The sequence below is a fragment of the Macrosteles quadrilineatus genome, unplaced genomic scaffold (assembly GCF_028750875.1).
Source record: "Macrosteles quadrilineatus isolate MER2022 unplaced genomic scaffold, UCM_ALF_1.0 Scaffold_2__2_contigs__length_208266976, whole genome shotgun sequence".
Classification (NCBI taxonomy): Eukaryota; Metazoa; Arthropoda; class Insecta; order Hemiptera; family Cicadellidae; genus Macrosteles; species Macrosteles quadrilineatus.
The window spans coordinates 181644762-181716850 of NW_026542595.1; the positions used below are offsets into that span (position 1 = coordinate 181644762).

Below are 72089 nucleotides of genomic sequence, written 5' to 3' on the forward strand. Positions count from 1 at the left end.
CTCGAAAATTTTGACGAAAACAATACTTTCTCCATATACTATGGTATAGGGGGAGAAAGTAAAAAACATTGTAAATAGTGTATATTAGTTTGACACAGTCCATCAAGAAATTCTGGGTCATCGACGTTGTAGGAGGTATTAAGGTAGAATAGTAAATTTAACGATTTAAATTTAGAGATGCATATATTATATATTTCTGGATATTTAAGGTAAATTTAATATTGTATAAAAATTTTCCTAACTTAGTATAGGAAGATATCGAAGAAGTATCGAAGATCCTGGAGAAGATTGTCTTGCAGAGGCTATTAGAACATCTTTTCTCTAATCAACTCTTGACAGAGAGACAACATGGTTTCGTCAAGGGAAAATCCACAACCACGGCACTTATTGACTTCGTAGAGTCCGTCATTGATGATATAGACAGTGGTAACAACGTTGTCGGCATTTTTGTTGACATGAGTAAGGCGTTTGACTGCCTGAGCCATGACTTGATCATCTCAAAGCTTAGCTCCTTGGGAGTATGTGGAACGGCTCTTGGTTGGTTTACTCAGTATCTGAAGGGTCGAACGCAGCTAGTCGAACTCAGCCACTCCAGGAATAGGACTATCACCACCGTTAGATCTGAAGTACGCCCAGTGTCCAGAGGAGTTCCACAGGGATCCGTCCTGGGACCGGTACTTTATATCTTATCGACGAACGACCTTCCAGATACCCCCGAACCCTTCAGTAAAGCTATAATGTATGCGGATGACACTGTCTTGCTTTCTTCAAACTCACCCATCAACAACGTAGAAGTCAATGCCTACATTGGTTTGAGCCTAGCTGCGGAGTACTGCGACAATCATGACCTTGTTTTCAACGCCTCAAAAACCAAGCTAGTTTCATTTAGCAACAGGAAAAATTTCGTCTGCTGTATTCCCGACATTGACTCTGTTAGCTCTGTAAGACATCTAGGTGTCATCATTGACGAACATCTCGCTTGGGACGAACACATTGAAGCACTCTGCCATAAGCTAAGCACCGCAATTTTTGCACTGAGAAGAACAATGGCTGTGAGCACAGAAGAGGCGGCACTAACAGCATACTATGCCCTTCTTGAGAGTATTCTCTGTTATGGCATTGTGGTGTGGGGTGGATCGTCGGCACAGAACCTTAACAGAGTTCTAATCATGCAAAAGAGGGCTGTTCGAACCCTGACTGGCATTGAGACAACAGATAGTTGCAGACCAGAGTTTAGGAGGTTAAAAATCCTGACCGTAGTCAACCTCTTCATACTACGGACTCTTACCATTGTCGACTCTTCCAGGACCTGTCGTCATCAGGAGGTGCACTCATATAACACAAGACGAAGAAATGATTACAACCTTCCTGCTCACAACACAAGGCTTTATGAAGAGAAACCCTCATACATGCGTGCCAAGTTTTTTAACGTCCTTCCCGTCCACTTGAAGTCTCTTCAACCCAGAAAACTGAAGAAAGAACTAAAGTGCTGGCTGTTACATAGACCATTTTATAGCCTGAATGAGTATTTGTCTTGGCAAGAACTTGAATAAATCATCACTGCAAGAACTCTGATCAGCTATTTTTTATTCTTAAAAAATAACAATTTGTATTGACTTTTATATAGCAACTGCACAATTCTGTATTGACGCCCTTTCAATCTTAAAGATTGTAAATAAAGTATTCTTGTATCTTGTATCTTGTATCTTGTATAGTAAGGTGTCCTTGTACCATTCTTTTAGTGGCTTTGCTCAAGCTGAAAGCCAACTTAACGGATGTCGCTTACTGCACCGGTCTGTGATGGCAGCTACGTCACCATAGTTTGTCTGTGGAATTGCTGTTGTTGCTACGTGTAAGGAAACGGTATAGTGGGATTGGGGGATTGGGCAGTGTTGTGATTAGAATTTCTCTTTTACGTCGGACTCGGAGTGGTCGTCGTGTCTAATTGTGCATGTAGGACTTTTGACAGTTTTATTAAATTTAGGCTAATAACGTTACATCTGTAAGGACTGGCTATTTCTGCGAAACACCCCCGCGCTCAAAATGGGAAGTAAGTATTGCAGTTTATTTGACGATGGCTAAAAATAGGTATTTTGAACCAACTCAGTTCAGTATGGGAGTTCATACGGATTAGTTATATTAAGTTAACTTAGTTGTAAAACTCAGTAATCATGGGTCTATTTTTTTTAGTCGTAATTGCCCTGATCTGCATACTGTAGCCTACTTAACTTTTCAAAATTATAGCCTAGCCTAGCTGTCTTACACTAACCTGGGTTGTGGTAGGACAATAGGCCATTAGAAATTCATCTTCATAGGCATAACGGTACTTCAGTATTAAACGGAGGCCACATTTTGTCAGCGCGCTGCGGCGGTTATGTTAGGTTGGGTTATCGTAAATATTATGTGTGTAGGACTTTCCTCGCTTCGTTATGAATCGAACGATACTTTCTATTATGATAACCCAACCTAACATAACCGCCGCAGCGCGCTGACAAAATGTGGCCTCCGTTTAATACTGAAGTACCGGCATAACTTACCTAGGCACTGTAGCTTAACTTACTAGCCTATCTCAAAGGACTTTATTTATTACTGTAGCCTACTGTCTGTGGCATTCTTGCTCAATATAACCTAGGCTTAGGCCTTCTCTGGCTGCTCTTCTCTGTAGTCTCGAAAACCAGAAAATAGTCAACCTAGGCCACAAGGCTATTTTAAATTTGCAAGAGGTGTGATGCTTGTTTATAAATTTACTTATGGCCACTAGCCTACCGTTAGATCAGACGATTTCTCAACTTACGCTAGACGCTTTTCGAAGTCCAGCATAGACTAATAAGTTACCAGCAGTGTCTTAAACCACTAAAATCCACTGACTTTCTCCTTTATTTTAAGTATAAGCCTTAAGCCGCGTTAACACAGGAGTTTCAAACAAAAAGTTGCAAACTTTAAGTAAAAATAAACTTAATTTAACTTTAATTGCAAACAGCAGTTGCAAACAGTAGTTTCAATTAAATGTTTGCAATTTTTATTTCATGATTTGTTTTCATGTTTCATGAAATTGTTTGAAATAATTTCTACCTTGATTATGACTGGCCTCGTCCTGGTTCCTCGGATCAGTCCTTCCGAGGATTTCAAGTGTCTAGTTATTACAACGCTGTGTCGTGTTGTCTAGGCCGAGACAATGCTGGGTGAACATCAGTAATTGTATAAATCATCAAATTAAAATTATTATTCATTTTAGCGAATTTCCCTATAGGGAAGTAGCTATTACCGTAGGTGGCACGGTAAGACCTAGACCCGGGACCGATTTACTTTTTCATTTTGATGTCCCCAGAGGCCAAAAACACTATTCGGTAATTATGTCGACCTCCAGTCAACGCTCTAAAAATTATTAATTTTTTTTCAATCTGTTCGTTTTTTAGTGCTGATTCCAAAAAATGATATTCATTTTTTGCGGAAACGTCCCGTTTTCCCGGAAAATGGGAAAAACGGGAAAAATAGTTTTTTGCCTAAAACCCATGTTGTGGGTACTCAAATTGTGCGGAATTTCCTCCTGAACAAGAATATGTAATTCGTATTACGATCGGACCACTATTAAGTAAAATATCACCGGAAAAGCGGCCGCTGGCTACTCCCCTCAAAACACAAAATTTTCCAATTTCTCTTTAGACCTTTTTAAAGAGCTTAAAAAAACAAATAATTTAGTATATAAAAGTATTTTTGTTCGATTATAAGTAACGGAGAAAATTAAAAAAATTGTAAATTTAAAATTCCCATGTTATTCTTATGGAGAATATTGTCAAATGTTGTAGTTTGCTTGTTTATGAATATATTTTGATCAAACTTGGCAAATTTATTTATTTTGTACCGTACTCCTTATCAATATACCACTATCAATATTTTACTCAAAAACACAATTTATTAGTTTCCTTGTAGCAGCAAACCTAGGTACTCGTTAAACCCAATGTTGATCAAAATATATTTAACTGAAAATCAATTCAGACAAATGGAAATTCGCTTAGTCGGCAGGTTTGCTGCGGCGGGGGTATTTAAAGATTACAAGGACCTAATTATAACCCTTTTAATTCACATGAGACGTTGTTATTTTAAAATTAGACGACCTTGTCATTTGAGGTTAGTGTTAATTCATTGATCCAGTCAAACAGCATTTTTCCGATTAATTTAACACTGCGTCGAGACACAGGGTCGCAGTGAGTGAGAGTGGAGGTGGTAGCGTAGGGGATGGCGGAGAAATGTTTCTGTTTCGTGTTTCAACGGCTCATTTTGACCGAAACTAGTGTTGCAAACAGAGAGGTTGCAACTCCCTTTGATCATTACCGACTTAAAGTGGAAGCAAAAATTTCTGTTGCAAACACTGAAAAACTGTTTGCAACAGCAAAATGTTTTGTCTAAAAATGTGCGCTTTTAGAGATGTTTGCAATTTCTGTTTGTAACTCGTGTTTCTAACTCCGGTGTAAACGCGGCTTTACCGTACTTACCTAGGCCTCCCATTTATTTATTTATACGGTACCATTAGGGAACTTAGTTGAACACTAACTTTGTATTTAGGCTAAGTTACCACTTGCCTATTCAATATAGGTAATTAACTTAACTTACTGTAGATAGAGTTTAGCATCTAGGCTTAACTTACCAATCCCTTATGTTTATCTGAAACCAAACGTTCTTGTTAAGCTCTTTCAAACGATAAGGTAACTTAGGCCTATTCATTTATCAAGACTGCAAAATTGTCTTTTAGGCATATAGGCCTACCTACATGTAAATATTTCACATTATGTAAGCCTAACAAACAATCAGGCCCTAAAGGGAAAAAGGCAAATACTGTATTTACCTTAGGCCTTCTTACACAGGGATATTATGTAATTTTTATGTATGTCAACTTACTTAGCATATTTTTCACGCTGAATCCAAAAGTGCAATCAGTTTTTGTCGGAGAGATTCCTAAGTAGCCGTAGTGGCCGTAAAACGAAGGTTAAGATTACAAACCTAAGGGTAGCCTAATTGAGCGGTACTGAAGGTAATTGTAATGTGGTCTGGACGGGGTCCGTACTGAGTGAGGAGTGAGGACTAGAGTGAGAAGAGCAAACAGCTGTTTATACTTGATCTAATGCGGAATGAAATCAAATCAATTTGTTCTGAAACCAAATAATCAGTTCTTATTTAGGCATATGTAAGGAAGGTAGGTCAGGTTTTATGCGGATTCGTGACTGTATTAAGTGTTTTGAAGTGAGGTTAGATTAGAAAGGTCAAGGTTAGGTTATAATGAACCAACTATTAATTTATGCTACCGGGTACTTCCAGACTGTTTTTGCAAAATTAAATATAGGCCTACCTTGTGAGTGAAACACAATGAAATAACGATATCAAAAATGTGCAAGCATTTAAATTAATGAGTCGGTTCATTAAAACCTACCTTACCCTTTACCTTCCTAAATAATCTAACCTCACTTCATAACACTTAATAGGCTACAGTCATGAATCTGCATAAAAACCGACCTACCTTCCTCACATGCCTTTTCTGACATGCCTTTTCTGACTTGAAATGTGATTTAAACATTGATATTAAGATTGGGTTAGGTTAGATTACATTATGTAACCTCAATTTATTAGCTGCTGATAGGCCTACATAAAATTATGCACTGTGGCACAATGGGATTACATACTATGGGATTATAGACTATGGCACGTTCATTAACCAATGTTGAGGATTGGAATGAGGATGATCATGAAGGCAGTGGCCTAGCTCTAGCTTCTATTATGTAGGCCTACTGATATTTTACGTGAACGAATTCTATTTTATTTTTATAATTTATGTTGATGTGATCAATAGTTTATGTATTGTAAGTTAATTGATTTATTGTATTTTCTAAACAGCACCAAAGTCCATTTTCTCTTAAAAATCTAGTCATTGCATATTGTAACTCTGATTTTACTCTCATGGCGTCGTGTGTGGTTTTGTCTGTTTAGTATCGAATCTAAACAACTGACAGATGTTAAACCACTCCTCAAACCCTTCACCCCTATGAGTGTTAGTCGCCACTAGAACTTGGACTCGTCCATACCACAAATATGTTAAAAAATCAACAAAACTGTAGCTAAATATTAATTATTTAACTGTACGGCCAATTAGGAATCTCTCCGACAAAAACTGATTGCATTTTTGGATTCAGGGTGAAAAATACTGTAAGTAGATATATCAAAATTACATAGGCCCTAATATCCCAGTGTAAGTACAGTAAATAATTAGGCTACCGAGAAAAATTATGTAGGCTACCGGTGAGAAAATAGATTCGTTCAAGATGAATGAAGCTTGATGATGACACAGACTGTATTTTTGTGTTCCAGTTAAATTCTTGGAGGTTATAAAACCATTCTGCAGCATACTACCAGAAATCGCAAAACCTGAAAGGAAGGTAAGAGAATAAAAGTCCTACAATAGGTACATACTTTCCTCTTGGTTTACTTTGAATTGTCCAGCTTTAACCCTCCAAGTGTCCATAGTAATGGTTTTAATGTTGGCCCATTTATTGCGCAATCACAGGGTTTTATTAAAATGTATTAAAATGTTTTATTAAAATGCATAACCTATCTTCTAGAAACTTAAAAACACTCTAAAGTTTACGGTTTTTGTTAAGTTTATTTATATAATTTTGTTTGGAAAATCATGGTCTTCAATGTAAGGGTAAAACATTCCAAAAAATATTGTCAACACTATTTTTGGCTTAAAAAATTTCTCAAAAATTATAAAATTAAAAAAAAATTTAGGTTTGCGCTCAATAATTTTTTTATAATCTATACCTAGTTTTACAAATATTTGAAACTAGCCACTTTGTTCTAGATTTTATGAGGATTCTAAAAATATAATAATAGAAGGAAGTTTTAATTTGCAATTGGGTGAAAAACAGATTATGTACATTTAGCGGGCTAAGAATGCATAACCTACTTCTTCAGGATCATCAACCAGCCCTTCAAAATCACTTAATCTTCTTATAATGCACTACGTATAATCACTACTTTTTATTTTTAACACTGAAACATTGATAAACACAACAAAACACATCAGTCATCGATGTGAGCTTAACCGCACGTCATCTGTCTGCTACAATATGATCGGAACTAAAATTAACCCTCCGAGTGTCATGCGTCGCTGCAGCGACTCACGAACACTGTTTACGGCGAAGGCTCTATGACTGACAAAATCGGATTGAACTGGATCTAGTTAGGTATCGTTCTTTTCGTTAGATTCTAAGCTTTCTCCAGAGGTCTGTCTCTAAGCGCATTATGTTCTCCGAGCTGATCGTAATTGTAGCAGACAGCTGATGTGCGTATTTGTAAACAGGTTAGTTAACCTCGGACCGATGACTGATGTGTTTTATTATGTTTATCATTGTTTTAGTGTTAAAAATCAAAAGTAGTGATATACGTGGTGCATTATAAGAAGATTTAAGTGATTTTGAAGGGCTGGTTGATGATCCTGTAGAAGTAGGTAGTGATATTGATGTAAATTACCAGCCAGATTCCTAGCTATGGTTAGGCTATGCATTCTTAGTTAAACACTATGTACTGAAATCTGTTTTTTGCCCATAACTTATTTATTTGCAAATCTACTTCCTTATATTATTATATATTTGTAATCCTCATAAAATTTAGAACAAAGTGGCTATTTTCAAATATTTATAGGCCTATAATTTATACAATTTCATTGAGCGCGAACTTATTTTTTTTCAATTTTTCCAAAATAATTTTTATTTTTACCTAAAAAATTTTTTTTGAAACAAACATTCCTTAGGTTTTATGTATGATATTGAAGCCCATGATTTTCCAAACAAAGTGGTATAAGTTATAGAACAGTAGAATTAACATTGTTTTAAGCTTTTCAGATCCGTTTTAATAAAACCTTGCAAATGCGCCAAAAATAGGCGGACATTAAGGCCTAAACTATGGACACTCGGAGGGTTAAAAGCGTCTAGAAACAGACATCAGGAGAAAGCTTTGAATCTGCCGAAGAAAAAAAACTAAGCCTACCTATCTCGATCCAGTTCAATCTGATTCAGTCAGTCCCAGAGCCTTCGGTGTTCAAACAATGTTTGTGAGTCGCAAAAGCGACGCATCACACCACAGCAGGTGTGATGTGCGACGCTTAACACTCGGAGGGTTAAATTAAGTTAAGTCACCTTAACTATTAAATTCAATGATAATTGACTGACAAAATAAAATAATAATTTCATCATAGGCCTAACTTATGGCAGTCACAAATGTCTTGTGTCATAAGCCCATACCTTGGCCCAGGTGATGCTGTAATTTTTAAAATAAAAGAGTTGTAAACATTGTGAAATTAACCAATGTACTACTACTACTGTCATTACTAGCACCCTAAAGCTAACTACCTTAACCAAGAACTACCACAACTTGCAGCTAAAAATGTGCTCATTATAAATGTGCACTCCCTACAATACGGTAATGAGTAAATAATATTGTATTAAGGCTGTATAAGTTATTAAGCTTTAAATTATTGGAAGGTGTAAATGTTTTTAACACACAATTTGCTAACATTGCAAATTACAAACTTAAGTTGTTAGTCTCATGGAAGATAAATCAATCTTAGACCTACTTAAACTCGATGTAGTAACTGGAAACGTTTTATGCACACATCAGCTGGACAATCATTGCCAACCAGTTTTTTTTATCTTAGACTGATTTAACTCATTACAACATTACTTAGACTGTTCTTGTAAGTATCCACATTTCCTGATCCTAGTCTTTAAAGACCTCTTGGGATAATCCAAAAACCATATTTATTTTTTTCAGATCCAGTTTAGAGAAAAGGTGTTATGGACGGCAATCACCCTCTTCATATTCTTAGTATGCTGTCAAGTAAGTTGAAAACTGTTTTTTATGGTCTCACTCAAATTATAGGCTCGACATTCTTCTAGTAGGTTAGATAAGAATGGGATATATTCTCACATCAGCTTACCTGAAGTTTCAATTTGTCAGTAGGCCTACCATATAACTCCATATACAGGGTGTCCCGGAACTCTCTACCAATATTTTAGGGCATTGTTCCTGGGTAAGAAACATATCTAAATATCATATTTAAATTGTCCGGAAGTCCTTATTTACTCAGATAGCCGCCATTTTGTTTTTTTCACTTATTAATTTTTTTCTGAAGATTGGTTAAACATACGAAGTTGAAACTTTGCACAAACATTTATGACAACTAGACAAAGCTACAAAAAAATTATGACGATTTTTCAAATTCATAAAACAAAATGGCGGCTGATTAAAATTTTGTTTCTTAAATTTCTCGAAAACCGTTGATTTTACAAAAATTTTACAAGAATAGCTTTTTTATTGCAATTTTATTAAAAATCGATCGACACCTTAATCTTTAAGATCGGACGAGTATTAACTGAGATATGGCAGTTTTAGTGATAAGTGACCACTTTCAGCATGCGCTGCAACTAATATCCGGCGGTCAAGTATCACTAAAACTGCCATATCTCAGTTAATACTCGTCCGATCTTAAAGATTAAGGTGTCGATCGATTTGTAATGAAATTGCCTTAAAAAAGTTATTCTTGTAAAATTTTAAACAGCCGCCATTTTGTTTTATGAATTTGAAAAATTGTCCTAATTTTTTTGTAGCTTTGTCTAGTTGTCATAAATGTTGTTGCAAAGTTTCAACTTCGTATGTTTAACCAATTTTCAGGAAAAAATTAATAAGTGAAAAAAACAAAATGGCGGCTATCTGAGTAACTAAGGACTTCCGGACAATTTAAATATGATATTTAGATATGTTTCTCACCCAGGAACAATGCCCTAAAATATTGGTAGAGAGTTCCGGGACACCCTGTATAGCCTAATCACACAAAATAAAAAACGTTTGCTGTTAGATTTGAGCTTATAACTTACCCATTATATATTTTTTATACTTTTGCCTAAACTCAAAAATGTCATCTTACACCCTACTAAAAATGTTGCAAACTCAGTTAGGCCTCTATGACCAAATTTTAAGCAATCATGTTGCCTATGGTTCTTGGTTATTATTCCTCTTGTTAGTTTCAAGAAGAAGATTAAAATTTGAATTTATGTTTCATGATAAGTTAGCCTCTGGATTAAGACGTATGGCAAGATTAAAAAGGTTTGAATTACCTGTTGCATCAATTAATCCTGATGCTGTTATTTATAACACACCAGGATCAATTGACGCAACAGGTAATTTAAACCTTTCTTGAATTTAACTTATGTGTCTTTAGACAAAAAACCAGTTCTTTCAGGGAGTGCTGCCAAGGTCTAACTTACTACATACTGCTTCATAATTTAATTTTTCCACTTCAATTGTACACAATCTGCAACACCATTCTCTATCCTGAAATTGAGCAAAACCCAATGACTAAAGTGTTAAACAATTAACCAGAATTGCAATTCTACTTCAATGTTCTGCAACCAAACTTGTCAGGGCCTGATTGTAATTTGTATTCCAGATCCCACTGTTCGGAATCATGAGTTCCGACTCAGCAGATCCATTCTACTGGATCCGTGTGATTCTGGCTAGTAACCGAGGAACATTGATGGAGCTGGGAATCTCGCCTATCGTCACCTCTGGCCTCATCATGCAGCTGTTGGCTGGTGCCAAGATCATTGAGGTCGGAGACACGCCCAAAGACAGAGCGTTGTTTAACGGTGCTCAAAAATGTAAGTCTCCAGATCCATCTTTGGTTATGGGGTTGATACTGTGTTTATTTTGGAACTTAAGTAAATAGGATGCCTAAGACATTGTCTGACGATGTAGTGAAAAGAAAACACCATCTTAAGCTGGGTTTTCCTAGGTGCGGAATCAGCGAGCGGAGAGAGGAACGCGGAGAGCGGAATTGAAATTAACATGGCATTTTGCTCCGGTTGTAGGAAAACAGTAACATTAAATTGCCTAAGACAAGTGGAGTCCGCTCTCCGCGTTCCTCTCTCCGTTCGCCGATTACGTGCCTAGGAAAACCCGGCTTTAACGATGAAGTGAAATTACTATCTCACTTCCTATTAAAAGCAGGCATTTTGAAATAGGCCTAATAGATTATTCAGCATACCTACAATCATTTTTTGTGAGCTAGTGGGGTTACACTGATCTCCCATCTTTACTTCCCATCACAAAATAGTGTTAAAGACTTATGTACCTGTCTTGTCTAGTGTTTGGCATGGTGATCACCGTTGGACAGGCTATCGTCTACGTGATGACAGGAATGTACGGGGATCCCTCGGAGATCGGCGCAGGTGTCTGTCTGCTCATCATCATCCAGCTGTTTGTTGCGGGTTTGATTGTGTTGCTGCTTGATGAGTTGCTACAGAAGGGCTACGGTCTTGGGTCTGGTATCTCACTGTTCATTGCTACCAACATTTGTGAAACCATCGTCTGGAAGGCTTTCAGCCCTGCAACTGTCAACACAGGTAATGGGTTTAATGGTCTTTTATTGTTAGTTTAGATACTGTGGATGATGGTAAAGCTACAGCCCATTTTCATAAAAGTAACTTAGGTTTATAATTTTAAAACTATGAGGAGTTAAAGAACTCGTAGTTGCCTTAGAGTACTTTGCAATATATTAGTAGTCTTATTCACTACCGGTACGGTAAGTAAAAAGACAGAAAGGTTTTATATCAAATTTTTTGTTTTGCCGAAGTAGGCTAAGGTATGCAACGAAAATGTTAACTAGTAAGATGACTATTCCAACCTAGATGCTTTTGATGTACCTACTTTACCAGACAGTTTCATATTTTACTCAATAATTTTGTTACTACCGGGGAATAATTTTGTTCCAGGTAGAGGAACTGAGTTTGAAGGAGCTGTCATTGCTCTGTTTCATCTTCTGGCCACTAGACAAGATAAGGTCAGAGCTCTGCGTGAAGCTTTCTACAGACAGAACCTTCCCAATCTGATGAATCTTTTGGCTACTGTCCTCGTCTTTGCTATCGTCATATACTTCCAGGTAGGTTTAAGTGTTATACAGAGTGTTAAATGGTAAATATTTAGTTACTCTATGGTTGCATGTTGTTAATGAGTAATGTCATGTGTAAGTTTTACACATTGTGTTTTTATCATCTTTGAAATCCTGGAATTTCCCCTTAATTATATTTATAAATATTTTGCTTAACACCCTAATAACATAAGTTATGTTAATATTTCTCAATCCAAACCTAACGGTGTTCACCATTGTCGGCAATCAGGAACAACTTAAAGACTAATTCGGAATACTTAGAAGATTTCCGTGTGCATTACTACGTTTGCTGGATTCAATAATATTCACTGATGTTTTGCAGGGATTCCGTGTAGATCTTCCCATCAAATCCGCTCGCTACAGGGGTCAGTACAGCAGCTACCCTATCAAACTGTTCTACACTTCCAACATACCAATCATCCTGCAGTCTGCTCTCGTCTCTAACCTCTACGTTATCTCTCAGGTAAGCTTATCACTATTGGGGATGTACGGGACAAGATTGTGTACTTGCAATGTAAAAGTTTGTTTATTAGCAGCAGAGTGCCAGAGTCGGCAAATTAAATTGCCCTCGTTTTTAAGCCTCGTTAATTATAATCTCACTATCAACTTTTATCCTAACAGGGCTAAACAGGTTCTTCTATGATCTAGTCGATCATCTGCATTCAATATTTTCTGACCATTCCTAAATCGTTTTGATGAATGGGAGAGTTTTGCTAAATGTAAAATAATAAATAATTTTGCTAGTCTTGATTTTTTTCTAATCTATTTTCCCATGTGTAAAAAATTAAGAGTTAAAAGGTTCCTGTGGTATAGGAACTAGGGTTAACATACATACATTACTTAAATTTAAAACTACATCGTAATTTCACTGAGTTTCTAAAATCAACCTTAGGTAAATTACTTTGAAATACTCTCCATTTACATATCTCTGGTACAGGGTACAGATAAGGATATTCTAATCTTGCCCATTTGCATTCCTGAATTATGATTCATTAGAAACAATTTAGTAGGGATGGACGAGATTGGATTTTTAGTTTGAGACGAGACGAGATTTTTTATTTCTCATAAAATTTCGAGACGGGATTTCCCTTCTCATACACAACGGGAAATGCACGTTCGGAATTTTTACCTGATTTTGTAACATTGTTAGATGACTGTTTAAATACAAAAATAATGATAATAGGCAAGAATATTTACAATCTTTTATTAAAAAACATCAGCATAACATTTTTTTATTTATCACGCCTAACTTAAAAATGCCTACGATAAGGAAACATAGTGATATCAGTTAGGATAGAGTTCAACTTATCCTAAAATAAAATAAATCATAAAATAAAATATTAATTTATATAAAATAGTTACTTGTTTTGACTTTTTTATAGTAATAAAACATTCCTCACACTGCTAACACTTAACAAAACTTCTCAAATGTTATTAAAATAATTCAAGTAATATTTACATTTGAAGAATTAATTCAATAAGAACGCCTTCGCAAAGGAAACGCAACTACAACACGCTCCTGTATTGCGGGTATTGCATTGACTTTCTGCAGGCGTTTTTAATATTTTATTTTTTATTTTTTTTTTTTAATTCTCGTCTCGATAAAAATCACGGCCAAAAAGAAATCTCGTCTTGAAAATTTCCCGAAATTTCGAGACTTGACCATCCCTACAATTTAGTGGACTTAGGCTTGGTTAGTAAAGTTGTGACAGATCTTGATAAGGATGCTCCCTAAGCAAATTCCAGTGAATTGAAAATGACTCATATTTACATAAGAGATAGTGTGGAGCAGATGGGCAGATAGCATGGTTTTGTCAAGCTGTGTTATTGAACTGACACTAAAAAAATATTGCTAATTCATTATTAACTATTATATAGTCGCTCTACGCGAGGGATTTAGTTTGCATCTGCAATTTTGGTAAAAAGAGAGAATACAACAATGTAGCTTTCAATATTTCTATCCCAAACATATATCTATTTCCAAATCAACTGATTGTTTTTAAATATTTACCACATATGCCGCAAAGAAAAATGGATGGTGTATAATGTATGGAAGAGTACTAAGTGCTCTTGTGCTGGTAGCGTTGCTGGCTTGTATTTAGTGTCTCAGACTTTAGTGTGAGTGGTATGAGTTTAATTCCTTGCATATTTGTAACTTAAATTTTATGGGCTTGGACAGCTTACCCTTTTTAAGTGTTTGTAATTCCATACCCTAAATTACTTTGGCCTTGACATTACAATAACAACATTTCCACCATGAAACGCACTTAGTGTAGTGTATACAGTGGTAGGTCCATTAAGTTGCAGTCACTACACACCTGTATGGTAGGCCTAACTCAAGTATCTCTGTGTCAGATGTTAGCAGTCAAGTTCCATGGCAATCTGTTTGTCAACCTGCTGGGAGTGTGGGCTGACGTGGGAGGTGGTGGTCCCGCCAGAGCTTACCCTGTAGGCGGACTTTGCTACTATCTCTCACCCCCGGAGAACCTGGGACATATCCTGGAGGATCCCATCCACGCTGTTCTCTACATCGTCTTCATGCTGGGCTCCTGCGCCTTCTTCTCCAAGACTTGGATCGACGTTTCCGGCAGCTCTGCCAAGGATGTAAGTGAAAAATTGTAGAACTCAGTAGATGCTTGTTAATTCAGCATAGGTCGGGGACTTTGTGTGAGACTATTGGAAATGTCAGATTACTGAACATATTCTAAAATCTGCCATTATGGTAAGGCTAGCGTAAATACTGCTTATTTTAAACGAAATAAATCATTGCCAATTATTTAAATTTTTATTGTGATTATTGAGTAGTGGTTTTAAAATGCTAAAACAAATAACACACCCCTGGATTCAACCGACTGCAACTGAAATCTGCCGATCCCTACCGATGTTGCCAATAGCTCCATGTCAGAACTAGCACCCACAAAGGAAGATTAGTAGGAGAGGGAATGTACTAGCTTATTTTTTGTGCTAATTTCAGGTGGCAAAACAGCTGAAGGAGCAGCAGATGGTGATGAGAGGTCACAGAGATAACTCTATGATCCACGAACTCAACAGATACATCCCCACTGCAGCTGCCTTCGGTGGTCTTTGCATCGGAGCCTTGTCCGTCCTCGCTGACTTCATGGGAGCGATCGGCTCAGGAACCGGTATCCTATTGGCCGTCACCATCATCTACCAGTACTTTGAGATATTCGTCAAAGAGCAGAGCGAGATGGGCGGAATGAGCACGCTGCTTTTCTAAGTTGTTACGAAGCTTTAGGAGTTTTAATAAATTGTTATTTATTTGTGTCGATTTAGTGGTGAAAAAGACATTACATACTTGTCACATTGACAAACTTCTGCTAGACGACGCCAACTGTTAAATGTAATTTTGTACTTTAAATGACATTAAAAAATGTGAAAACTATTGGATTATTATTTTGAATCTTGGTTGTGTATTCGGTTTCATGTTTGTGTGATTTGATGTAAATGAAATTTTAATATATTTTTGAGGATCCATGTGCAGCTGTGTAATATGATAATCTGCAATTTGTTTAACTAGTTTTATTTTGCTTGTTTATACTTATCCGTGGTTTTTCAGCTTTTAATTTATTCAAGTCGCTCTACTGTAATGGAAATTTTAATTGAATTTTGCCTAATATTAACAATTATTTATGCATAAGTTTAGGTTAACTGTACCAATACTATGTATTGGTATTGTTTTATAAATACCTACCTTATAGTTTATTGTATTTAAAACAAAGGATATATTTACTTCAAGTTCCGTGCATATTCTCATCTCATGGTGTGGGGCGACCACTGATCATATTTCATTCCTCATTTCAACATTCGTTATTGTAATTTTGTACTATAAAATGACACTGAATAAACGTGTCCAGAAGTACAAGTGTTAATTATTCCATTACCTGCCTATTGAGTCAGTGTAAATGGGATTACTACTGAATGCTTATAGTATTGGTCTACAATCTGGAGGCTGCTAGTTAGGTCATGGGAAATTCAGCAGCTTTTTGATGGTTTTGGACTGGACCCAGCTGTCTTTGATCATGGTTGAAGAACCAGCTTATCATAGTCAGCAACAAAGATACATAAACGGTATCAGCATTCTGACACATACTTTCTCCCATAAGTTTGTCAACAACCTTTATCATGTGTAAGCGGTGAACGTAAATATACGGCCAAAACCAGAAATTTCGAACCTCAAAACCGAAAATTAAAAAATCAAATCCCGAATCTCAAAACTGAAACGCAAAACTTTTTTATTTGCCCAGTCAAGGCAAATTATTTATCTCAAAACAAATTAAGATAATAATAATTTGAATATGTGGCTAATAAACTAAACCTAAAAATATTTTTAATAAAATACAAACACTAAAATAAATATAAGTAATAGATGAATTAAAACATTTAGTGGTCAATAATATTATTTGGTTTAGTAAATACCGGTATGAAACTGTATATAGTAAATTGTTCTAGTATTAGTAATTATTTAATTTATGATACCTATTGCTGTTCAATATTATTAGTTACATTGGCGTTACTGAAGATTTGTTTGCTCCATTGCTGCCAGCGAGTGTAAACAGTGTTGCAAAAATACAGTAATGATGCAAAAAATTTCAATTTCAAAACAATACAAGAACTTCCCAAATCTTTAATTTTAAACCATAAAATCTCGAAACCGAAACTTTTTTAAAGTTTTGATGGTTTTAAGATTTGAGATTCGGTTTTAAGATATCACTACAAGGAATCATATTTGGGTTGAAGTAAACCTTAGTTTGCTTTACTTTTGGATACTGGAATACTTGCAAGTTCTAAGAACTCATAAATAAGCTAAACAATCAACAAATAAAGGAGTAAGGGAAAAACAAGAAAAGTCAAAAATAATAATTGGTTTTTAATTAATCAAATAATTTTTGGCCAATACAAATGACATTACAAGCATTGAACATTTTTCAAAATCTTTAGAGTTCTGCGGGACATAAATTTGTGATAGGATAGGACATACCTATACCTACTATTTTAACAGATTAATTAGAACAAAATAAATTTCAATGACTAGTTAACAGAGTAAATTAATCATAAAATAGTCGTTATATTATCTAAGATTCCTGTAATCTCTTGGAATTCACTTTTGTCCCAATAACAAACATTGGCAATATATTGTTCGGTCCCAACCTCTGCACATCTCTAAATTTATTGAACAGGCAGATTGATTTTTTAATAGGCTATGGTTTAATGTTTGTTAATAAATTACGGTTAATTCCATTACAATATAAAAAAAGGCAATGTGGAGTAAGGAATTTATCAAAAACTACGGAAATAATATAAAAAATAAAATAATTTATCAAGCTTACGCAAACAAATTCAAACTGACTATAAAGCATGCCACTTCCATTTAACAGCAGAGCATTTGTGACAACAAAGTTCAATAATTGCAAACAACTTTGGTTATGAGTTAATAATATATGCCAAAACAAGTATACAAACTGTTGCTTTGGTCCAATTACACTTACATGACAAATTTTAGTTTAGATTTTTAATACCCCAGGATACTTGGGTATTCTGATAATTTTGACAATCAAATTTACATTGTTAGGATAAACTAATAAAATGTTAGAGCTTGCAATATTCTACAGCAGGCTAGTTAGTTATAAAACTAGTGAAGTTTCTTACCAATGATAACGAATGCAGGGGTTTAGTGTATCTAATGTTCTACAGTATATTGAACCAACTATCCCTACTCTTGGATAGGAAAAATGGCTTTTGGACCTTGTGGATAGCTTCATATGTGTTTATTAATTTATGTTCATCATGATAAAACCTTAACCATCAACTACTGTATTATACCTCTGGATACATTTCCCAAAATGAACAAAAGTTTCTTTTTAATTTGGAAATAAAATGTCTAATGTTCAATTTCATTTATATTTGTTCTGAAATATAAATTTTTTTTTTATTTAAATAATAAAAAAAAATTCAGATAAAATTAAATTCTTTCGAGGGAATTATTTAGTCCATCTAAATGTTAAAATCCAGGATTACTTTGACAAACTCAAAAACTATTGAAGATATTGTTTATTTATAAGTTAAGAGACATGAACCAGTGTCAAGAGTTGGTATTCAATAAATAAATAGCACAGATAAATTATGAAAATAAATTAAGGACAGACATGACTTAAATAAATTGCCTAGATAAACTTTAAAGCTGTTGTAACAATAAATACAGTAGTAATATAAGTCTTCTTTCCTATGTGTCAATAATTATCCTACAAATCGAAACGTACAAGAGTTGTTTAGAAAGTAGGGAATGTTTTTTTACCTACGACCGTTTTTTAAAGTAGCCATTTCAGTCCAGTTCTTAGAATTGAAAAGTTTTACTTTACAGCTGTTTACTTTCATATCCGCATAGTTTCATTTCATATCCGCATAGTTTTCTCATATCCACACAGGTAACGAACCAATGAGGTTCAAGTATTGAGAGAAAAGAATTAAAATTGTAATGCTTCGAACGTCAACTCAATTTAATTGTTGATCCGACTTGTTCATGTTGATACTCGCGTATTCTTAATTAAGCTGGTGGAAGTCCAAAAATAAATGAAATATTTGCCGAATTGTACCTGATACAATATTATTTATGGTAAGAATGCTGCTAGCAATGTAATATTTAACGAAGTTTAACAAACCCGTAATTACAGGAAATCAGCTGATTATACAACAAGTCGTTGCATCACTTTCAGTGGCAATGACAATACACGAAAACATAACCTCTCTAAAAAGTTATCATTAGTGATTGTTAGTAATTAAATCCAGATTGATAGCAATTAAAAAACGGTCGTAGGTAAAGTAGTGTACGCAACTCGCGCTTTACGACACTCGTAGAAGTTTTTAAGGCACTCGCCAAGGCTCGTGCCTTAAATTTTCTACTCGTGTCGTAAAGACTCACTTAACGCAATCGTTGCGTAAACTACTATTCTGATACTGATGGATGCATTAGCTGTACAATTTCTAGTACAGACCTGTTCTTTTTTTCACTGACAGTCCAGCCATCACAAAAGAAGGGTCACTGCGCAATATTACAGTTTAAAAAGTGTGCTGAAATTAAAAATCTCACTAGTTGTAAAATGTGGAATGTAATACAGAGAAATGTTTATGCACGAGTTGCTGATCGTAGTCTTAATGTTTTTAAGTATTGCCAACTTATTTCAACTTGTCTTACGTGTTTAAAAGCACACTGTTTTTGTTTGTTGTTTTGTGTTGTTTGGTTGGACTTCTGTTGTACCTTAGTCAGGTGACTCTAGGACAACATTCTTTACTTTCCGAACAGCTCTTGTAACATCCTAAAACAACAATATAACAAGGCATTTATACTAATCAATATAAAACGTTATCACATTTAGGCCTACTGTTAGCCTTATGCTTTGACAAAATTACAGTATTACATCACAGTACAAAATATATAAAAAAATAATTTTTGTACATACAAATTTGTCTACCTAAGAGCACTATTGTCAACCGTGTGTAACCAGATAGGTAATTGTGGAAAGTATCTTTTTGCCCCGTGGATCCGTCAACAGATTCAGAGAGGGATCCTTAATTTTTTGATCCATCAACTTCAACAGTTCCTTTTGCATTGTTTGTAGCAACTCGCCAATCTGAAACATGATTTAGCATCATATGAAAAAAAATTGAAACAAGACTGTGAAACTGGATTCAGAGAAAAGCTGCCAAAAAAGCAAAAATACCCCCGCCGCAGCAAACCTGCAGACTAAGCGAATTTCCATTTGACTGATTGGATTTACACTGAAATGTCTACTTAAAAATATAACATTTATTCTTGATTTAAATAGAATTAGTTTAACAAGTACTTAGGTTTGCTGCATCAGGGAGGGTAAAACTTTTTTTTTGTAAAATGTGAATAGTTAGTAAGAAATAAAAACATTTTCCAAATTTGATCAAAATATGTTCACAAACAAGCAAACTACAACAGTTTACTTATTCTCCATAAGAATAACATGAGAATTTTAAATTTACAATTTTTTGGAATTTTCTCCGTAACCATTAGGCGCATAATAACGCTTCAATATACTAAATTATTTGTTTTTTTAAGCTCTACAAAATGGTTTGGAAAGAAATTGCTAAATTTTATGTTTTTTGGGTCAAAAATGGGAAAAACCTATTTTTACCCCATAAAACCCCCCGTAAACCCCCGTTCCCATGGTCTGATCATGCTGGATCGCGAACTCGTTCGAATAAACATACGTTTACACGTTTGTACCAAATTTCATCAAAATCGGATCATTTTTGCTCGAGTTATCGTGCTGACGGACACATATATATATATATATAAATATATAAATATATATATATATATATATATATATGAATTTGAACGGATGGTGTTTTTGGCCTCTAGGGACCTCAAAATGAAAAAAAAATCTGTCCTGCGTCCAGGTCTTACCATGAGTACTACGGTAATAGCTTATTCCCTATATGGGAAATTCGCTAACAGTGTCTCTCATTTGTCCCCATCATTAAAGGTTGAGTTTCTGGGGAGGTTTTATAAGCCGTCTTGATATGGATGTTATTTTAGCTGAAGATTTCCCAGAGGTGTCTGGAGGAACCATTAAACAGTTTCTCATTTCTTCATCGATTCAATGATCCAACTGACCATCTGATTGACGTTTGTGGTTAACCGTTTAAAACTTAGTTATGTACGTACCGTTGTCTATGGATTCGATTATCCATCTGACCACTTGTTGATGGTGAATGGTTGTGGTTACTTTCCTTTAGAATATTTTGCATTGGTCGCAGGTGAAACCGGTTTCTTCAAAACTATGGTTCCTTTGTCAGTCAGCACTTAAAAGATTGTAGTGAGTTTAGCTTTTTTACCACTTGTCCTTCATGTTCCAGATCAGATATCCAAACTTTGGTTCCTGGGTTTAGATTAGATAAGGGTCGAACACCATGTCTTCGATCATAATTTCGTTTGTAGTTTTGTCTATTAATTAATACATGGTGCAGTCTTTATTTGCATAGTTTGGAGTGACCAAAGGCTTTGGTTGTTTCAACTGTTTATGTATTAATTAATAGACAAAACTACAAACAAAATTATGATCAAAGACATGGTGTTGAATGGACATCAGATTCCCTTTGGGAGCGTAGGTTTGGGTCCTACCGACTGCGCCATGTATTAAGCTCATGAAAATCAGAACTTATTATGAAAGAATAATTTTGGTAAAAATATTTAATTAGTACAAATCAACTAGAAGTAAACAATAACAATTAACACAAATCTAGAATGACAATTGTCAGTAGAGCCAACCATTACAGCTCTCTATCCCCCCTCCTGAATTGTCTTCTTTCAGTTGGAATCAAACATCTTTGAAAGGATAAGTAAGATATACCACGCGAAAAGGGCTGACACAACACTCTAGTCCCATTTTGAACAAATATTATGTATTGTAAATGGGGTCATATAAAAACTCCTATCTAATTCATTGCAACTATTGCTTCTAAAGTTGGGCTCAAACTGTCATACATGTTCGTTTTGAGAAATTCAGAACATTTTCCCGAACATTTTTTATTTTATATGGATTTTACGGTAAAGCCACGTGGCTGATAAAGGTATGCAACACCTGACAGTCATCATTGGTATGGCATGTGACCTTTCCTTGTGTAACTATAAGCTTCTGGATTTCACTTTTCTCAAATAAGCTAACAAATCTTTAAAATAAAACCAAAATAGAGTGGTTTTATCTTAAACTTAACGATCCCCAGACAAGAGTCAATAGATTGAACAGTTAGTTGCTGTACTCACTGCATGGTTGTTGATGGTGAACATGATCCATCTGTCCTCAAGAGAGATTGTGAACATGCTGTTGCTCAACTCAACAGTGAGTTCATTGCTGCTGAACATCACCAAGGGAAGTACTGGGACCATTGTACAGTCTCTGATGAAGATCTTGGAGGTTTTTACCTGTAACAAATTACTTTTAAACTTAGGCCTATTCATAAATAAATTTTGTGATTCCTTAGCATCAAATACCTTGAATGTAGACACTTAAAACCGATAAACCAACATTGAAACCGATCCGTCCCTAGTTAAATAGAGATCACAGAGGTCTAACCAATACAAACATGAATTAAGAGAATCTTCCATAAAAAAATCATATGAACAATTGAACTAATTCATAGTTTACAGCAAAATAAATAAAAATTAACTCAGCACTCACCTTTTCTTGGAAGACAAGATATGGACTGGAGAAACGGCCTTGATTGTAATTCACAGAAGATGGATGAAGATGAACCTGAAAATGAACAACAAATAAAAACATTATCTTTTCTAATTGATCACTTAACTTAAAAGATTGTATACTGTCTTGACTACTTAAATATTAATTTCATTAGTAAATACTCAAACTTTCCATTTGATAACAAACAACACCGTCACATTTTCAATCCAGCACTCACATTCAAAAGCCAATTTTGCATTTAGTAAGTAACATTTTAAGATTAGCTGATTGTTATTTTTATTTATGATTTGGTTAGAGGAGAATAAATTCTAATGAACTGCTGCTCAAGTGTATGGGAAACAAAATTTTAAAAGAATTTTTACTTACATATCCGTCGCATTTGGTCTTGAATTTGAGGTCCTCAGGCTTTTGCTCCTTGGGTACAGCCCCTGAGATGCTGTGGGCGTAAAACTTTTCCGGGCTTAGCACCTTAACAATATTTGGGTACAGAGCCGCGCTGAGGAGGCCCGCTAACAGTTTATAATTTTCGCCATTGGCGTTAAGCTGCAAGTGAGAACAATTATGAGTAAATATTTTTACAATAGATGACATTGGAATGTTAACACTTAAAATAGCTTCAAGATTGCAAGAAGCTCATCTATATGCTGTGAATTCCTAGGAACACAAAAAAAGAAACAGGCCTCACACACTAGGAGTGATAAGTTTGTTAAGAACTTTTCCTTGTAAATGCCACATAATTCAATTTGTAATCACTGATAGGTGGAACCAATCAAAACACTTGTCACACTAGAACGATTTCATTAAAACTATAAGTGAACAATGAATAGAGTGAGATGCCTTGTGTAGCTTTGTACTGACTAAGATTGAGAATTTACATTGGGACAAAACAAAAGTGACAAAGATGCAGCCCCAGCCTACTGAAACAGCTGATGCACAAATTTATAATGGAGTCTCTGCACAATGTTATTACCATGGTAATAAGCCGGTCGGTGTGATATTCCTACACCCCCCCCCCTCTTGTCTTAGAAGAGGCTATGACATTTATCTAGGCCAGCTAGCTCTAGTTTCAAATCATCATAAAGCTACTGACCTTTTTAGCATCAAACCAACGAACAGCTTACTGATTACTGGTCGAGCACGATGACCAATTCAAGAATATTAAAAAAATCTATAAACAGTTCTTGTCAAGAAAACTATTACATATGTGGTGAAGAAGGTATATTCTAAGCCAGACAAGATTCATTGAAGACTACAGGGTGGCCGAAAAGTCCCTTTACACAATACTAGCTATTACCCACGGGATTCACCTCGTTTGACTTCATAAGTATTAAAAAAACTATTGATTGGTTAAGTTAAGCTAAAAAAAAAATTACAGTAATACAAACAAATAATCACACCAGATTTTAATACAGTAGTTATGCCTAATTGAAAGAATAACATACTCCCCCAGATGTGAATCCAGCCACTACTTACAGAAAGTTAACTACTTACCTCCTCCCCTGTGAGCTCTAATATCTTGTCTTCATTGCACCTTCTATTTTGGCCCCGGCAGTTATCCGGGACAAAGCCTATAGAAGCCAGATACTCCAGGAACTGTGACTTTATGCCGATCAAAGTCTGCATAGTGCGGACAGAGAGAAAGTTCTCGTTAGCGTACGTGTAACCGGCGTTTTTGCCGCTAGCTGCTGCTTTACGCCAGCCCTGTGGAATAGATATTATTATCACTTCTATTACATAATGACCATGTGAGATGGGGACACAACTGTATTTACAATTTCAATAATTATTGTTAAATCTTTCATATAGTAAGGTTCTAAGTAGTTCAGTAGCTCTTAAGTATGTCTAAATTTCAAGTGTAATCTATTCGTTACAGGCATCACTTTTGTGGAACAGAATGTTTAATTAATAAAGAATATAGAAAAACTCTAAAACAATTTTGATTTATATTTAATCTTTTCACTAACAGCCTCCATAGTAAAATATTTTTAATGACAATGTTTGGTAAGAATGAACGATCCAGTATGAGTGGTAGTAACGTCTACTTACATTGTATGCTCTCAGTATCGTAAAGTGATCACTGTTTGCTACCATGAATTCCTTCTTCTTCTTGTTTACCTCATCTTTCTTATCAAAGTGAAATTGGAAAGGTGATTTTTGAGAAAGGCTGAAATCAACATTGTGTAAATTTATTAGTCAACAATATCCTATTTGCTAATCAACACAAACTAGTACTAGGTGGCGTTCGCAGAGGCATCCACAAAATTGAGCGGAGTCATCAAGGGTTCTTATTATATTGTTTTTGTCATACTGCAGTAAAATCGGTCGTTTTTAATGCATGCGTCGCGGGTCGAAAATAGCATTTTTACTCTTTAGGGAGTAAAAATAGTTTTTAGCCTCTATGGAGTAAAATTCAGCTGTTGTCAACTCAGTTGTAAATATCTATTGTAAACGATTGCATGTATCGAAATATGTATCGATTCGTGCTTCGTAATCATTTTAACCTACAGTCTACAGTCTTCCCATAGCATTTTAGCATTGCAGATACATTAATCCATTCCCACACTCAACACTGCTCACCTTTACTACTTCGTTCACCACCCCCTACGTCGTGAACCTGGTTCCTTCTCTTCCCATAGCATTTTAGGATTACAGATATATTAATGCGATTGCCAAAGACAGTTCCCACACTCTGCACTGCAAGCCTTACTACTTCCTTCACCATTTCCTACGCCATAGACCTGTTTCCTTACCTTCTCATAGCGTTTAAGTATAAGATACATTTTATCTAACTGCCCAAACGGTTCCCCCACTCTGCACTGCCAGCCTTTACTAATTCCTTCACCATTTCCTACGTCGCGGGGCCTGTTTCCTTCCCTTCTCATAGCATTTTAGGATGGAAGATACATTAATCTAACTGCCACAGACGGTTCTCACACTATGGTCATACTTTACTACTTCTTAAGCCACTTCCTACATCGTGGACCTGTTTTCATCACTTTCCATAGCATTTTAGGATTGCAGATACCTTAACCCAATCGTCATAAACAGTTCCCACACTCCGAAAAGCTCGTCTTTACTACTTCCTTCACCAGTTCCTACGTCACGGACCTGTTTCCCTCCCTTTCCATTGCATTTTAGGATTGCAGATACCTTAACCCAATCGTCATAAACAGTTCCCACACTCCGAAAAGCTCGTCTTTACTTCTTCCTTCACCACTTCCTACGTCACGGACCTGTTTCACTTCCTTTCCATAGCATTATTGGATTGCAAATACCATTAATCTATTGGTGATAAAGAGATCCCACACTCTGGACAACTCGCCTTTACTACTTCCTTCACCACTTCCTACGTCGCGGACCTGTTTCCCTCCCTTTCCATAGCATCATAGGATTGCAAATACCTTAATCTAATGGTAATAAACAGATCACATACCCCGAACAGCTCACCTTTACTACTTCCTTCACCACTTCCTACGTCGCGGACCTGTTTCCCTCCCTTTCCATAGCATTTTAGGATTGCAGATACCTTAATCTAATCGTCATAAACAGTTTCCACACTCCGAAAAGCTTGTCTTTACTACTTCCTTCTCCACTTCCTACGTCACGGACCTGTTTCCCTCCCTTTCCATAGCATTTTAGAATTGCAGATACCTTTATCTAATCGTCATAAACAGTTCCCACACTCTGGACAACTCGCCTTTACTACTTCCTTCACCACTTCCTACGTCGCGGACCTGTTTCCCTCCCTTTCCTTAGCATTATTGGATTGCAAATACCTTAATCTATTGGTCATAAACAGATCCCACACTCCGAACAACTCGCCTTTACTACTTCCTTCACCACTTCCTACGTCTCGGACCTGTTTCCCTCCCTTCCCATAGCATTTTATGATTGCAGATACCTTAATCTAATCGTCATAAACAGTTCCCACACTCCGGACAGCTCACCTTTACTACTTCCTTCACCACTTCCTACGTCACGGACCTGTTTCCCTCCCTTTCCATAGCATTTTAGGAATGCAAATACCTTAATCTAATCGTCATAAACAGTTCCCAACCTCCGAAAAGCTCGTCTTTACTACCTCCTTCACCACTTCCTACGTCACGGACCTGTTTCCCTCCCTTTCCATAGCATTTTAGGAATGCAGATCTAATCGTCATAAACAGTTCCCACACTTCGGACAGCTCGCCTTTATTACCTCTTTCACCACTTCCTACGTCATGGACCTGTTTCCCTCCCTTTCCATAGCATTTTAGGATTGCAGATACCTTAATCTAATCGTCATAAACAGTTCCCACACTCCGAAAAGCTCGCCTTTACTACTTACTTCACCACTTCCTACGTCACGAACCTGTTTCCCTCCCTTTCCATAGCATTTTAGGATTGAAGATACCTTAATCTAATCGTCATAAACAGTTCCCACACTCCGGACAACTCGCCTTTACTACTTCCTTCACCACTTCCTACGTCGCGGACCTGTTTCCCTCCCTTTCCATAGCATCATAGGATTGCAAATACCTTAATCTAATGGTAATAAACAGATCACATACCCCGAACAGCTCACCTTTACTACTTCCTTCACCACTTCCTACGTCGCGGACCTGTTTCCCTCCCTTTCCATAGTATTTTAGGATTGCAGATACCTTAATCTAATCGTCATAAACAGTTTCCACACTCCGAAAAGCTCGTCTTTACTACTTCCTTCTCCACTTCCTACGTCATGGACCTGTTTCCCTCCCTTTCCATAGCATTTAAGAATTGCAGATACCTTAACCCAATCGTCATAAACAGTTCCCACACTCCGAAAAGCTCGTCTTTACTTCTTCCTTCACCACTTCCTACGTCACGGACCTGTTTCACTTCCTTTCCATAGCATTATTGGATTGCAAATACCTTAATCTAATGGTAATAAACAGATCACATACCCCGAACAGCTCACCTTTACTACTTCCTTCACCACTTCCTACGTCGCGGACCTGTTTCCCTCCCTTTCCATAGCATCATAGGATTGCAAATACCTTAATCTAATGGTAATAAACAGATCACATACCCCGAACAGTTCACCTTTACTACTTCCTTCACCACTTCCTACGTCGCGGACCTGTTTCCCTCCCTTTCCATAGCATTTTAGGATTGCAGATACCTTAATCTAATCGTCATAAACAGTTTCCACACTCCGAAAAGCTTGTCTTTACTACTTCCTTCTCCACTTCCTACGTCACGGACCTGTTTCCCTCCCTTTCCATAGCATTTTAGAATTGCAGATACCTTTATCTAATCGTCATAAACAGTTCCCACACTCTGGACAACTCGCCTTTACTACTTCCTTCACCACTTCCTACGTCGCGGACCTGTTTCCCTCCCTTTCCTTAGCATTATTGGATTGCAAATACCTTAATCTATTGGTCATAAACAGATCCCACACTCCGAACAACTCGCCTTTACTACTTCCTTCACCACTTCCTACGTCTCGGACCTGTTTCCCTCCCTTCCCATAGCATTTTATGATTGCAGATACCTTAATCTAATCGTCATAAACAGTTCCCACACTCCGGACAGCTCGTCTTTACTACTTCCTTCTCCACTTCCTACGTCATGGACCTGTTTCCCTCCCTTTCCATAGCATTTAAGAATTGCAGATACCTTAATCTAATCGTCATAAACAGTTCCCACACTCTGGACAACTCGCCTTTACTACTTCCTTCACCACTTCCTACGTCACGGACCTCAAGCTAGTGTCGTCATTTGATTATATTTACGATCCATACCGTTTCTGTTCTAATATCTGTGGAATAATGCTATCAGATATTTCTTTACCTACTGCATTCAAAAGTCAACAGCTGATCATATGTCTTTGTTTATGTGTCAAATATACTGCTTCCATAAGGATTACATTGAAACTTTGAGACCCAGTGGGGCGGATTCCTGAGAGACTTTTTTAACGCCATATAGATGTTGGCACTCACCGATATGGTCTTAATCACCATGCAAAATTTGAAAACGATTGATTCAGCCGTCTAGGAGGAGTTTGCGTATTACGAAATGCATAAGAGTCGACGTATGAGCTTCGCTCGCTTCGCTCGCTCCGCTCAATTATAATGATGAAATTACTATAGCGTCGTGATGATAGCTTACGGTCATGATGGCATTGTGATCAATGCACACATTGTAAAAGCCAATAATACTTTCTTACTACTGATAACTATATCAAAGGTGTTACAGGCCAAAATATAATCAAACTATGATACGTAGGCCTACAATGAGTTGTCATAATCATAATAATGAACAATAATTGAGTATAGTGTAATGATTAAATTAGGGGTGTGCGAGTATTCGAACATCGAGCTTTTTCGAGCCGAATAGGACGCTATTCGGCTCGGCTCGTGATTTTCAAAAAGTTCGAAATGTTCGAGCCGAATACTTATTGAACTAGCAAATAAAAATTAAATTAATAAATAAGGAACTAACTTTCATTTAAATTTACTCTCCTCCGTTTCATAATTGTGTCTTGATAAGCACGAACCTCAGCTCAGTCAAGACGCAATGATTATCGATCGTAATTTTGAGGAAACTACCACCTATCGCGTTGTCTTTCTAACACAACTATTCGTATCGTAATATACAACGCAGTGCGAGTGCGTGATTGGCTAAGTCGCTATGACGACACACGGTTACCGTGGCAACCTACAGTGCGCACTGAGCACTGCGCCTTGTGTGGGAGGGGAGATTATACCAACAAACTATTTCAGGAATTCTATTTTGGGACAGATGAAAGATAAGGAAGAAACAAAAAGTGGTCACGTGTGCAAATGTAGTGGGCGAGACAATAAGGCTGTAAACGAGTATCGTCGTGTCGTTGTTCCTTGTTTGTTTACTTTTTCAGATTCCTTATCAAACGCCCCTATCTGCTATCTCTCTTTCTCTCTCTCTCTCTCTAACAATGTACTGATTAAACAGATTGTGGTTGACGACTTTTCTACTTGTAAGTTTCCCTGCGGTTATTTTAGTTCAATCAATCCCGTAACCTTTCTATTGTTTATCAAAATAATTAATTAATGTGTTTTGTATTTTATTTCCTTTAAACCAACCCCTATTTACCATCTGTATTTTATAGAATAAAATGTTTGTTTATAAAGTTTGACTGGCCACACAATTTTGTACCTATTTTATTTAGTATAAAGTAACAGTTACTTTGAGGATTATATATATATATATACAGTAGAACGTCGATTATCCGAAGCCCGGTCATCCGAAACGTCGGTTAACCGAAAGGAAGAAAGAAGCAAAAATCAATAAAATCGCGCGCCAATCACGACTGGCCGTAGCGCTACGCCACCGCACGGCTGCTAAGTGGTGAAAGTCTAAATATAGCTCAAAGGTCTGACCCTCCCCCTTCCCCCCAAACCCCTACTTCATTCGCTGTTGTTATGCCCGCTCACTTCGAGGTCATTGCACAACCCCTTCCTCCCTTCTATTGTTTTTCATTGCCAGTCAGTCGCCGGCGACTGCTTTGAGTTGACCTATTCTGTTGTAACAGCTAAAAAAATAGGTTAGGACAACTACCTCTTGCTTATTTCTACACTGTAAAAATATTTGTATTAGGCCAGTATATTATCCAGTATTTCATGTAAACACAAGTTACATTTTAACGAATATTGATTTTTTACCAATTTAAACCAAACTCGACTTGAAACTGCTGAGTTAAAAAATAAGCTCGAGTTTCAAGGCCGTACTCGACTCGAACTCAAAATCTCAAGTACTCGCACATCTCTATAATTAATCAAATTTATATTATTGTACAGTATCCACAGATGCGAAATCGGCAAATCGCCACCGGCCGCTATCCCTTCCCGTTCCCCGTATTTTTCCCGTCAATGACCGGTTATCCGAACAACCCCAATCCCCAATTAATTTGGATAATCGACGTTCTACCAATAAGTGGCGGGTGCTGTAATGAGTGCTTTTTATTATCAAAATAAGTAATGAGTTATTAATTTTTGATTGTACATGGGTCATTGAATACCATAATGTGATGTAGTTTCCTATTTGTATCTTGCAAATAATAATAATTGATAGTTAATTCTGGAAATGAAAAATAGTGATCGCATTCATAAACCTGTTGTCAAAACAGCAACGAGGGTGTAAGGGTTTATTGTTTCAGACGCAAAGGTGTTTCAAGCACAAAGTGATGGGCCACCCGGATTGGGGGGGAGGGGGGCGGTGAGACTGTGTGAAGGGGAGGAAACTGGTTTTGGCTATTTATTGATTAGTTCGCCGACCCTTCTAGATGACAAAATTGAGTGACAGTGTTAAATCATCGTGTTCTGCATTTCATTTCTTGTTTACTTTGTGTGTTATTCTATTAATTCTAGTGCTTTGGTCTATTTCCTCTATATGTCAATTATATATTTTTTAATATATAAGTAAAACTTGTCTCTCCACCTTTTTGGATCCAAACCAACCATGTTCTTTTTTGATTAATAGGATTCATAAAACAAAAATATTTTGTGCATGGAAAACAACAAGAATAATCATGTGTTTTTAAATTTATTTTGTATTTATTTATCTATATAAATAAAATTAGAGTTTTGTCTGTACATTGCTTAGAATAATGAACTTTTTGGTTATTTTTACATTTCATAGGTCAGAGAAACCGAATCAAACCTTATCTCAATTTCTGTCTGTCTGTCTGTCTGTCTGTCTGTCTGTCTATCTGTCATTCTCTTGGTAACGCTAAAATACGCACTTTATTACAACTACTCCTCAATAACTATAGCACTGTCCCGCCTGAAACTTATTTTCCAAATACTATACATATATGAGATGGTTTTAGACGTATTTCATCGAATATGAGACAGTTAGATATTTAACAGTAAACCCTTGAAAATCAAGTTTTTGTCGATTTTTGACGTGGAATTTCTGGAAGCCCATGTTAACCTTATGAGAAATGAAATTATTGAATCTTAACAGCTGTTTCAATTAAACAAGTTGGTTCTGTTCTGTGATGTTCAATAGCATTAAAGTTACAAGGATTACCAACAGGGTGCAGCACTAGCACTATTATTTCTTTTACATTTATGACAACAGCTAATTTGCCTGGAGGCGAGTGAGCGTAGCGAACGAGCTAACCTGAAGGCAAGTGAGCGTAGCGAACGAGCTAACCTGAAGGAAAGTGAGCGCAGCGAACGAGCTCCAACATACAGGTGAGTGAGCGTAGCGAACGAACTTCAACCAGGACGTGATTGAGCCATGCAAACGAGATCAGATAGTAAAAATAAAAGTAAGCCTACCGTTATAGGATCGACCGGCAGACACAGAGGTAATTTAACCTTTTATTGATTGTCATACCGATCCGGAACAACAAAAAACAACATAAAATGAAGCTATGTATAATAGTTTGGCCAGCATATCTTAAAATATGCAAACCAACTGCTGTTCTTTATATAAGAAGGTTTCAACTGAATATTATAAGATCCCCGTGCGTAGAACGGGTACACAGCTAGTACAAAATAGAATTAAATATTCATAGTAGTTATAATATACATATGTAATCGACTTGCTAGTTGTTTTGTCGTCATTCAAGGTCGCGTTGCTGTTCTGTTATGAAAGACAATCTGATTTTCTCAGTTTGCACTGCATATCTCTTCAGGCCTTCAATCGATATCCTTTTATTTCTTGCATCTTCATTTAGTTCAGTTCAGTTCTTATCGTGATTATCTACTATTTGATGTCTTGACAATTCTCAATGTTTTTAAACATATTAAAATAACATTGTGTTTATTTAAAAATTGACTGAACATTATTATTATTATGCACTTTTTTAAGAAAAAAAAGTTTAATAATTAAGATAAGGTTACGCTAGGAAAAGCTCGGCTCGAAAAAGCTCGAGCTCGAACATTTTTTAAAAAGCTCGGCTCGGCTCGGCTCAAGGTTGAAAATCACTATTCGCACACCCCTAGATTAAATTAATAAAAACAAAAGAGTTTTTAACCAACTAAAAAGGTCTATTAAATGGTTTGCAGAGCATTTTTATCTTAAAAAATATTTCAATGCATTTGAGATTCACTGGTATTAAAAAATGTGACTGTAGAAGGGCCAAATATTAAGTAAATCTTTATTCCTATTTCTTAGACTTTTACTGGCATTTTATTGGATGATTTTACCACAAATCCATAGTCACAAAGTATTAAGAAATATATATCGTCAGTAGGTCTATCAAGGGTTTCTTGGGATTATCAAATGATAATATTGAAGTTGATCTATCCCTATTTCTAAGGTTTAACCGCAAAATTCATGGCTTATTCCAGAAATTTCATGGTTTCAGTTTAAAAAGACACAACTTTTTGTTTGTGAGAAAACTTCAAGCAGATAATGTAAAATTTTCAGAAGATATCCATAAAAATGTACATGTATCGTACATTCCCCATTATCATAACATGGGATATTACCTGGCTGCTATTGTGAGCACCGAGTCCAGACAGCTAAACATGGCTCCGTAAAGCAACAGTTTGCCGATCCTCACGTCTACAGGGAGCGCTGCCAGATGTTGTCCGAGAGGAGTCAGGTTCTCAGCCCTGTCCAGAGCTCCTACATGCACCAGTCTTGTGATAGCACCAGTGATGCTCTCTTCTGTCGGCGGCTCCAGCACCTCTCCTGTAAACATTTCAACCTTCACATTCTAGGACACAAGGGTCTAGCTCAGAACCAAATTACAAATTACTTAGGCCTATAGGTTCACAGTGTTACCACTTAGATAAAATCCATTGGTGGTTGGTGGGATTTGAACCCGGGACCTCAGGGACTGAAGTCCTGCATACTACCACCAAATCAGCTTACTCCAACTTTTTGGTAGGGTGATTGGTTAAGTCGTGGAAGTTTTTGTTGATGGAAGAGAGGAACACAGCAAAATACTAACACATGTATTGAAAAAAAATGTTTTACAACAAAGTATTTGCAAACACACCCAGCATTTTTGTGAATCATGTTTTGCAAAATTGTATAGCATTTTGGTGGAGTGAATATCAATATTGTAATTTATTGTACAATACTCAATATTGTAATTCAACCTCCGAGGTTATCGACTGATAGGAATATCTGACTATTAATCATAATTTCTACTTGACTTCTAGATGCACAAGACTCTACAGTAAAAAAAACCTTAAGTTTGGCATTTTAGTTGTAAAGTTTTAACAATGGTCAAGGTATTGCACAGGGCCACAAAAAATTCAAACAAAATTGCCTTATTTGATGGAATGGAGATGATTAAAATTATGATGCTTTGCAAATGTTCATTATAAAACTCTAAGTTATACAGGGTGATTGATATAAGTGTGCCAGCCGTTTTATTCGAAAACTATATGAGATATCAAAAAAAGTTAAATGGTAAGTGCCTTGGATTTTTTATTAAAAAAATTATAGTCGAATCAAAAAAATTATTTTAGCCGCCGTTTTTCCAATATGGCCGCCAACTTTGATTTTTCTTATGGAACACCCTGTATTTTATGATGTATTCTAATAGAAAAAGTAATTTTAAGACAATTTTATTCTTGTGATTTTTTTCATAAACCTAACCGTTTCAAAGATAATAATGGTTTAAGTTGTGAAATTATGAATGGTTTTCGAACCAAACAGCTGGCATGCTTGCTTAGGCCTTTATCGAAACTCTTTCTCATGCAGAAATTTCAAAACTTTAACCATTATTATCTTTGAAACGGTTAGGTTTATGAAAAAAATCATAAGAATAAAATCGTCTTAAAATTACTTTTTCTACCAGAATACATCATAAAATACAGGGTGTTCCAAAAGAAAAATCTAAGTTGGCGGCCATATTGGAAAAATGGCGGCTAAAATAATTTTTTTGACTTGACTATAATTTTTTAAATAAAAAATCCAAGGCACTTACCATTTAACTGTTTTTGATATCTCTTATAGTTTTCAAATAAAACGGCTGGCACACTTATATCAATCACCCTGTATACCGTAGCTGGAGTACATAACAATATTGTTGAAATATGTTGGATTTGTGACTGATCCGAATTCTTAGCTACACCGACACTGACTTAACTTGTTTTAAAATATTAAACATATTTTGTGTTTCAACTTCACTAAGCACACTACAAGTCTTTTACTACAGCAAGAGTAGCCAATAACTAATTCACCAGTCTTCTGAAATGGAGGGTTATTTTGTGAGAATACCATTTGATGAACAGATCTCAAATGTTGAATTGTATTGTTTTGATTAAAAATTTTGGAGAATTTTTTTATGAATTTTCCTAGCAAAACTTGATTTGAAACAACTCATTAGTGTCACAATGAAAATGTTGATACCTGGCCAAGATTTCTATAAACTCCATCACCATCTCTATCTTTAGAAAAAAAGAAAAAAATTGGCCTACTGGGAATTTTCAGACAGAGAAAAGATTTATGTAAAAATGATTACTGAGCTACACTGTCATTACAGAAATTCACTCCTAGTATAATGTTTTGAAGGATTATAATAATAACTTTTTACTGCTATAAAATGTTTTTTTTATATATTTTGATTTTACTTTTTAACTGAACTATTAGTCCACAGTAGCTGTTGCTTTGATTCAATTACAAGGAACTGAAGGAACCCAAGCGTACCTAACACTTGTTGAAGACCAGCACCAGACATTGATGGTAGCATTTTTATTCTCAATATTGTCTGTTCAAGAGGCACTCGCTTGATTTCTGGTATGGGCTGAGCATCCAAGAGATAGTCATACCTGTACAAATAAATATAGACGCATTACAAACAAACAATTTAACTCATCTTAAATGTTGTAAAATAAAGGTATCTTGATCAACATTGGGGAGTTGATAAAAACACTTTGACAAAACTAAGCTGTCAAAAATCAAAATTATCAAACTAGAGAACTTAACTTAATCCTAAAGCTCAGTTAAAACCATAATTGTTTATAATCAGAAAAGATTGTCCCTATGCACTGTGCAGTACATTCAGATATAATTTAAAACATTTGATGGAATCCACTAACCAAAATGATTGTTCATTGTTGGACCATCATTACAAAAATAAATTTGAATAGATACAGCAATAAATTATTATTAAGTTATATTTAACTAACATTCCTACTGAGATAAGTTTTGTTGTTCACAAAAACACATTTCACAAATTACTGTTTGACAAAAGACAAAAAATTACATAATAAAATTCAGACAAAACAAACATAATAGGATAGGAACAAGAATATGTTTAAGGTTCTCCGTTTGAGTAGCCTAACCGACTGCTAAACTAAAACGTCAATTATTATTATCATCGATCAGAACGTTTCCTAGGTGCTTATTTTAGCCCAAATATGAGCAAATGGCGAGTGAAGAATGGTGTAAGATGATCAGTTTAGCTTTGTTACTGACAAAGATCAGCTGTTTTGTTAGCCAGAATCATTTATTTAATGCCAGCTAAACGACGTTTTGATCAGGAACAGCTGGGTTTACAGCATAGTGCTGAATATCTACCACGGCCATTTAAACACCGTCTTCTCCGATTGTGTCACAATCAATAGGCCAATGTATGACAGTCTTGAAGATATAATCTTTGTCTCCTGTGATTTTTGCAAAATCATTTTATAACATCCCTTGGGATGAAATCAGAAATAGCATCATCATTGACTTCTGAAATATTGGAAAACCACTGAATATCTCCTGTGGTTACGTGAACATTAACATCTACTTCTCCTGTCAGGGAAACGTTATCCTAGTCCCCTGCAGTTGCGGTAAAACCTTGGGACATTCCTTGTGATCTCAAAGACATTGCAACTATGTCACACGACCGCAGCAAAACTAATGAATCAACAGTTGATATTGATACAGAAAATATTGATTACAGATCAACTGTTTTGGTTTAAAATAGGGGTGTGCGAATAGTGATTTTCAACCTCGGGCCGAGCCGAGCCGAGCTTTTTTAAAAATTTTCGAGCTCGAGCTTTTTCGAGCCGAGCTTTTCCTAGCGTCACCTTATCTAAATTATTAAACTTTTTTTCTTAAAACAGTGCATAATAATAATAATAATGTTCAGTCAATTTTTAAATAAACACAATGTTATTTTAATACATATGTTTAAAAACATTGAGAATTGTCAAGACACCAAATAGTAGATAATCACGATAAGAACTGAACTAAATTAAGATGCAAGAAATAAAAGGATATCGATTGAAGGGCTGACGAGATATGCAGTGCAGACAGAGACAATCAGATTGTCTTTCATAACAGAGCAGCAACGCGACATTGAATGACGACAGCAAGTCGATTACATAATGTATATTGTAACTACTATGAATATCTAATTCTATTTTGTATAAATAAATGCAAAATAATTTTTAAAACACATGATTATTCTTGTTGTTTTTATTACACAAAATATTTTTGTTTCATGAATTGTATTAATCAAAAAAGAACATGGTTGGTTTGGATCCAAAAAGGTGGAGAGACAAGTAAAAAGTAAACTTATATATTTAAAAAATATAATTGACATATAGAGGAAATAGACCAAAACACTAAAACTAATAGAATAACACACAACGTAAACAAGAAATGAAATACAGAACAGTGATTTAACACTGTCACTGTCACTCAATTTTGTTATCTAGAAGGGTCGGCAAACTAATCAATAAATAGCCAAAACCAGTTTCCTCCCCTTCTCACAGTCTCGCCGCCCCCCTCCCACCCTAAGCCGGGAGGCCCAACACTTTGTCCTTGAAACACCCTAGCCTCTGAAACAATAAACCCTTACACCCGCCTGCGTTGCTGTTTTGACAACAGGTTTATGAATGCGATCACTATTTTTCATTTTCCAGAACTAACTATCAATTATTATTATTTGCAAGTTACAAATAGGAAACTACATCACATTATGGTATTCAATGATCCATGTACTATCAAAAATTAATAATTCATTACTTATTTTGATAATACAAAGCATTCATTACAGCACGCACCCCTTATTGATATATATATATATATATATATATATATATATATATATAATCATCAAAGTAACTACAGAATGAAATAGGTACAAAATTGTGTGGCCAGTCAAACTTTATAAACAAACATTTTATTCTATAAAATATAGATGGTAAATAGGGGTTGGTTTAAAGGAAATAAAATACAAAACAGATTAATTAATTATTTTGATAAACATCAGAAAGGTTATGGGATTGATTGAACTAAAATAACCCAGGGAAAGTTATAAGTAGAAAAGTCGTCAACCACAATCTGTTTAATCAGTACGTTGTTAGAGAGAGAGAGAGAGAGAGAGCAGAGAGAGGGAGAGAGGGGGGGAGAGAGAAAGAGAGATAGCAGATAGGGGCGTTTGATAAGGAATCTGAAAAAGTAAACAAACAATGAACAACGGCACGACGATACTCGTTTACAGCCTTATTGTGTCGCCCACTACATTTGCACATTTTGTTTCTTCCTTATCTTTCATCCGTCCCAAAATAGAATTCCAGAAATAGTTTGTTGGTATAATCTCCCCTCCCACACAAGGTGGTAGTTTGTCTCTTTCCTATCTCCTCAAAATTACGATCGATAATCATTGCGTCTTGATTGAGCTGAGGTTCGTGCTTATCAAACCTCGAATGCATGAACAACGTAGAATTGTGATAACATTGTTTTCAATTACGACCCAAATTAAGTGCTTTTTTTTAGTTTTGACAGTATTAAAAGCTCGGCTTGAACTTCGAGCTTTTTCAAAATGCCTCGAGCCGAGCCGAATAATGAAAAGCTCGACCAAAAAGCTCGAAGATTCGAGTACTCGCACACCCCTAGTTTAAAACTGGTAAAACCTGTAGGATTGCACACTTTTAGGTTACTCACCTGTGTAAGGTGTACAGGTGGACACAAATACCAGGCATGACTCTGCCCGCTCGTCCTTTCCTCTGTAAAGCGTTTGCTCTCGACACCCAAACTGTCTCTAGAGATGCCATGTTCTTGTTGCTATCAAACCTGGAATGTTAAAATGTATTGACATTTATGATCACACAATAATCAATCTTATAGAAAAAAAACTATTTATATATTAAGAGTGCAATGACTGTTTGTGATCGTAATACACACCAGATTTGTCCTACTATCATAATTAACTTATAATAACACGCAGATTATCTTTTTAGATGTACATACAATGTCATTTAGGTTATGTTTGATTTTTTTAAAGGTTATGTTATTTTTTACCAGTTATTAACTGCTAATGTAACGGATTCACAGCTGTTATTGGCCTAGTAATGACAACTGGGAAATCAGCTGATTAAGCGGGCGGGAATGATCCATTCTTGCGCTAGAGAGGCAATGAGCTATTTACATACTGTTTACAGGTATGGCAGTGAGATCATTTCCGTGCAGTGGTAGGAAATGTAGTTTTATTCGTTAAGATTGTTTCAAATAGATCTGTCCCGACTCCCAACACAGTACTTTATTAAATTGCAGAGACACTGCATTAGATGTTATAGTTTGGTATAAAGAAAACAATATATATTTTCAACTTGTAGGCCTAGCATTTTTATTCTTTATTTAGTGTATACATATTTGGATAATTTCATCATTTTATTTACATAGCCTAATTTCAAATAACTATTCTAAGGTACGAAGCTAACAGTTTTTAGGAGTAGCATATCAATTGAAATATCATTTTAACTTGTATCTATAAGTTGTAAAGTAGTTTATTCCCAACTCGCTTCTCAGAAACAGAAATACGTTAAATACTGGTGGTTGAACTTTTATGTCAAATGAGTCAACACTGTACTACTGATATCTTATACTAACATTTTTAGAAGTGTAAAGATGTAGTGAATGAATAGTTGTAAAAAATGAATTTAAATAATGACAGTAGAGTGCATGAAAAAAAACCTTGAATGTCCAGAAGCAAAATGACAAATAAAACCAAATCTTACCTTGTCTCTTTCATTTTTCCACTATCAATCACAAACACACAGTCATCAATGGTAACTGATGTTTCAGCAATATTTGTCGATAAAACAATCTTCCTTACACCATTCTTAGGTTTCCTGAAAAAACATTCTTTGATAAAAAAAGCTTAAAAATTAGGCCTTACATTAATTTGGCAACAAAAGAACAAAATATAGAGACGTTTTTCAAGTCAAGTTGTTGAATAAGTATAAAGCAATGCGAATAAGAGCTAAACTCTTTCATTTATTACATTAGCATAACATTTATTTTTGTAACTCTTTAGTAATGAACATTTCCTAGGATAACGGTGCCAGATCGTCAACATGTCCCATGATCGCAGTACCATCGTGGGTCATTTACAGAACATCTCCCTCAGTTACAAAGACACCATCATTGTCTCTGGAGTTCATGAAACCATTGTGAATATCTCTTGCTATCATGGAGACATCATCGTCCACCATACCGGCAACATCTCCCTCTATCGAGAGACGTCATCATTGTTCACTGTTACTCCCAATGCAGAGAAACACGATGATTTGAACAAATCCAGTCCCGAGAACATCCAAAATAAAGCTTAATCCTGTCCTAATGATAAAACATATATTTTCAAGTACATTTCCTTAAATTTTCAAACTTGTTCACCCTTAGTTTTAATCCTTAATTAATTTGTTACAAATTTATCTTAGTGACACTTCTGCCGAGAACCGATGTACTAAACCAGGTATGAAAACAGCTCAAGTTAAATAAGAAACAAAAGTACTCACTCAAAAACCTGAGCTTGCTCTTCACTTGACAAGCTTGAGTGAAGTGGTACAAGCTTGAATCTATTATTTCTTGGATTAAAGGTCTGGTTGTTGGAGAGCATGTCGTGCATTTCCCGGATTTCCTGCATACCTGGGAGAAAAACCTGAAAAATTGAAGGCGTTCTTTAAAACTGTACGTCAGTCACTTTTACCACCACCGAATATCTTGGATCTTAGCCGAGGTCAGGTTGCTGTGAGGAAACGATGATTTATCATAGGCCCAACATATATATTTCAGTTGTTGAGTTTTGCCAATAAATAAGTTGGTAAAGTTGGTTGGATAAGTTGGTAAGTTGATAAATAAGTTGGTGAGTCGGTTGCTCAGTCGGTAGTGTCGCAGACTTCGGGCCCAAGGCAGTAGTGTCGTGGGTTCGGATCCTGGTCACTACCACTAACTTTTATCAGTACAGTTCACCTTTGTACTGTACCGGCTCACCCCTTGCTTTGCTGGATACGTTCCACGCACAGATCTGTAGTCTATGTGGACGGGCAAATGCAAGGTTAAAAGAGGCCACCAACCTCTTAAAAAAAAAAGTTGGTGTAGTGTGACTAGATTTTAGTAGGCCTATTAAAGTACCTACTATCATTGACTATTAATAGTCAAAGCTACTATTAAATGCAAAAACTGGAAAATATGTCTTTCTCTCTTTAAGTTGTTAAAGGGAAGCTGAGTGGCTGGTTTACGATTTTTTGGAGAAAGTTGGAGTCTTTAGAGGGCAATATAAACACAATCATGAAGCTAAAAGATATTTTCTGATGGAATCCTATATCAGTGTTGTGTTTTGTGCCATTAAGCCACTGGAGACTAGGCCTAACCCACCCGGGTCACCTAGCTAAACTTAATTGAGTTGTTAACATTTTGAAATATTCTAAAATTAGGTTTACTTACAAGAATCGACCCCTCCTTAGGAAACTGGTGATCTCCATCAACCAGGTACAACAATACTGTCTCTATCAGCTCGTAGTTTATTCTCTCATGGTCCATCAGGTAAATACTTTTCCAAGTATGTCTGCTGTAATCTAAGGAAAAGTACAATTACTATATTTTATTTAAACTAATCAAACACTGATATAGTTGTAGTTGGTATTATTTAAATTATTCATATATAACAATGTCGATAATTAAATGATAGAACTATTGACTGTTACTGCTGGATTTAAATAAAAAAATCAAAAGCAAATCAAAATCGATTAGCAAATATACACCACAAAACTTGTAATCCAGGACAGAACTTTGACCATATGAAATGATCAAACACAAATATCTTTGAAGGAAAGTAGTGTTATTTGTAGGGATATAACTGTGTTGACAATACAATAAGGTTGTTTAAATTCATATTTTATCAACAACAAATGTTACAGAGGATGATTTTCAACCATTATTCTTTTCAATCATGAGGAGGGCTCACAAGGGAAAAAATCACGAGAAATATTGGAGTAAAAGAGGAAACAATACAAGACAGGAAAATTGCTGGCCAAAAACCTCTTACGGCTCAAGTGGCCATCAACGTTGGTAAGTATGAATAATTAATCAAAAGAGAGAAAAATAAATATGAAATGTTAAATAACATTTCAATGGATAAATTGATCTTGTTTCGTTTCAGAACTAATACCATACTACTGGGAATAAACTGGTCTTGTGGTAGAGCGCAGGCAATCACCAACGTGTTTTACTGTTGTATCTATCTAGGCTATGTGATAACAACATGAACTTCTTGGCCTAGTCTGAGGAAATGTAAAAAAACGGTGACTAACGCCCCCGGATGTGAAGGCGAGAAGTAAAAAAATATGACACTACTCACCCTTGTACCTATGACACAGCTGTTTGACAGTTAAGTCATGATCAGCTGTTTTGGCATTGCTGATAACTCGTCCAGACATGACGTCAGCCAACTCTAGCTCTGTCTCTAGTGTCTCCAACTGGTTCATACTCGTCTTGTTGAGCTTCCTACAGTACTTGGAAGACTCTTCTATCACGTACCCGGTTGCCTCCACAATGTCTTCCAGGAACAGCTGTTCTACTGGGAATGTACGACCTGGAATGAAACAACACCAACTTAAAACATACGTTGAACATACAGTTAATTCCCCTCTTAACTAACTGTGTGTTTGTTGAATCACAAAGTTGATTAAAACAGAAAACTACGCAAACATGTAAACTGTGTGTTTAACTCATGTGTTAAAAAAATTGTAAGCAAAATTTTTATGTTTTATAAATAAGGGAAGTGTTTGTAGATGAATGGCTATAGCAGTTTGAAAAACAAATTTAAGTAGTTGGGCCTAAAATAATTGTTAGAAAGGATATCAAAAGATTGTTGATAAACTGAGATGATTAGACTATTGAGGAGGCAATTGATGAAACTTAAAAATAAGAAAGATTGGAAGATTGGTTACTAGAAGAATGTTAGGAATATCCATTTAATTGAAGTGAAGGAAAGACAAAGAGACCAAGAAAAAACTGATAACATGATGTAGAAGAAGAATCAAGATAATTGTGAGATGTGAATAGAAATGGTTGGAGATGTATTGTGAATGAAGTAGGAGTCCACATTGGGATGCAGCAGGGGACTAAGAGTAAAACCTTTTCAAGATAGGAAGAAAGCTGTTATAATATCCGTTTTAAGACACATTACCTGGAATATCAACGACAGGAACATCGTTGAAGTACTTGCAGAACAATTCTGCATTCAAAGTCGCAGACATGAGTATCACCCGGATGTCTGGTCTTTGTGGGAGAAGCTTCTTCAAGATTAGCAGCAGAAAATCACTGTAAAGGAACATCATGATTTTTGGCCAAATAAAGCAATTGAAGTAAAAACCGATTAATAAACTTTTAGTTAATAAAGTTTTGTACCGGTACAAAATATGTAATTTATATTTGTTTGGGATTTAATTACAAAAGAATGCAAAATTTGCCTTAGGAAGAAAAAGATATGGTATACGGAGGCCATTGACTTAAAACATTCGTACACAACATACTTTTAAAGAAGTAGTTTGACATAAATCTTGAGAGGAGTAGCGAAACAGTGACTGCCATGTACCTTTCCTCACTGCGCTCGTGAACCTCGTCTACAATAATGTGAGAGACGGAGGTCAACTGAGGGTCAGCCTCAAGCCTCCTCAGAAGGATTCCTGTCGTGCAGAATGTGAGCCTGGTCTTCTTCGATACTTTACTTTCCAGTCTTATCTGTAATTGAAGGTGGAAACATTTTGTAAAGCTTTTGTAATAGATTTTTAAAATATGACTAATATGCACTCGTAAATATTGGTGATGGTTTATTCGAGTGAATTTCCAGTGCTAGGATAAGTTGTGTGGCAGTTATTTCTTGTCTTTTGCTTCAGTTAAAGTCCCTTCCTACTAAAAAAAAACATAACCTCGATGATGTAGAGTGTTGACTAGTGCCAACCTTATCATAGTTAAAGATATGTTTGACAAACTTTAATGGAAAATAAATAAATATGATACATAATAGTTAACTGGTTATCTACAGTCCTTACAGTCTTACAGCAATTAGCAAAACATTTGACATTTAATCAGGTTATTTAACCTCTGTTATTTCGCGCAAACTCTGCCAAACGCTGCCCTAGTCTTAATTTAGTGCAAAAAATCCTTAAACCGTCGCTGAATTATTAAATGCCGGATCAGTCTGGTTTTACTGTAGATCTTAACTTTCTCTCTTTTCAACTCCCTCCAAATAAAAAAAGGTAAATAACCATGTTTAACCATGTTACCATGTTGCATGTTGGGCTACATGTAACACTCACCGAATATCCGATGCTCGCGCCGACACTCTCCAATCTCTCATAGGCCACTCTCTCAGCCACTCCTATCGCAGACAGTCTCCGAGGCTGTGTGCAGATCACTTCTACGTGGCTAGTGTCACCGCGGGCTCTCCTACGCAGCCAGTCGTCCAGTATGTACTGCGGAACCTGCGTAGACTTGCCACATCCTGTAGCTCCACTAACTACCACTACTTGACTCTTGGATAACTGTTGAACACATCGTAAACATTTGAAAACTACATAAACTAAACTTAACTACTCTTATAGTTTATAATGACTAGTTTCATGAAACAAAAAACAATCCAAAGGGCTTTTACATGGCTAGAGGTTACTTACTATGGTATCTATTACGCTATCCAACAATATTTGCTATTTATCTACTTTGTATTTTAACGTAATGATAAAAAAGCCTAAATCACTCACGGATGAAAGGATTGCCTCCATTTTACTAAACGCTGGTAGTTTTCTTCTTTGTTGAAGCATCGTCTTGTACCTTGGACTTACCTCTTTTTGCTCGAAACGCTTTGCCAGTTCACTGTCATCTCTGAAAAAATTATAGTGTGAAAGATTGAACATTACAGTCTGAAAGATTCAATATGTTCACTTGAGGTACCTACAACAAATTGAGAAAAAAAAACTACAACCAAAGCAAAGTAAAGGTAAAGGAAAAATATTGGGATTTTACAAATTTGTTTGTTTAGTGGAAGTATGATGGAGGTTCCAGCAGGTGTTGACTATGAGTATGTCCTCATACAGACTAAGTAAGGGCACCTTTTTAGTGCTGAAGATAGTGAAATCTGTGGATTACCATAAGTCGGTTTTTAGTTTTAAGTCAATTATAAACATTTATCGGTGATTAATCCACAGGCTATATCATCATGAAAATAAAAGAACCATGCTTAGTTAATATTTAACTTACTGAGGTAAACAAATTATTAACTACAGTAGAACCTCTCTTAGCCTAACTGAAATGAGGACCAAACAAATTGGTCAAAGAAAAGACACTGAATAATATCTTAGACAAATGAAGAGAAATGAAGTGACGAACAAAACAGGGATGGCACGGGGTTCCTTGACTGCCGCACAATGGAAACTAGACACACACTACCCACATACACTGTGATTTACGTCCGTCTGCTAGAAGTAGCAGAAACAGATGCTAGTCTGTCAGTGCTGCTTCAAATAGTGGTGTTGTTGCAAAAATGTTGTGAGAAGAAAAACAAGCTTATACAAATTTTACCCCAGTAACATAATTTATCCAGGTCTATTATACATATTACCTAGCCTTAATGTATATTTAAAATATCCCATAACCTTAACATGTACGCAAATTACATTGGCTCTATTGGAAAATCTTAAAATGCTAAAAAACAATTTAAAAGATTTTTTGATAGAAAAAATAACCTCACCCATTTGTTATAGTAAATAGAAGATCTATCTTCTCATGCACTTCAGAACATTAAAACACTTGAAATTGTTATCAAATTTAATTCTTACTGTTCCAGTTTCTCTTTGATTTTGTCCTTGCTGAGAGTCGCTGGCCGATATACCTCCAGCTCTTCATCAGATTCAATCTCCTCTAAGCAACTTGACACAACCTCAGGACACAACGGCACAGCAGGATCCAAGATACAGGGGGCCGGGCCTCTTGCATTTATTACGTCTAGAATCTGTCAAGACAAATAAAACCAATTAGAACTTTACTATCTCCAAACTTTTGATCTTACATTCTACATTTGACTTTAGATCCTGAATGAGACATCATGGTCAAGCTGTTTCCAAGTATTATCTTGTAACCTTCACAGAGTTTGGCTGTTTTGTAATTAATTATCCTCTGTAAGTTTTAGTTTTGTTTACGATAGCTCAGATGTCGCACATGATGGTAAATATCACAATAATTTCAAGAGTTATGCAAGACAGAAAACAGTAAACAAAAGAACAAAAGAATTTGTTTCTACTCATTGAATGCTCAATCCAATATAGACTACGGCACATAAACATAATGAATGCCTTGACAATTATTTAGACAATTATCCAAGATCAGAGTACTTAAAGACTCAATGTCTGTAAAATGACAAAATTAACTTTCCTGGAACTAGCTTTAGCTATAAAGCAAAAAGATTTAAGAATATAAATTAAATTATCAGAACAGGTCCAACTTTAACAATGGAATCTCCACTTTACATTGTTTGGGATGAAACCATTGTTAAATAGCCAACCAATACCACTAGTGTTATCAACTTACTTCATCTTTGTTATGCAGCTCAAACTTGTCAATGAGCGAGTACACACAGGGGAACTGGCTCTCGGCTTGTTCCTTGCAGAAGGTTTGTAGGTAGTAAGTGAGCTTCAGTCTCGGGGTGGACGGCATGTTATCACTTTGAGGTGTGAACGCTACCAGAGGGGGGTCTCGAGGATAGCAGCACCCTATGGTTAAGAAACTTATCAGTTAACAAAGTTAAATACTATTACTTACTAAATAGTTTTCAATTAAGTAGCCTAAATGCTGGATTAACTTCAAACCAATCCCAATTTATCATCATAAAGAGCGACTGCATAGGCAAGAAGGAATAGAAAATACACAGGCAAGGGAGACATTGCTTTAACGATGACAAGACAGATGGGTCAGTCCATGTCAAATCAACACACCTATTTTACCTCACCATCTTAGATTTTGATGAAATTTGGTATATAGGTTACCTTTATGAAGACTAAAAAAAATACCAAATTTCAGCTCAATATCTCAACCCGTTCCCAAAATACGGCCATTTGAAATTTTCAAAAAACGGTCAAAATCGCGCTGCGGTAAAACTTTAAAATAGTCATAACTCTTCTCCTGTTTAAGCTAGAAACATGGGAGAGGTGTCATTGTTTAGCCCTTTTTATGCCCTTTCTAATGATATACAACACATAATAGGTTATGAAAACAAAAATTTTGTCAAATTCAAAAATAAATTTTCAAAATCAAATATTTTGAAAAACACATATTTTATTTTTTTCAAAAAAATATATTAAGTTGGTTATATTATCCCTAATGTGTACACCAAGTTTGGTTATGGGATTGCAATGGGTTCATGGTTAAAATAATGTTTTATTAGTGGTGTTTTTTACTACATCAACGCAATTTAGGTTAAAATAAAATAAAAATCTCATTAAAAAAATCTGGGTGGATAAAGATCCATAGGAAAATAGGTATAATATCAATGTTACCAGTTATTAACTAATTTAAATTAACTAACTGGAAAAACCTACAAAGTATATCCATCCCTTGTAAATATTCTTAAAATAATAACATGATAAAATACCCCCGCCGCAGCAAACCTGCAGACTAAGCGAATTTCCATTTCCCTGAATGGATTTACACTAAAATGTCTCCTTAAAAATATCACATTTATTCCCTACTAGCTGTGTACCCGTTCTACGCACGGGGATCTTATAATATTCAGTTGAAACCTTCTTATATAACGAACAGCAGTTGGTTTGCATATTTTAAGATATGCTGGCCAAACTATTATACATAGCTTCATTTTATGTTGTTTTTTGTTGTTCCGGATCGGTATGACAATCAATAAAAGGTTAAATTACCACTGTGTCTGCCGGTCGATCCTATAACGGTAGGCTTACTTTTATTTTTACTATCTGATCTCGTTTGCATGGCTCAATCACGTCCTGGTTGAAGTTCGTTCGCTACGCTCACTCACCTGTATGTTGGAGCTCGTTCGCTGCGCTCACTTTCCTTCAGGTTAGCTCGTTCGCTACGCTCACTTGCCTTCAGGTTAGCTCGTTCGCTACGCTCACTCGCCTCCAGGTTGCAAATTAGCTGTTGTCATAAATGTAAAAGAAATAATAGTGCTAGTGCTGCACCCTGTTGGTAATCCTTGTAACTTTAATGCTATTGAACATCACAGAACAGAACCAACTTGTTTAATTGAAACAGCTGTTAAGATTCAATAATTTCATTTCTCATAAGGTTAACATGGGCTTCCAGAAATTCCACGTCAAAAATCGACAAAAACTTGATTTTCAAGGGTTTACTGTTAAATATCTAACTGTCTCATATTCGATGAAATACGTCTAAAACCATCTCATATATGTATAGTATTTGGAAAATAAGTTTCAGGCGGGACAGTGCTATAGTTATTGAGGAGTAGTTGTAATAAAGTGCGTATTTTAGCGTTACCAAGAGAATGACAGATAGACAGACAGACAGACAGACAGACAGACAGACAGAAATTGAGATAAGGTTTGATTCGGTTTCTCTGACCTATGAAATGTAAAAATAACCAAAAAGTTCATTATTCTAAGCAATGTACAGACAAAACTCTAATTTTATTTATATAGATTTAAAAAGAATCAGTTTAAAACATACTTAGGTTTGCTGCAACAGGGAGGGTAAAAGTGTTTTTTATGTAAAATGTTAATAGTTGGTAAGAAATGAAAACATTTTCCAAATTTGGGCAAAATATGTTAATAAACAAGCAAACTACAACAGTACTTATTCTCCATAAGAATAACATAGAAATTTTAAATTTACAATTTTTTGGAATTTTTTCCGTAACTATTAGGCGCATTATAACGCTTCAATATACTAAATTATTTGTTTTTTCAAGCTCTACAAAATAGTTTAGAAAGAAATTGCAAAATTTTATGTTTTTTGGGTCAAAAATGGGAAAAACCCATTTTTACCCCATAAAAGCCCCCATAAACCCCCGTTCCCATGGTCCGATCATGCTGGTTCGCGAACTCGTTCGAATAAACTTAGGTTTACACGTTTGTACCAAATTTCATCAAAATCGGATCATTTTTGCTCGAGTTATTGCGCTAACGGACACACATATATATATATATATATATAAATATATATACCCCCGTCGCAGCAAACCTGCATACTAAGCAAATTTCCATTTACCCGGCTTGATTTCTACTAAAATATTCCCTATAAATTTTCAGATTTATTTCCTATTTAAATAACATTAATTTTAGTGAGTAGTTAGGTTTGCTGCTAAGGGGAAGATGTTGTGGTGTGTTTTTCAATTGAAATATTGATAGCTTAGTATGAAATAAACCAAATTGCCGAATTTAAATTAAAATATATCCATAAACAAGCAAACTAGAGCAGTTTATTTATTCTCCATAAAAATAACATGGGAATTTTAAATTTACAATTTTTTAAATTTTCTCCGTAGTCAATGAACATTCAAAAACACTTCAATATACTAAATTATTTGTTTTTTAAAGCTCTTCAAACTGGTATAGAGAGAAATTTAGAAATTTAAAGTTTTTAGGGTCAAAAATGAGAAAAACCCATTTTTACCCCATAAAACCCCCCATAAACCCCTGATCCCATGGTCCGATTATGCTGGTTCGCGAACTCGTTCGAATAAATGTAGGTTTACACGTTTGTACCAAATTTCATCAAAATTGGATCAATTTTGCTCGAGTTATCACGCTAACGGACACATATATAAATATAGGCCCCTATATATATATATATGAATTTGAACGGATGGTGTTTTTGGCCTCTGGGGACCTCAAAACGAAAAAGTAAATCGGTCCCGGGTCTAGGTCTTACCATGAGACCTACGGTAATAGCTTATTTCCTATATGGGAAATTCGCTAAAAATGAATTTTATAAAATTAGCTCAAGGCGTATTTGGATATATTTTTTTGCTTCCGACATTTTTCATTTATATTAATTCATATATTTAATTGCAAGCTGAGTAATACTGTTCCCAGCAATTGTGCCATTATCATCTCTTGTGATATGTGTGCACCACAGACTTCAAATGCAATATGCAAACTGAACAAACTCTGTAGTGCTAGTGGACTTGAGCTTGTATCAACTTGAAAAACAAGTAGAGACATGAAAACTTCCTACAGGTAGAAACAAGAGATGATAATGGCACAATTGCTGGAAACAGTATTACTCAGCTTGCAATTAAATATATGAATTAATATAAATGAAAAATGTCGGAAGCAAAAAAATATATCCAAATACGCCTTAAGCTAATTTTATAAAATCCATTTTTTTATCATGTTATTATTTTAAGAATATTTACAAGGGATATACTTTGTAGGTTTTTCCAGTTAGTTAATTTCAATTAGTTAATAACTGGTAACATTGATATTATACCTATTTTCCTATGGATCTTTATCCACCCAGATTTTTTTAATGAGATTTTTATTTTATTTTAACCTAAATTGCGTTGATGTAGTAAAAACCACCACTAATAAAACATTATTTTAACCATGAACCCATTGCAATCCCATAACCAAACTTGGTGTACACATTAGTGATAATATGACAAACTTAAAATAATTTTTTGAAAAAAATAAAATATGTGTTTTTCAAAATATTTTATTTTGAAAATTTATTTTTGAATTTGACAAAATTTTTGTTTTCATAACCTATTATGTGTTGCATATCATTAGAAAGGGCATAAAAAGGGCTAAACAATGACACCTCTCCCATGTTTCTAGCTTAAACATGAGAAGAGTTATGACTATTTTAAAGTTTTACCGCAGCGCGATTTTGACCGTTTTTTGAAAATTTCAAATGGCCGTATTTTGGGAACGGGTTGAGATATTGAGCTGAAATTTGGTATTTTTTTTAGTCTTCATAAAGGTAACCTATATACCAAATTTCATCAAAATCTAAGATGGTAAGGTAAAAAATATGTTAAAAGTGTGTTGATTTGATATGGACTGACCCAGATGGTCAAACATCCAAAAAGCAGCTTGGACAAGAGCCCTTACCCTGGATATAAGGGTCTGGGTGAAAAGGAATAATGGAGAGTCAGGCTATTATCTGACTCAGTTTCTTTTATAGCACAGGGACTTTAAGGAGTACCTCTTTTGTATGTAAAAGGTGCAAATGGTAATAGCAGGTGCTGTGGTTAAGAAGACACGCAAGAACACACTGTGAGCTTCGGGCCCAACAGAGAAGACAATGCTTGCTGGAACTTGGAATCCTGGTAAGAGAAGACGTTGTAAGAGGTTTGCCAGTGGAATATGGTGTCTGAGCTGGTTGGAGATTATCAGGGTAAGGACATCGAATCAAGGCAAGATAACATCGATTTAGAAATAGCCCAGGGAGATGATTAAGAATGCAGAGGTAAAAATGAAATTATCGATACTAAACGGACTTGTAGGCCTGAAGATGGTTCATCCATGAACTAAAACTATAGTCCATTCACAAAATTGAGGCGGTTTGGGCGGTTTGAGGGGAAGTTGCCCCACTATTTTTTTCTTAATGTTTATGTTGCAGCTGATTGGCGCTTTAGCAAACTTCAGCTGTTGAGCTATTGTTTTAAAGGTAGGATCAAGTGTAGGGGATGGATTTCTTCCCCTAAAACTGCCTAAATTTTATTAACAATGTATAGTTGCCACTACAGTATCAACCAAGGATTTTTTTTGCAGGTAGCCAAATGATTTTAAAGTAATAGTACCGTATTTGCTTGAAAATCCTGATCAAAATTGCAATGGGGATAAAATAACACTCTAGTAATATTAAACTAGATATAAAGACAATGGTTATTTCATAAGTGAAATTTAACCTCTGGCTACCTATATAATAACTATCCTCAACTCATAATTTTGTTAAAAGTTTCTGTTTTAAAAATAGATTAGTTGACTTAAAAAAACACAAACTATTCTGTCTCTATTTAGTTTTGCGTACATGCAACAAAAATAGGCAAGGACATTGAAAATATAAACAGCCATACAAGCATACCAACCTTTTGGGAATCTGATTTCCAAGTCAAACTTTGTCGCAGTTTCTTTACGGGCATCTTCAGCTGCACATTTAACAACCACTTTGTTTACGGGTGGTTCATGAGAAAACCGACAGTTACTCCCATAACTACAATGACCTTTTACAAAGTTTCGACACATTCCTTTTTTGTTAGAAGGGGCTTTACTAGGTTTATGTATTTTGATCGTCGCCTCGAGCTCACTTTTTGTCCTATTATTGTAATTTTCTAAAATGTACGGCAGGTCCAAATGCACTATCCACAGCTGGTTGGAAATCCGTTCTTCTAACATTTGTCCGAATATTTCTTTCACCGACTCCAATTCTTCATTCCGTTCTTGCAATACATCTTCAGGCACATCGGTGTCTTCCACGGGGAGATTGACTCCCATATAGTGTGACATTAAGAACTCAAAGGCCTTTCCGAAATCACCTTTGGTAACTTGAAGGGCTTCCGCACAATGGTTCTTGTGGAATCCATAACTAAAAAGATTAAAAACATGTATTGTCAGCTAAATACAAAACGTCTTAGGTAGGCTATAAGTGTATACAAATTAACTTGGCTACCATTATGATTGAACGTGTAAAAGGTAATACTATAGATAGGTAGGCCTTTTTAACAATTATCAAACTTTAGTTTCCTCCAGTTTGCTATTTGCTTATATTTTGGATGAGTTAAAAACAATATTCCTAGACAGTCTTAAACTTATCCCAAAATTTAATAAACAAGTTTTTGATTAGAACTTTGATATACCGGTACAATTCTACTGGTTCAATTGGTTTTTATGATAGATTTCACCGTTTTGATTTATTTTTGATTGATAAAAATACTGAAAATATCTTATCGGTTTTTGGTTTTGTAAACACTGTGGGATATCAACTATCAAAGTTTCATTTTCTGGTATCTTATTCTTAGCCTACATAATACATATAAAACGGCGAATATAGGTACCCTACTTGATGAAGATATATATTTGATGTTTTATATTTGATATTGTTGAAGATATATATTATATCTTCATCAAATAGGCAGGAAACGTTTTCAACATACTTTTGCAGGCGGTTCAAAGCGAATACATTGAGCCTTTCGTGAGGTAAAAGTGCCTTCTTTTTTATCATCGAGTAGTCCGTTGCTCCCTGAATTACTAGGTGACCTCGGTCTACCCAATACTGATTAGCAAGGTTCACCTTGCTATCTTTATAATCCGAAATCTTTTTAGCTTCGAAGTCCTGAAAAGAAAAGGGCACAAAATGAATACCACAAAATAAGTAGTGAAATGGTACCAATAACATTATGACATTAGAACAGCATTATATGGCCCCTTCCTTATAATGTTTTAAACAAACATATTATCCAATGATAAGGGGTTATCCACACTGTGACTATATACAACATGTGATTAAGTTGTTCTATTTAAGCTTTCAATTTAACCAATAAGGTCTGCACAGGTTAATTACATGGAATGATTGAGATGAGATGGGTGAGGCATTTGACACCCGTTACTAAAAGCATTTTAAGCCAACACAACAAAACAAGCAGCATCAATAATTTTTACATATACCTGTCCGAAAGGTAACAAGCTCGACTTTTTTGAGACTTCTGTGAAATGCCCTCCAGTGAAATAATGTCCCAAGCTAGACCCATATCTAACTTAATTATCATGATATAGTGTCATCTAAATGTCCAACCATTTTGTTTATAATTTTGTGTTGTGCAAATTTATCTCCTAAAACTGTGGCAATATTGCTTAATACAGAGGTTGTGCAAGAGTTTGACAATGCCAAGCCTGCAAAACAGGACTTAGGACATTTCACATGCCATTGCAGATAAATTAAAACTATCTAGGCCTACTATTGAGTTTACACACCTCCCCTTGGATAAATTTAATAGTTTCTAGGAGTTTAGTTCTGGCTTCTTCTGAGATGACAAGATTCGTCATTTCCACTTTTAACTGCCGCTGCTTATCTATAGCCTCCATCCTCTTGGAGGAGCCCTTTTGGGCTACCTCCACTGTCCAGTCTTCTGACTCCATCAGATTCCTAAAATTGATTACACAGTGTAAGGAACTTTTGTTTGTCGGCGCCAATGGGTAAAATTACACAAGCTGGTTTTAGAGTAGATCTATTGATCAAAGGGAAAAGAATGAAAACATCAACGATGAAAATCATGTTCTTGTTAGGTAAGTTACTAAAGGCCTTTTATTAATAGAGCAAATATGCTACTTGGGCTAAGTGTGGTGAAATTGGCTCTAGGTCTAGAAAAGGGTACAGTTTCTTAACTGGGCCACGCTAATATCGATTCGATTAGTGAACCTTCATGCGATGTTTTTACCATCAGCAAGTTTGGTGGCTGCACTTTACTTTAGGTCCTACACAAACAAACGAATGAAATAATGATTATTCGATATATCAATCGATATTTTAATTCGAATGATGTAGGACGTAAAATAAAGTGCAGCCAGTTTGGTTGGTTGGGTTAGGTTTTTATTTTATAATAGATATAGCCTATTTAAAAAATATTGATTATTAATCAATAGGCTATTTTCAATTCGATAGTTTCAATCAATATTAGCATAGGCCTAGCCCAGCTAAGAAACTGTAGGTACGGTACCCATAGAAAATGTAAGTAATATGCCTAAGGAGAACAGCTGTATAGGCTAATTTGTAATGAACATAAGTTAGCCTATATGCAAGTAGGCCTAAGTAGGCTAACTTACATTTAACTGTTTGTTAACCAAGAGTTGAAACTAGGCAAGTTAGCATGGAATACCTTGTAAGTAGGTAGACCTAAGGGAACTTCGTACTAAAAAACAAAAAAAACCTGGTACAGTACAAAAAAACTACAACTATACCTAGCCCTAACCTAGGCCCTACCTAAAACCTTTGGCCTGTTATTGAGTTAAAACAAAACTAGGCCTAAGTTAGGGTAGGCTAGTAGGCAAGTAAAAACAAAAATTAGAGTAGGATCTACAGCTAGTCAAAATACTTATAAAAACCTTAGGAAGCCTATAAGGCTTAGAACAAAACAAGAAACTGATTGCATCACTGGCTTACTCAATATTGAAGACCTAGCTCTCCAGTCATTTGTGAATGGTGATTCTAAGAGTACTAAACAATTGTCCATACAGTTGCTATTAATTTTTAAGAACCGTTTGATTCAAAGAACAACTTTGATAGGGATAAAAAAAAATTATGTCAAGAATTTGTTAAAATTCTGAAATAAGTCATTCACAAAACCAATTTGCACTTTGCAGTTGAAGGGTTGATATTGAGGACACATTGAGGATTGAGGTTAAGTTGTTCTGTTTCTGTTCTGTTCTGTTAAGTAAGACAGTTTTTTCAAACGCCTGTTTTCAGGTTGTAGGGCGTTCAGCGTTGATTGTAAGGCATGCAGCTGTAAATTATCATCTCCTTCAAAATTAAATGATTATAATATATATTAAGTTTGTTCAAAGTGTACATATTTGTAAGCCTACGTCAACATTATTACAGGGGTTGTAGTTGTTATTGCTTAGATTGCTTATTACACATGGTATGCACCATCACGGCCGCCTTTAAACAGGACGTGGCCTGGTAGAATTATTGGCAACGTTGCAAGTGGTGTTGGTTAGTGACAGACATCCCTTAAGATAACATGGCAGACAGATGACCAGCTCATTAAATTCGCACTTTATTGATTTAAATTTAAATATATGAACATAAATTTATTAAAACATTGTAAATAAAACTTACAGAATTGAAAACCAAAACAATATGAATTAAAAATCTTACATGTACATTTTAAGCGGAGTTAATATAGTCATAGTCAAGTAACCAATCTTTCCTAAATACACAAATACATAGCTGCTTCCAAACAAAACAGCTGTTACAACACCACTTGCGACGTTGCCACTTCAAAGGCCGCGGCCTGGGGCCCATTTAATAAAGTTCAAACTAATATTATTAGTAAATCAGCTAATTGCCCAATGCAAATCTAATGGAAATTACAAGTTAGTTGTAACTTGTAACTTGTAGTTTATTATGAAATGGGCCCCTGGAGTTAAAGGCGGCCGTGGCACCACCAATGAGTGGCCGGAGGACTGTACACAGTACCATATACGCATATACTAACCCACAACAAGTAGACTTCTGTTGTAATTTGTAAATTGAAAAATAAATAATGTAAATAGTATATGCGTATATGGTACTGTGTACAGTCCTCCTTTTACAATTATTGTAAAATTGTAAATGTCCGGTGTCACTGGGCGATAGTTTTGAAGATTTTTTTATGGTTTATTTAATGATTTGTGATTTACTGTTTGATTATATAAATAGGGTACGTAAGTTACTAGGGTACGTCATGGTTATTTTGTTTTATATGGTTTTATTTGGCTAAATGAGGTTTTAAATGGCTGAAATAACAAGAAACAAATTGTAAACAAAACACGACCTCTAAAGTGCACCGGATAGAACTAACAATAAAATTGGCTAGGATGAGAAATAAATATACTAAGGGAGTATATTTTATCTATGACAACTATGACAGTAGCCTCCCCGTGAAACAAAGATGATAAAAAATAAGCAATCTCGATAAAATTCTAAAATTTGAGCGACTACCCCATAGCGACCAACAGCGACAACCCCTTCTTAAAACCTAAAAAAATTAAACCCTAATTTTTTAGCATTTAACTTTTAACAATTTTCTTGAGGAGGGGCCTTCGGGCCTCTTATCTCTTATCTCTACGTCAAATAACACTTATAATAATATATTTACACTTACTGTTTACTCACAAGACGGTAAATACAAAATACATATAAAAGATGGTAAGTGGTGATCGATTTCGATTGGACACTCCAATCATCATCAGACTCAATAGGCGAATCTCAACATTATTCTATGCGAATCAACATAGGATTCGCCTATTGGGTCTGATGATGATTGGAGTGACCAATCTAAATCGATCACCACTTACCATCTTTTATATGTATTTACCGTCTTGAGAGTAAACAGTATAAAGTGTAAAAATGTATTATTATACGTGTTATTTGACGTATCTTTTTGCTTTCAAGATCTCAATACCTAGCTGTTTGGGATACCTATATGCTATGCAACAAGTACCACAGTGTCCACACTGACCAGTGTCATGCCTCGTTGCATTTTGGGAATGCAGTTTCACCTCAATTTAATTACTAAAAGTTATGCATGTTAGATAGAGTTTAATGTGAATTTATAATTGTTGGTATTTATTACTGTTTATGATTTGTAATGTATTGCAATTGGTGCTGACCGTTCGATACAAAATCTGATTTTTAAGGGTTAAGCTTAAGCAATTTTCAAACTTACGTGGCTTTTCTATCCACCGATTAAAATTGTGTTGTTTTTGCCTGAACGATTACCTCAGATTTGACTTGTACCATCGGCATTAGAGACTACAAGAGTTTTGAGGAAGCGATGATACGCCAAGAAATGTGACCTTTGACGTCATTGAAGGGGCAGAGGTCAAGGTCCTTCTCACGCTCACTGACAGACATCTAAATCATAAACTACACATAATTAAACCCAACAAACCTAAAAGAGCGTCTAAAAAGACCGCGGATAGGCGGCTTGGAGTTTGTGACTCATCACTCATGTCGTACAACTTGGTTAGGCTATTTTATGATATTTTTAAAAGTCAATCAATTTGATATTCAATTGAGTTTATTCGTCAAAACATACAGTACTGTACGGTATATAAAATATAAAACCATTGATTAAGACATAAGACATAAGACATTTATTGATCTTTTGGCAAAATTATATGCAATCGATCTTGTCATAAGTACAATAGTAAAACATGCTTCACTAATAAAAAAATAAAAAATAGTGTTCATTCTACAAAATTAAATACCTTTATTAAATAGAATGTCTATTTACCAAAGTAGACATTCTAACTATCCTATACGGAACAGCTGTCCGTAATTTCTTAAGTAAAATGGATTATATTTAAATTATCCCATCAATTGAGGTCTGTCAAAATTCGATTTACTCTAATATAGTTTTTGGTACAATGATAGAGTATAAATGGTTCTACAGATAAAAGCAGTTGCGTTTTGAGTTTGGTTAGGTCAAATGAAAACAAATAACAGTGTAAAAATAACAGTATTTTGTAGCACTCTCTGTCGGAGGCTTGATTTTAATCACGTCCATAGTTATTATTGAAAATAAACTGCCTGCAACTTTAACATGAAAATATAGAGTGACTTGCGACACCAGAAACTGTACCCAGCTGTCCCTGATTATTGGGCTTCAAATGGCTACTAAAACATCTGATCTTAGTAAGAAACAAAGCTACAAAAATCCGCTCCATTCTACATCCATCCAACTCATATTTGGGTTAAAATACTCACCAAGGTGGCATCGCGATTTCAATTAATTAATATTGATTTGTAGCTTTTGTTAACTCTAGCTCTTCAGGCTTTGAGTACTATTTTTAGTACTTTGTATTGGGTACAGCCCCAATGAGCTTATCATCCACCAGAAAGACACAATGATATCCCGCATTACAATATTAGTTTCCATCGTTGATAAACTAAACATACGTTTATGAATTCGTAATGTGTATCGCGGAGGCGTGGAGCCACGTCGACATGACTTTTAAAACATAATATTATGTGTCGACCACCAGTGTAAGCAAGTCCTGGAAACAGATGGTTTACAATTTCTTGTGGAAAACAAAAACGTTGTTTGGATTTGTGTAAATAACTTGTCTTCAAAACACATTCTGCAAACTCTGGTGTAAAATTAGACTCAGACTGCTGTGTCTATCGTGACTGTAGTGTGTTGTGTTTATCGCGGGCCCCCTTAAAATTAGTTCCATAATCAACATAGATATATAGGATATAGTTAATGGTTAATAAAAGTGTTATGAATTAAATCTTCTCCAAAGTTTTAAATCAATCAACCCAAACTTCGAGGATATTTCGAGTCCCAAACTTGAAAGTGGGACATCCAAAATAGGTAAGGAGAAATTATTTACGTTCAGGTGGTGAAGTGGGGGTAGTCACCTATCCTTAATGGGGCTAATGGTTGAATGTACTCGACTAATGGCATAACAAATGGCATGTGTAATACGGCTCTCCATTTTGGACGCCAGATTCCTCATAATGAGGTGTTTTGCGGCGGTTTTTCAACAGGAAATGATGATCCTACTCGCACTGTTTGTGTTTATAAAATACAGAGTTACCTCAAGAATGAGGACTAACATTAAAGTATCATTTGTTCTTGGGTTAAATGTAGGTTATTTAACCAAATTGCATAACTTGTACAGATGTTGAATTTTCCCGGTTTCAGAGACACTTAGGGTCAGGTTTTATAAATCTAGTATAATAATATTGTTCGAAATTCAAAAATACAAGAGATAATTTCTCTTCTATGTTTTATTTAAATTCACTGCGGTTGAATATTTGGTTGGAAATTTTAATCGTAGCTATTAATATTTAACAAAAAAACCTTATCATATTCCCTGTAGCAGAAAACGTAAGTACTTAAATTAATGTTATTTAAATAAGAAAAAAATCCGATTAACTTTAAGGGTATATTTTGGGAAGAATAAATCCGACCAGATAAATAGAAATTCGCTTAGTCATCAGGCACATGTACACTTGAACCCCCCATGGGACTTCCAACTGGGGTGGCAAGATCCACCGGGGAGTCTGGGGGTTCTCCACCAGGAAATTTTAAGAAGTTGGCTTTAAATTTGTTAGTTTTTATGCTTTTTCAAACTATTTTTACAAAAATTTTTATTTTTATGTCTGTGGCCCCTTGAGACCTGTGGCCCATAGGCAGTTGCCTATCGCGCCTAATGAGCAATCCACCACTGAATATATCCTTAAAAAAATATATAATTTAGTTGACTCAAACGTTACCTAAAAAACACACACATCAAATAAGATCTCATATCTTTCAAAAGGAAAGCAGTCTGCTTTTACTCAAAATGTTTAAAACATAACACAGGGTCATGCTATTCTAGTTTCAGTTAGTGAGTTGCTATAGCTCACAATAATTAAGTCATTCTATTAGTTAGAATTGTTAAAAAGATTATTGTGTATTGGACAGAAATAAGTAATTTAAGTCAGCACAATCTGTCGGTGGCTCACATGAACTACGACGATTTTGGTAAAAAGCTGGCTACAAATTTAACATGGGGATGGAATGTCTAGTTGTATTAATAGTTTAAGGTTATAGCCAAAAGACCAATGCACCTCCCAGTGACTGTATAGAGGGCTATGTATAAATGCATCTAGATGTAAATGTAAGGGTTATGGAAATGTTTGGCCAGATTGCGAGACAGGCGCCGTCAAGATTTCGTCCACATTTGGCAGAGATTAGCCTATTTGTGTCGCAACGCAAGGTTGGTTGTTTCCTTGTAGACCGTTTCCCAGACATGTCGTTAGTTAAGTAAAGACGACCTGATGTAGTTAAGTAATCTCAGGAAAACTACAATGCCAATTCACTAGGACTATGCTCTGACAAAACATGCGTAGGAAAATGTCACTTGTGTTGAATTAATTCTGAGAAATGTCTTGTGTAAAAAACTACTCTCTGTACACAAGGCAATTCTGATGCTATAGACTACTAGACTACTGGTTGTGGATTTAATTCCTTCAATTAAGGTGGGGTTTTTATAACTCAAATAACTTGAATTTGAACGTTTACTTTCGCTTCCACTTCACTCGGACTGAAGTAACAACATTTCATATTTTTATAATAAGTTGTAACTAATTTGACTCTTTGATTGAGGTCTAGCTGTTAATGTTTTCGTTCTTTATTCTTTTATAACAAGTTGCAGTTTTGCTCGATATCAAGCAAGAGGTTATCTAGTGTTAGTTGAAATCCAATCAGACAACTAAAAATTTGCTTATCCTGGTGGTTTTATACACCGGGGGTGAATAATAAAATTTGTTTACTGGGCAAAATCAAACTTGAACATTTTTGCAAGCAAATTCTTTACAGCATTCGTGGAAGCCTTAACGGGGAACACCTCTGTGGTTAGATGTTGTTAAAGATAATTCCAACCGAAATTCCACTGACAGCACCAAAACATCTGTGTATTGCCACACGACGGCCAGTGGTCATGGTCTATCGGCTCTAGAACCTATCACGACTGTGGTAGACATCGTGGTCCATCGTTGGCCAATGTCAGGGCGTCGATTCATCTTCCCGCCACATTTGGTTGAGTTGACTCAATCCGCGGGAACTACATGCAAATCACACTGTGCATGACGTCACTATCACAGTGCTCTTGGACGTGTTTCAGTGGAAATTAGTGGATTTTTACTTTCTCGCCCCAATACTATGAAGAAATATTGCTTTCGTTAAAATTCTTAAGTTTGAGTTTTGAGTGTATATATCCTAATTAGGCCCCCTTGAACCCAAAAGATTGGTTTTTGAAGTGATGCCTGTGTATATGTGGATGTGTACAGGCCACACATGTGGTCTGATCTGATGAAATTCGGTATGTAGCACCACATTACAACTACATACCGATGGAATGGAATGGATTGGTTTTCGTTTAACCAATCCATGGTATGTATCTTCAGAAGTATTTTCATAAAAAGAATATTTTTAATGTCGGTTTTCCCATAAAACCTATAAAATAATACAAAAAAGTAAAATTTCCACAAAAATGGCTCGAACTATTTTAGACCTTTAACTTTGAACAAAACGGCACAAACCCTATTTTAATAAAATTACGGTTCAAAAATTAATGCAAATTATGTAATTTTCCCATAAAACCCCATAAAATAGCAGAAAACCCGATTTTTGAAAAATATGGCTATACCGCTTTTGATTAAGATTTAGTGTGCTATGGTCCTTATAATTGTAAACAAAACAGCATAACACATTTCTGAATATATTACGATTAAAATATTATTGCAAGTTTTGTGATTTTCTTCATAATCATAGTTACCACCGCTTACCTGTGATAAAGGTCGTTGATAAGCTAATGGGAGAAAGTACAGTATGTGTCAGATTGCCGATACAGTTTAATTAAAAGTTCTATGTCCTACATACACATCCTAGGAACCTAGGTTCTATCCCTAGGCCGTTTCACACATTACTCAAACAAGATAGGCCTAAAGCTAAAGACTAAAGAGCCACTGCTTTATTGCATAGCTAAGCCATTGGCGGGATTTGAACACGGGACCTCTGTGGCTGAAGCTCTGCACTCTACCACTATACCAGCTCACTCCCCGAGAGGGATGGTTTTAACTCTTTCTATCAATATAACTTCATTATATGCATCGTACCTACGTGATCGTTATTATACGTGACTTTACCTAAATATGAATGCACGGCGAGAATTGACTCGTTGACTTTCAACAACGCAAAAAAGAAACTAACATTAAAACCCTTTTTTGTACGTGTTTGGTTAAAGTGCATCAATGTCAATTGTATGATTCTCTTTTATGTTAGGGCAAATTTCACGACTTTTACTGTGTGATTATGAATGAAAACTATTGTTTAAATTTTGATTTAGTAGTACAATAAGTTAAATGAAAAGAAATAATTGTAGACAAAATCATCCATATACATAAATGATTTGTTTCATATACAAAATGAAGGGCGATTTAATAAATTGTATAGCTTTGTTGCATACTTGGTTGAGCAGTTTCTTTATCCAGTAAGCAATTTTCTTCCACTTAATAAATGCTAATATGTCCAGGCGAAACAAATCTTTTGTGAAATAGGCCTACTCGTAAATTTCGTTTATTTGGAAATGATTGGTCTAACCGGAGCTAGTATTGGAGTTTACAAGGATAAATTGCAATATAAATTTTGAACAAAACTAACAATAACCAACCGTTCCGAAATTAGGGGTTGTTAACCTCCATTCTGAGAATTCCAAGTTCAAAATTAGAGTTTCCCTACTTAGGCAGGGTTGGGGGTGAACCAGTTTTGAGTCCAGTCGTGGTTTGGACTTCAACTACAATCTGTCACCATGGAACTGGTAAGCTATTTCCTACTTTATAACCACTGTATTAGGCTATATGGTTACGCCATCTTATGTTTTACCCGTGGGTTTTAAGTGTGCGACGCAAGTCAAATGTTTGATTTTTGACCTCTTACATTATATTGTATTTGAAAAATTCTTTCACATTTGAATCTTGTAATGCCATAGTGAAGATCTTTTTATTTAATGGAATCAAGAAACCAGTTATTGATAAGTATGGTGCATTTGTTAAACATAATCTTGGAACAATGTTATGTTATGTTATGTTTAGTTACATGTACAAACATGTAACTTACAAATTCCCGTCGCAAAAAATAAACAAAAAGTTGTATCTTAATGTTGTTTGCAATATATTTTAACAGTGCTTAAAATCTTTTAACAAGCATTTATTTTATGTAAATATTTTGTCGAACATATAAAATGTTGGCCAGGATAAACAAATGAATTAGAACTTCCCTACTGCACCCCCACTAGCCCTGTACACCCTTACCAGGTTTGCCAATTAGGGACTATACATTAATTTAGGGATTCACTTTGTAAGCTGGTAGTAGACGTATACAAATTTGGCCAAAGTATATATTCTTCTAATATTCCAAACAATAATACGTTACCCTCTCATTCACAAATAAAATACAGGGTGTTTGTGAACTCTCTCTCGAAAAATTTCACAGGATTATTCCTTGGGTTAATACATGAATATTTTACATTATAAACATGGGTCACCGGTGCCTCGTTTTCCGTCTGTCTGTCTGTATGTGTTTTTTATAAATAACCTTATAACTCGAGTTTGAATCGAGGTACAAACTTTAAATTTGACACACTTGTGTATTTTAACGTGATACACAAACATGCAAAATTTCATTTCGTTGACTATAGCTGTTTCAAAATGGCGGCCATCTAAAATCTTTGACCTCAAATTACATGAAAACCACTAGAGTTACAAAAGAAAAAAAAAAAAAAACACAAGAGTAACAAAATGTAGAACATTTTATGCCAAATCATATGACACCTAGATCTTAAAGATCGGACGCCAAACAGCTGAGTTATTAATTTTTTAAATAATTAATCATTTCTTTACTGGCTTTTAATTGTTATTGTTTTTTTCTTTGAAATCATCTGATCCTTTCTAAATTGTTACAACAATGTAAGACAGCTGGTTTGACCTAACAACAACATTTAGTTTTTTACTAGATGGTAAATGTATTAGGTGTCCTATTTCTACCTTAACTATTGATATCTGTTTAAGGTTACGTAAAGTCCTCTGTATCAGATGATTTCAAAGAAAAAAACAATAACAATTAAAAGCCAGTAAAGAAATTATTAATTATTTAAAAAATTAATAACTCAGCTGTTTGGCGTCCGATCTTTAAGATCTTGGTGTCATATGACTTGGCATAAAATGTTCTACATTTTGTTACTCTTGTGTTTTTTTTTTTTTTTTTTTTTTTTTTTTTTTTTTTTTTTTTTTGTAACTCTAGTGGTTTTCATGTAATTTGAGGTCAAATATTTTAGATGGCCGCCATTTTGAAACAGCTATAGTCAACGAAATGAAATTTTGCATGTTTGTGTATCACGTTAAAATACACAAGTGTGTCAAATTTAAAGTTTGTACCTCGATTCAAACTCGAGTTATAAGGTTATTTATAAAAAAACACATACAGACAGACAGACGGAAAACGAGGCACCGGTGACCCATGTTTATAACGTAAAATATTCATGTATTAACCCAAGGAATAATCCTGTGAAATTTTTCGAGAGAGTTCACAAACACCCTGTATAATAAGACAATTTCATTACTCATAAAACTTATACCAAAGTAATAAAATTGTTGGGTCTTATGTGATATCTTATGTGGTATATATGTGTTACTGGTGATATCTGTCTGAAAACACTAAACAAAGGCAATAATTTCTATTCTTGAAAAGTTCTAATAATTATTGGTGGATTCAAGATCCTTTCAACCATTTGTGAAAATGTGCTTTTCAAGAACCAAATTCTACGGGATTGTCGAACTTAACATGTTTTAAACACTTGTTATAAAAAACAAGTTAAAAATGATTTAAAAATTATACTTTATTTTACCTTACAATCCAAATATAGATCCGAAATCTTTTACATACAATAAATTCTCTAAAATCTGTCTATAAAACAATTTAAGTTTACTTAAAATTGCTACAGCAACCAATAGTTTCAAGTCCACTATTTAAGTCCTAGTTATTTATTCTTTTTGTCTATGATATTATACTAGTTTTCATATCTATACATTTAATCTATCTATATAAATAAAATTAGAATTTTTCCGTATTTTTAGTTACTAGCATTTATTTAATTAATGCTAATTAGTATAGGATTCGGGCCAACAACGTCATTTGTTTATGTTTATGATTCATAACGGGTTTTATTCTAGTAATCGTATGTATGTATTAATCAGGAAGTTAACTAAACAATAATAAAATAGAAATAAAAAAAATGACACTAGCGCCCAGTGTCACCGTACATGAACTAGACACGAAGAACGAGCTTCAAATTTACATTGCAGTGTCTACTTTGTTAGTCTATGGTTTTATCCTACTATAAATGATTTGACGTTTGCAATAACAAATATGATACGGTAAAATTAAATTAAAACTAGTTAGCAACATGAAATTTAATAACACGAGCTGTTGGCCCGTCCTACGTACGGGAATGGAGTAGTCCATTAAAACTGTATAGTGTGTCTATTACTAATTCAAGCATAGTTTAAGCAGTTCAAAATTTATAAGCTACAAAAGATTAATTAAACATATGATCATTGTTATTTTCCCAACATTATTTCCTCAAACAGTTGAGTAGAAATAGTTATTTGTGTAACTAGTGGTGAAAGTGGCACTTTGCTGCACACGAGAGCAATGTTTACGGAATGATCTCGAATGCAGCAAAGGCCTTTTTCACTCGTGTTACACATTATATTTTTCCTACAGTCACTATAAATCATATAAATAATTAGTCTTTCAAACACTATACAACACGTTTTTAGGTTCTGCTGGCAACAGCAGAGTTAGGTAAAAGGTAAAAGGTAAACACAAATGGTGCCCTAGAGAAAGTAGTACCCGCGGTCCGTATCACTCCGCTATTTTTCCTCGGCAAGAAATGTGCTCCGCGTTTTGAGAATATAGTTCCGTATGTTTTTGTAATTTGAAGTGGTTTCCGCGCCTAAAAAAATGCTTTAAAGGTATTTTCTTGTTTTTAAGATCGTAGGAATGTTTTAAAAACGTTCAAAAGAAAAGTCCAGAAAGTTCAGAAATACCGTGCCGGAAACTATAAACACGAAATGACAGGTTAAATCATAGTTATAATAGTCAATCAGCTGCTCATAGTATTATTATCTTTAAGTGTTGCCAACCTATTTCCAAGCGTACACGGATTACGTGCATAATAGAACCACGCTGTTTTGTGTTGTTTCGTTGGAATCCTGATGTGCGGCAAAGTATAAACCGTACGACAAAGTATAAACTGTACGGCAAAGTATAAATATGCAGCAATTGGCAGCTTTCTGTACTATAAACAGTACAAGGAAGCCAACTTTGTCGGGTGACTGTAGGAAAGATAATTTTCATAGGGTTTCTTTTGAAGAGTCTTGAGCTTTGATTCGTATACAGCAATGGTTATAGAATCTTACTTATTTCCTATAATCAATGACAAAATGACGGAGTAAATAAAATAACATCATAGTTCTATAGAATATTTTTTTATTCAACCAGCTGTTAGTTATAACAAATTATATTGCACTAAAACAAACAAAATTTTTTAAAGACTGCTCAAAAAAATAAATTAGAACATCTAGGATTTTACTATGTAATTTAAATAAACTCTCATCCTCTTACAGAATAAATGAACGTATCAATGATTATAGCATTAATACACATAGTATAAATAAGTTAATTTTACGTATGTCATTTCATTCTCATCCAAATGCTGCATTTATGTAGAAAACTCTGAATGTTTACAGTTGTTACGTAAGCAAATGGTATTATACCAAAAGCTAGAGTAGAATGTTAGCGTCGGCTGCTAGACTTTTACAAATTTAAAACTTAATTTCCAAAAAACTTAAACCCTAAACTAAAATTATGGCTTCGACATTCCCTAGCTCTCAAAATTATCTTTTTTTCAACACAAAAATCATGAAAATCCGTCAAGTGGTTGATTCAGAATCGTGAAATAAAAAAAACCCTGTCACGTTTTAATATATACTAGCTGTAACCCGCGGGCTTTACCCCGTTTAACTTCTTAATTTTCAAGATGATCTCGTTCGCATGGCTCAATCACGTCCTGGTTGAAGTTCGTTCGCTACGCTTACTCACCTTTAGGTTGGAGCTCGTTCGCTACGCTCACTCACCTTTAGGTTGGAACTCGTTCGCTGCGCTCACTTGCCTTCAGGTTAGCTCGTTCACTACGCTAACTCGCCTCCAGGTTGAAGTTCGTTCGCTATGCTCACTCACCTTTTGGTTGCAAATAAATTAGCTGTTGTCATAAATGTAAAAGAAATAATAGTGCTGCACCCTGTTGTTAATCCTTGTAACTTTAATGCTATTGAACATCATAGAACAGAACCAACTTGTTTAATTGAAACAGCTGTTAAGATTCATTAATTCCATTTCTCATAAGGTTAACATGGGAAACTCTAGAGCCACTGGGGTGGAGCCGATTTGACGGATCACGAAATTGATGGTGTATAAACCTATTCCATGAAATTCTACACGTATGTACCAAGTTTCGTGCCAATCGGTTCAGCGGTGTCTGAGTTTATCACTGCCAAATATATATACAAACATCCTCTTTTATACTTATAGAAGATGATGAGTTTTCTTAATTTAATAAGAGTAGAAGGGACCCGTGCTAAAATTGTAGCGCCCAAACCTTGTTTCCGAGACAAAATGAATCATGTGCAATACCCATTTACCTTTTATAGACTTTTGTTTCTTTATTAAGTGAATAAAACTACTTATTTACAAAAAAATTGATTTAGGATCTGAAAACTTGTCAAAAAGATCCTATTTAATATACATCTTCATAGATAGTTTAGTCTCTTGTTTACAATCTGACTGTTGTTTAGCATTCAAATGAAGGATCATCTGTTAAATTAAATTAAGATTCATATTTAAACCGTTATAAAGAAAGTTGGTTAGCACAACTGGATATTTGAAAATTGCCACTAGAAAAAAAACGTAAAGGGGTGAAGCACTTAAGAAAATTACTTTTTTGAATACCATTCGCAGTTGTGATAGATCGATCATAAGCTTTAAAATGACACCTCAATCGTAAAAACTATGCGAGTACAATTACATCGTTGGGCGAGTATGACAGCTGAAATAGGGATGTAACAGAGAAACTTGTATTAAGTATATAGGTTTAATCTGCCTGTAACTCTTAAAAGCAAGCTTTCCCTCATTGAACAAAATTTTTATTACTTAGGTTCAACTTTTGTTATGTTTCGACTTTAAAAGACAATTTATAGTTTAACGCAAAAATTTCTCGTTAAGATGATAATTTTAAATTAATGGTTTTTTGGGTGGTTATGACTTGTTTGTCCAGTTTTCTCAAAGGTCCATTCTTGAAGGTGGCAACCGGGGGTGGTAGGTAACCGGGTGATTTGTTGAAACGTTAATGATTCACATAACAGTTTGTTCATAACGACTCACATAAATCAGAAATCTGCTTCATCATCAAAGTCAACAAGATTACCAAGAAATATCTATACAAATTCATTTTGTTCCAGATACAGTGGTTGGTTGCGTCCATCGTGTTGGTCTCCTTCGCCCACTCAACTTACGTCCACCAAAGGATCGCTGGTTCTCGGTTGAATCCAATTGAAGCCACCAACTCAGTGGACCATGAACAAAGTTCTTCGGTGAAGAAGGAAACAAATCGTGATACTCCGTCGGTGCCCACCATCATCCTGCCAGGGATCTCTTTCTACCCTCCAGCGGTGTTTGCCCCTGTGCGAGTTGAAGGCCACAACACCCATGGTCAAACTAATCAACATGGTAACGCAGGTGCTTTCGGAGCTTCTGGTTCTTTGATCGTTCCAGGACTCCACCTAAATCTCGGGGGATCAAATGTTTTCGGAGGAAGTCTCTCTGCTTCAGGAGGATTTTCCGGGTTTTACGGTCCCCATGGTCATGGACACGGTGGTGCTAGTGCTTACGCAGGATCTTTAGTCTCTCCTGTTCACTACGGTCACTACGGATCCCCTTATCACTACGGATATCCAGTCCATCACATAGGAGCTGGAGGATACGCCGGAGCTGGTGGATTCTCTCCTTTCTACGCCGGCAGCCATGGGATATACCATAAAACTTCTGAAACCCAAGCGTTGGGAGAAAATCCAAATGGTCCTTTGCTACAAGGGGTCGCTCCTAACCAATATAAACAACCAGAAGCCGTGTTTGAGGTTTCTCCTTACCAAGAGGCTGAACAAGAGAATGGACTACCTCCAGGATTCCATCACCCAGGGTTCATCGCTTCCAACGCTGGTCGTCTGGGTTACCCGGTTCTGATGGCGTCACCTGAACAACTTCAAGATCTTTCTTTCAGGCAAAATCCGAATCCGTTCGCACAGTTTTTTCAACGTCCGTTCCAGGCTCTTCAGATGTTCATAAGGCCACAAAACAACGGTAGTAAGCAGCCCGAGAAACCAGAGACACAGAAGCCAGTTGCAGACAGTTCTGCAGCAGGAAGACCAGCAGCTGACAAACCTGTGGAAGTAAACCCCAAACCCAACAGTGATAAGCCAACAAGTCAAAGCCACAGTGCGACTCCGGTTAAGGTACAAGCCAAACAGAATACTACGGCTCCAGCAGGCGCACAGAAGAAGCCCACAGGCAGCGGTAGGTTAACGAAATGCAGTTTTTAAACTTTACTTTGTATAAACATAATAGGGTTGAAAGTTTATAAAAAAAATTGTTTTCAAGAACTAGTCTGGAAGAATTTGGAAAACATTTTGGAATAATTTGAAGGAAAATAAATCGAATTATAAACATCTTTTTGCACAAGGGGATTAAACATTTATAAGTATGTGGAATATGGTAGTCAATAAATTTGAATTGAATCAAGAAAATCTAATACATTTTTATGTGAGCAACAACCTTAAATATTTGTATTAACAGTGTAATCTATGTAACAATTTAAAATGAACATGCATTACTAATTCATACCCTGTATAAACAGAGTAACCAATAAATAGCTGATTGACTCAAAATAATTCAAGAATACTTACCCAATAAATAATCTGAATTATGATTTTATAGTGGCTTAATGTCTGGTGAGCCTCAAGGTCAAGATTAAATATTTCGGAGTTATTTTCGCTTAAATGTTACGTGTAATTCCCTATTTGTTTACAAGACCAGGTTACAAGTTATGGTTTATAAAACAATTTTTTTTAACATAGTTAAAGTTGGTAAAATAACAAGACATGAATATCGTAGTAACACCAGTACTCTAAATTACCATACATAAAATTAACTTAAATTTGTCTTCAGTTTGTCAACCAATGAGACAATTATAATAAGGAAAAATGAATTATAGGAGATGGTAAATCTCTTGCTAAGATTTACTATCTTCAATCATAGACTAACTCTAACTGTTTTTGACATTGCAGCAGTCAATGTTCCCACGCCAGCTGACAAGAACAAGAAAGAGAAGCCCAGACCTTCATTGTCAGCTCCATCAGCTGTTAGTGACGTCATCGCCAGCGTCAACGAAGTTGTCAAAGCTTCTACTGCTGTCAACGGTAATTATTAAGATGATTTGGAAGACAAGAATAAAGTGTTGAAAGTTGTATTCTAAAGCTTCAACGTAAAGCAAAGTTGTCAGCAAGGTCATCCTGAATGTTTTATGTATAGTGCTTTGAAAACATTGACAAAAGACATGTCACTGTAAAAGTGGGAAAAAACACAAGAAACCTATGAAACTAATATTTAATTGTTTACCATTTTAAAGGCCAATTCCACGATGAAAAGTGGAAACTCATGGACCTACTTTTGGTTGTTGCTTAGTCAAAAAGAAGATACTGTAATATACCTGTGGATTTTATACCTGTGGAATAGTTTCTCTTTTAAATTAAATTAATTTAAAATCCTTTATTTCAATAGGCACAGTTTGGGTCAACTGGCACTTCTTACAATTAACCTTCTTTTACATATAGTTGACGAGCACTTAAAAGATGCTATTGCTTTTTTAGTTGAATGACTTTAAACCTATCTAATTTAGAAAGAAAACTCTGTTTCATGTTTTATCTATGTCAGTAATTCAATCACAATGCATTTTTCTTCTATAACTGTAAAAATTAAATACCCCCGCCGCAGCAAACCTGCCGACTAAGCGAATTTCCATTTGTCTGAATTGATTTTCAGTTAAATATATTTTAATAACATTAGGTTTAACGATTACCTAGGTTTGCTGCTACAAGGAAACTAATAAAGTGTGTTTTTGAGTAAAATATTGATAGCTTAGTACAAAATAAATAAATTTGCCAAGTTTGATCAAAATATATCCATAAACAAGCAAACTACAACATTTGACAATATTCTCCATAAGAATAACATGGGAATTTTAAATTTACAATTTTTTAAATTTTCTCCGTTACCAATAATCGAACAAAAATACTTTTATATACTAAATTATTTGTTTTTTTAAGCTCTTTAAAAAGGTCTAAAGAGAAATCGTGAAATTTTGTGTTTTGAGGGTCAAAAGTGAGAAAAACCAATTTTTACCCCATAAAACCCCCCGTAAAGCCCCGTTCCCATGGTCCGATCGTGCTGGTTCGCGAACTCATTCAAGTTTATCCCGCTTTACACCTTTAAACCAAATTTCATCAAAATCGGACAAAAATTACTCAAGTTATCGCGTTCACGGACGTATATATATAAGTCTATATCTATATATCTAATTCTGTAAGCCCAAAATTTTACAATGAAATTGTGAGCTAACGGGAGGCCGTAGAAAGCTGGGAGAGGTCTCATTTTAAAGGTCTGGGCATGAAATTTTGGGGAAAATTATTCATTTTTCATAATCTTGCACCAAAAAGTTGCTACGGAATAAAATAATTCACATTGAAATAGCATGGGAATCTAGGTCATGTCTGCTTTGTTTACTTTTAAACATGTGGTTTAACTTTATTTAAAGCATATGGTATGTAATGTCATTACTTTAATAATGTGTAGGATACTATTTATAAAGCTGATATAAACTTTTTCCCAAATTTAAGGGAATTAATGAAGTACGATTGGTTGTGTAGGTATGTCTGAAATAAGTGTAAAGATAGAAGTAATTACTGGAGTAGGCAAAGGGGACATATTTTTCATGCCAAAAATTAAACTAATATCTACAGATCTTCATTATGCCGTTTAAGTTTACAAGGATTCAATGCCCATTGGAAATAGCTTTCACTATTATTATAAATAAAGTGCAAGGCCAAACCTTCACAAAAGTTGGCATTTATTTGAAAAAAACCAGTGTTAACATACACAAATGTTAAACGATAATTCAAGGTAACCCACATGTAATTTGTACAAAATAGTTACTAAAATATACATATAGGGGCTATTGCCCCTA

At 35.3% G+C, this 72089-nt stretch overlaps 2 protein-coding genes across 2 annotated transcripts; one reads left to right on the top strand and one right to left on the bottom strand.

The window, feature by feature from the left end:
• The first annotated feature begins 1843 nt into the window (after positions 1 to 1843).
• On the top strand, positions 1844 to 15878 carry LOC128987201 (protein transport protein Sec61 subunit alpha). Its single transcript, XM_054407946.1, has 9 exons — positions 1844 to 2050; positions 6358 to 6425; positions 8821 to 8886; positions 10496 to 10706; positions 11193 to 11450; positions 11820 to 11986; positions 12318 to 12458; positions 14351 to 14599; positions 14970 to 15878. The coding sequence occupies exons 1-9, from the start codon at positions 2044 to 2046 to the stop codon at positions 15231 to 15233; spliced, it is 1431 nt and encodes a 476-aa protein (XP_054263921.1). The 5' UTR covers positions 1844 to 2043; the 3' UTR covers positions 15234 to 15878.
• Positions 15879 to 16863: 985 nt separating this feature from the next.
• Positions 16864 to 54768, bottom strand: LOC128986698 (putative ATP-dependent RNA helicase DHX57). Its single transcript, XM_054407188.1, has 23 exons — positions 54580 to 54768; positions 53394 to 53565; positions 52577 to 52755; positions 51512 to 52008; positions 46021 to 46202; positions 45273 to 45445; positions 44199 to 44319; positions 43758 to 43982; positions 43034 to 43179; positions 42626 to 42759; positions 41795 to 42028; positions 40882 to 41012; positions 39954 to 40096; positions 39174 to 39287; positions 38101 to 38229; positions 34867 to 34988; positions 32691 to 32895; positions 24289 to 24406; positions 23734 to 23943; positions 22609 to 22785; positions 22222 to 22296; positions 21807 to 21965; positions 16864 to 19641 (listed from the first exon to the last, which is right to left on the bottom strand). The coding sequence occupies exons 2-23, from the start codon at positions 53556 to 53558 to the stop codon at positions 19498 to 19500; spliced, it is 3783 nt and encodes a 1260-aa protein (XP_054263163.1). The 5' UTR covers positions 53559 to 53565; positions 54580 to 54768; the 3' UTR covers positions 16864 to 19497.
• Between the last annotated feature and the right edge of the window lie 17321 nt (positions 54769 to 72089).

Excerpts from the sequence above, each read along its gene's own strand:
- LOC128987201 (XM_054407946.1), top strand. Across the intron at positions 10,707-11,192 it reads GTTTAACGGTGCTCAAAAAT|TGTTTGGCATGGTGATCACC; the intron begins GTAAGTCTCCAG and ends TGTCTTGTCTAG. Across the intron at positions 11,451-11,819 it reads CCCTGCAACTGTCAACACAG|GTAGAGGAACTGAGTTTGAA; the intron begins GTAATGGGTTTA and ends ATTTTGTTCCAG.
- LOC128986698 (XM_054407188.1), bottom strand. The coding sequence starts at position 53,558 with ATGGAGTCAGAAGACTGGACAGTGGAGGTAGCCCAAAAGGGCTCCTCC. Across the intron at positions 34,989-38,100 it reads CACCTGTACACCTTACACAG|GTATGACTATCTCTTGGATG; the intron begins GTGAGTAACCTA and ends TTATTTGTACAG. Across the intron at positions 24,407-32,690 it reads GTGCTCACAATAGCAGCCAG|CCTTTCTCAAAAATCACCTT; the intron begins GTAATATCCCAT and ends TGTTGATTTCAG.